The following is a 72,089-nucleotide window of genomic DNA, read 5'->3' as shown; positions in this document are numbered from 1 at the left end:
ATGACTGAATAAAGTCTCACCAATCAGGAAGTAGGTGTGAGCCTCCATACTTGAACCCACCCAGGGGGATTTGCCCCACATGTGGGAATCTTCAGGGAGGCAGGAAAGGATATATTGTTTATTAATAGCCTTCCTAATTTGCTCTAGCAAGTTTTATAACTTAGCAGAGTTTTACATTCCCCTTTTAAACGCACAGCGGGTAGCTGGTTGCAGGCTTGTGTAAGCCTCTCACTATCAGGTTCCTGGTAAGTTCACTTATATCCCTCTTAAATGAATAAACACATGACAATCTTGTTTAAGATTATAAAAGAAGTTTATTCATGTCATCAGTTCACAGTTGGATCCCTGAAGGCAGACCTAGTTACAAGTAATATATGCATGTGGATCTACCCCATATGGGGGAATAATCCCAGTGACTGCAAGCCAGCAGTCACTGCAGTTCACACAATGAAAGAAAGATGGAAGAGAGAGCATGGCAGCATGCCTTGTCCTTTTGTGTTACCTGGACAGGTAAGGTCACACCCATCTCTAGTCACATACAAAGGAAGTGTGTCCCAGCCAGGAGGAAACAAGAAGTTTTCGACTGGCTGGACCAAACATTCCCCCGCATGTCCACTCTAGGAAAACAAGGAATGTTGTACTTGACTGCTACTTATGTATCACATCCCACACCACATAGCACACAAGTGGGGCTGGCCTGTGGATGCAACACCTGAGTCGTTCCCCCCCCCGGGTGATTCTTCCTGCAATTGTGACCACAGACACCCATGAGTGGCCCGGTGGGAATGCTTTGGCCAGCCAGCTGCCGAGAGAGAGACCTTCCGAAGGGAGTTCTGGGTGTCCTGGCGCACGGAGGCTCCTTTGTGCCTCTCCCTCCAAGGAGCAGCTGCCGCTCCCAGCAGCTAATTAAAGGCTTGCATCACGCTAGAGAGAGCAAATGTTGGTGGAGATTAATTGATTTCCCAGATGCTTCTCCTGGTGCCTGGATGAGGCCGCACAGTAGCTTCACTCCATCTAAGTCAAGTGCAACCTTTTACATGCAATTAATTGCACTTTTTCATTAGCAGCCATCTCTGGAACAGGGTGAAGTGTCTCTGACGCTCTCCCAGGTGTGCTCTCAGCTGCCTCAGCTGGCAAGAGAGAGGAGAGGAGCTGCTGGGTGCCTAAAAGGCTCCATCCCTTCCTGTGGAGGAAACAGCAGGAACCTTTTGTACGCTTCCTCCTCCTCCATCATTTCCTCCACCCTTTTCTTATTTGTGCTCCCTTAATTGAACATAAGAGCACCAGAAGAGCCTGCTGGATCAGGTCAGTGGCTCCCGCTATTCCAGCCTCCTGTTCTCACAGTGGCCAACCAGATGCTGCAATAGGAAACCCACAAGCAGGATCCGAGCACAAGAGCAACTCTCCCCTCCTGGGATTGGGAAGCATTTCTGCCTCCAGCTGGGGAGGCAGAGCAGAGCCATCCTATCTAGTAGCCACAGATAACCTCATCCCCCAGGAATTTATCTCATTCTCTTTCAAACCATCCAAGGCGATGTCTATCATTGCCTCTTGCAGGAGGGAGTTCCATAATTTAACTTTGTGCTGCACGAAGGACGTTCCTTGATCTGTCCTGAATCTTCCAACTCTCAGCTTCATTGGGGCCCACATGTTCCAGCGTGAAGAGAAAGGGGGGAGAGCTTTTCTCTTTCCACTTTCTATTCAATTGGAGTGCCGGCTCTGAGGGAGAGTCCTGGCTTTTGATCTTCTGATGAACTCTTCCTTATGATCTGTGCTAAACAAGTGATGAATAAATATCGTCATCCCTGAGCACACACTTGTCTTGCATGCAGCGGCCAGAGGATGCTCAGTGACGCCTGCGCTTCTCCCTCAACTGCTACGTGCAGACTGAGCAGTCTTCGGGAGGGATCTCCTGTGAGTCTGCCAGAGCACAAATCAGACCTGAATCAGAGAGATTTGTCCCAAGGTCCTCAAAGGGGGCACTGGATGCAGCCCTGGGGAGGGAAGACAGTTGACCTGTGCTTCTGCCCACTTTATGAATGGATGCCCTTTGGTGCTTCTGGTTAGTCCCAGGGATAGTGAAGAGATGCCCTTTCTCCCCTGGGTCTGGCTCAGTTTGGTGTGCAGCATTTGCCTTCACAAGCAGATATACTTGGCCTCCACGGTCAGAGGAACGAGGCCTTGCTGTGCCACTTGCTGAGATCACAGGTGGAGAGACCATTCCTGCTCTTGGGGGGAGCTTCACATAATGGGCATTTGGTTGGCCACTGTGAGGACAGGATGCTGGACCAGATGGGTCTTGGATCCAGTCCAGCAGGCATCTCCATGTGGAGCTCTACTGGGAGAACCTCAATGCTCAGGGACAGTCCAGCTCTGTCTATCGGTTGCTGGGAATCACAAGTGAGGACACAGTGCTGTTGCTCTCAGGCCCTCCTTGCGGGATTCTGGTTGACCATTGTGAAGACAGGATTCTGGACCAGATGGACCCCCTCTGGCCTCCTCCACCAGCCAGGCTCTGTGTTCTGTTCTTATGTGAAGCGTAGCATGACCTTTATTCCGAAGTGAGTCCCGCTATGCTTAGTGGCACTTACTCCGTGTGTGTGTGTGTGTGTGTGTGTGTGTGTGTGTGTGTTTGGGCGGGGGAGCTGCAGCAGGCTCAATTCCACAATCATTCCCAGTGCAGCTCATTTGCTACAACATCATATCTTCTTCTGTTTATGCTTTGATTCATCATTTAGTTTTCTAACCCAGCCTGCCCCCCAGGAGACTCTGAGCAGTTATCTACCATTTTAAAATAGAAAATGGAGATCATGTATGAATGCGGGTCCAGTCGCAAACGTCCTGCTTAAAGAAAATTTGCATTCAGCTCAAGGAAGGGGAGGTGGTGAGCTGTTGGTTTAATGCAGCTCTTCAGAGGTTGTTCCAGTTCACACAGACACACACACCCTTTGGGCCACTTTGCAAAGTTGTCAGGGATTCTAGAGCTGTGATTCTGGCATTGCAGGGGCTACAACTGTAGAGGTGGAAGGATCCCCCCAGGGTCATCTAGTCCAGCCCCCTGCAATGCAGAAACCACAGCTAAAGTATCCCTGGGAGATGACCACCCGGCTTCTGCTTACAAACCTCCAGGGAAGAGGATTCCACCGCCTTCTGAGGGAGTCTGTTCCACTATGAAAATGTTCTTCTTATGGTTTAATCGGAATCTCCTTTCTCGCAATTTAATCTGCCTGTTTGCGTCTTCCCCTCTGGAGCGACAGAAAACAAGCTTGTTGTGTCTTCCTTGGAACAGCCCTTCAGATAGTTGAAGAGCGCTGCCATATCACCTCTCCGGCTTCTCTCCTTCATGCTAAGCAGACCCAGCTCCCTCCACTGTTCCTCACAAGGGTTGGATTCTGGATCCTTGGTTGCCTTGACCACCCTCCTCTGTGCACCTTCTAGCTTGTCAATGTACTTCTGAAGTTTGGTGCCCAGAACAGGATGCAGGATTCCAGGGGATTGGACTAGATAGCCCTTGGGGTCCCTTACAACCCCAAATTCTCTGATTCCGTTGTGATGTGTAGGCTTAGGTGTCCTGGGGCTCATGGTGAGACTTCGCTGAGAAAATCCCACCGAATCCCACGGGTACCACAGTTTCCACAGCTCAGTGGAAACATTGGCATAGGAAGGGAGAGATTCCCTGGGATTGGGGAGTAGGGGCTGCATCGCCAGCTGGTGGCCACCCCCATTTCTCTGCCTTGACAAAAGAGGAGATATTTGTCCAAATTCTTCTCTGACTTGCTGAGACAAGCTGGTGCTGTTCCCAGGCAGCAGGAAACTGAATCCATGGGAAGCAGCTCTGGAGCTTTTTCACTCCTGAAAAGGTAAGAAGTTAACAAAGATGCTTGTGTTAGGCAAGATCAAACATGAGTTCTGCTGTTCCCCGAGGCGCTCAGAAACATTGGGGGACCTTCTAATTAGCAATGCCATAGCTCAGCGCAGCTCCTTGCAGCTGAGCAGACGCCTCCAGAATCAGGCCAGACTTGGGAGGCTTCAGGCAAGCAGCGCTTTCCTTGCCGGCTTTTGTACATTACAGAAACTTACTCTGGGGGCTCCCTGCATGGGCCATGCATCTCTGCCAAGAAGATGCAGCAAACTTTCCATAGCCTCTGACCAAAATGCCACCTGTTCCTCTACAAAGCTTGTCTTCCTCCACCAGACACAGCACAGCTGTCTTTCTTTCTTTCTTTCTTTCTTTCTTTCTTTCTTTCTTTCTTTCTTTCTTTCTTTCTTTCTGTCTTTTCCTTCCTTCCTTCCTTCCTTCCTTCCTTCCTTCCTTCCTCTTTTCAAGTTGCATGTGACATGGCAAACCTGCCCCTTCTCTGCACTACATGTATGTATGTATGGTATAACAACATGAATGTAAGGTAAAGGTTGTAGGGATATCGCCGAGTGGACAGTGGGGTCCGGAGGGAGTACACTCTCCACCAGCAAGCAGCCACAGTCTGCCTGCACGCGTGACCCTGAGGTGCAGGAAAAACTCCCCCTCAGACAAGCCACAGCTGTCTGGAACATCGTTCCCTATGTCTGACCTTTTGCGGTCTCAGCAGTCAGCGGTGTCCTGTCTGTAACCTTTGTCCCTGAGACCTTTTGTCTCCTTCGTCATACACTGTGCAAGGGGAAAATGACGCTGTGGAACAGGTGCCAAAATAACTTTGTACCACCCCACGATCTCTGGACGGAAGATGTGTAAAGGTCACAGCCCAAAATGTATCTGCCTAGCTTGCATATTTGTCTCAATAAAAGGAGGCTCCACAGGAATGGCAGCAGCTTGCTTCAGCCCACCTGTGCGCAGCTCACATGATGATCAACTCCTGTCTTGGGCCTTCACTTCAAAGGTAAAGGGACCCCTGACCGTTAGGTCCAGTCGTGACCGACTCTGGGGTTGCGGCACTCATCTCGCTTTCCTGGCTGAGGGAGCCGGCGTACAGCTTCCGGGTCATGTGGCCAGCATGACTAAGCTGCTTCTGATGAACCAGAGCAGCGCACGGAAACACCGTTTACCTTCCCACCTGAGTGGTACCTATTTATCTACTTGCACTTTGATGTGATTTCGAACTGCTAGGTGGGCAGGAGCAGGGACCGAGCAACGGGAGCTCACCCCGTCGCGGGGATTCGAACCACTGACCTTCTGATCGGCAAGTCCTAGGCTCTGTGGTTTAACCCACAGCGCCACCCACATCCCTTAACATGAATGTAAATAGGGACAAATGTCAGGTTCTGCACTTAGGCAGGAAGAACCAGATGCACAAATATAGGATGGGGGACACCTGGCTTCCTAGCAGTACATGTGAAAAGGATCTAGGGATCTTGGTGGACCAGAAGTTTAACACGAGTCAACAGTGTGAGGCAGCAGCAAAAAAAGCTAATGCTATTCTAGGCTGCAAAAAACAGAAGATTGGTACTCTGACTTCAGTTGATGCAGCCTAGAATAGCATTAGCCTCTCCAGAAACTCCTGGCTGAACGAGCCACATTTTCTCCAGCAAGAGCAGCTAAATGTTCCCTGGGAACAATTTGCAAATGGAACCCGCACTGGAGACGTGAAACCAGGATCAAAACGGCTCTTCAGTCTGGCTGAGCCCTGCAGGACATCTCATTGGCTTTGATGGGGCTAAAATTTAAAAAGTGGATTTTAATTAAAGATTTTTCAATTATGTACGAAGTCCTTGGGTCTGAGGCAAGATTAGCTGCCCTGGGAACCTGTCAGTCTGCTCAGCACAATCTCTGCTGGGCTTAATACGCAGTTTTTACACCTTTATTAGAGGATTATGAGCAGTCGGGAAGAAGTTAAAAGGGGGAACAGAGGGGAGACTTTCACCCTGAATGCCCCTGGGAGGAGGAAGGAGCTCGCCTGCCTCTGAGCTCCTCGTGCGGATGAGCAGAACTCTGCCCCTCCCTCTGCAGCGGAGAGACTTGGGCCCCCTGCAAAACTCCTGCATGCTGCTGTAAGGGGGACAACTCCAGCTGAAGAGCAACATATGTTGGTCCACCTGGCACTCTGCATATGCCCATGAAGCTTTGCCTCCTGCTTTGGCTTTGCTTGGCAGGTGAAGAATGAATGTTCATTCAATGAAGCTGAATGTTGGAAAATTCAGGGTGAACAGCAGTGTCAGTGCTGCAAATGTCTGGGTCATTTAAGACCCTCCCTATGATGGCCTACAGTCGCACTGATTCCCCCCCCCCCCTTTAGAAGGGGCACTATTGACTCTGGGAGGGAGGGAGGCAGGCTGCGATTCTTGTTTCATGTGCTTCGGTGAACATTGCTGCTTGGTGAATCCAAAAAACGGAGGCATTGCCTGCCTCCCACAAGTCTTTGCTCCTGCCTGTGGCCATGTGAGAGGAACTCTGCCCCACAGGGGGCAATGATGGCCACCCACTTGGACGGCTTTAACAGAGGATTAGGCAAACTGACGGAGCAGAAGGCTCTCCATGGCTACTAATCACGAGGTCTCTGCTGTGTATCTGTGGTCAAAAGCAGCCATGCTTCTGCATACCAGTTGCAGGAAACCCCAGGAGGGGAGAGAGCTCTTATGCTCAGCTCCTGCTTGTGAGCTTCCCTTAGAGCAGGCATGCCCAACTCCCAAGAGTTGGGCATGCCTGCTCATCAAATTTGCGGATGATACAACAGTGGTGGGGCTCATTAGTGAGAACGATGAGACTGCTTATAGGAAAGAAGTACAGGGGTTAATTCAATGGTGTAAAGAAAACAATCTTATGCTTAACACCAAAAAAACCAAAGAACTCATAATTGACTTTAGGAGAAAGAAAAGTGTATTTTTACCATTGCACATAAATGGCGAGGAGGTGGAGAGGGTTGGTAGTTTTAAATATCTGGGCATTTACATCTCTGAGGACCTCTCATGGACTGCAAATATTAATATGGTTGTGAGGAAGGTGCAGGGGAGGTTGTATTTCCTGAGAATGCTCAGGGGACTGAATCTATCTCAGCACCTACTTCTGTCCTATTATCACAGTACCATCGAGAGTGTCTTAACCTATAGTATATTATCGTGGTATGGGAGCAGCTCTGAAACGGATAAAAAAGCTTTACAGAGAATAATTAAAATTGCCCAGAATGTTATTGGGCTCCAACTACCAACCCTGGATGAGATCTTCACGTCTCGCACTTTGAAGAAGTCACACAATATCCTGAGAGATCCCACCCATCCTGCTCACAACTTCTTTGAACTGTTGCCTTCGGGCAGAAGATATAGGACAATGAAAACACGAACCACACGCCTTCTGAATAGTTTCTATCCAAGAGCTCTGATTGCACTAAATAATGATCTCAGGGCCAGTTGCAAGAAATAGCAAGCAGGGAGTAGGAAGGAATGAGACAGGTTTTTAGGTTATGTTATGCCTTTAATAGGTTATGTTATATTCTGGAGTATGATATGTTTTTATAGATTATGTCTGAATAGGATGAGAGTGTTGGAGATACGTGCAAATGTGTATGTGAACCCGGTCTTTGGGTGGGTGTTTGATTTTCGTTGTTGTGTATACTGTGTATATACGGACAATGACAATAAATTTATCTTATCTTATCTTATCAAGAGGCTGTGATCTATTCCCACTTAAAAAAAAACTGGCAGTGATCTACCCAAGATGGCGACTGAGCTTTTTTGGGGGGGGGGGGGAGAAGGCAAGGTTGTTGAGCTTTTATGGAGAGAGGCCACATTTTTTAACCTTTTGGGGGGGTGAGGGATCACTTTCAGTCCTCTCGCAATCTACCTGGGACACCCCAGTGATCTACCAGTAGATCACGATCTACCCATTGGACATCCCTGCCTTAGAGGCACCTTGTTGACCACTGTGAGAACAGGCAGCTCGACAAGATGGGCCATTGGTCTGATCCAGTAGGCTCTTCTGATGTCCTTATGTTAACCACAGAAGGGAAGCAGTGGGATAGACTAATCAATACTCAAAGGCGCACACAGTACAAGAGTGAACACCAAGCATCCATCTTTGGCGGATGCGTGCAATGATGTATCTCCATTGGAAACATGTTGGTCCAGCAGCTGCGGATTGCTGGCTCTGGCAGGAGGAGAGCTTCCCCACTCATTAGAATGAGCTGCTGCGCTCGGCTGTAGGAAGGCAGTTCTGCTCCTCTTGAGCAGCCAACTGTGACTTCAGCACCCAGCAGATGGACAGCTCTGGAGGAGCGTGAGAGGAACAGGTGCAGCTAGGCGCTGCTCTTGTCTGGAGCATGATCTGGGCACACTTGCGGCAGCAGAGAGTCTTTATAAGAAGAAGAACATCAGAAGAGCCTGCTGGACCAGGCCAGCAGCCCATCAAGCCCAACACCCTCTCCTCACAGTTCCTGAAGGGAAACCCGCAAGCAGGATTCAAGCACCAGAGCCCTCTCCCCTCCTATGGTTTCCCGCAACTAGTATTCAGAAGCATCACTGCCTCCAACTGAGGCGCCAGAGCCTCCAATAGCCCTCTCCCCCTCCACAAATTTGTCCAATCCTCTTTTAAAGCCATGCTAGTTGGTGGCCATCACTGCTCTCCTTCAGGCTGCCTCCCAGACCATTTTGGCACCGTCAAGGTGCACAGCCCAGCCTGGCTTGCTTGGAAGAAGGTGCTGGAAGCCAATGGCAAGAGGCTCCACTGGCTTCCAGCCCTCTCACAGCTGCGAGGATGCCGTCTGTCGGCCATGCACCCCAGCGTCCTGCTTTGCAGGCTGTGCTTTCCGCTCACATAACTTAACACTCCCTTCCAGCTGGAAGATGCAAATGGTGCTGGTTGTTAGTCCATAACTGGATCAGAGCTCTGGGCTGTGGAAGGGAGTGGAAGTCAGGAAGCGAAGGGCATTTGCATGCAGAGTGGATGCGGCTTCCGGGGGATTCCCAGGACATCTCCATTGGGCGAGCTCTGCATGCAAAGTATTGTTTTGAAGCAGGAATGGATCTGTTATCATCTAACCATCTCTATGGCTGCCAAGCCAAGAGAGGCAGCAGTAAAGGCACTTTGATCTGTGGAACTGACACTGACTCGTTCTGCATTTGTAAGGACTTGATATTTTAGTTTGGTAGCACCAGCGCTCCCTGCCTATGGACATCACAGCCTCCACTGTGCTCTGTGCCTGCTGAAAATATCCTTGTTTAGGCAACCCGACCAGGTATTTAGAAAGTTAATGCAAGTTTTAATCTGTTTCTAGTCTATCGCTGATTTTATCTTTTGAATGGTTTAAAAAGTTTTTTTTAATGATAATTTTATTGTTTTGTTCTTTTGTAAAGTTTTTTCTTTTACAATCAAGCAGTGTTTAATTTTTTAAAGTGGATGAAGGGATGACTGACTGAAAGGGGCCTGGTCTCCAGCCCTTGTGGCGGATGGCAAGAGGCAGGCAGCTGGCATCTACCAGGATACAAGAGGCAGCTTGGAGAGCGGGGCTGGTTTGGGCTCATGGCGTCTGCCTTGACAGGGCCTGCCTATTCTGGCCTTCAGAGACTGACAGCAGAATGAAAACTGACCAGATTTTGATGACGTTCTATGCTGACGGCTCTCCAAATTAATTTTCACTGTGCTGAAATGTGTGCGGCCCAAATGCTTGTTCCTCACCAATCTTTCCAACTGGCTTCCCATTTGTGGTGAATGCCTGCAGTTGGATGCAGTTGGCCTCCATGCCATCCTCTTGTGGCTCAAGACCAGCTTTGCATCGCTTTGGAGCAAGAGTTTTACTCCATTAATGAAATACAGTATACAAAATTAAAGAGCAGGGCTTGTAGCCGACAGATCTACACCCAGGGCTTGTCCACACCTGCCTTTTGCCCTGCTCTTCCCAGGCGCAGGTCCACACTTCAAATGTCTGAGAGGACTCTTGTTTTGCCCCAGAGCTCTCCCCACAAAAGCAAATGTCAGTCTGGGTTTTCCGCAGAGTGACATTTGCTCCGATTGAGCTTCAAAGAGCAGGGTTTTATGGGGAAGGCTGTGGAGCAAAATAAAAAAGGTCCCTCAGGCACGAAGCTTTAAAGCCCAGGCTTCTGCGTGAGATGAAAGGTAAGTGTGGAAAAGCCCTCTGTTAATAGAAATTAATGAACCCAAGCTGGTCACGGCCATGAATGTCAATGGACCTTCCCTGAGTAGGGCTGATGTTGGCTATAACCCTTCTTAAAATGTAAGTGGCTGAGGATGCAAGAGACCCAAATCTCAAAGGTGATGGTTGCTCCTTGTCCAAACAGAGGCCCCTCGCTCTGTCCCAGGAGGCAGTCAAGGCCGCTCTCTCTGCCACTCTTACTACTTGGGTGCCACTCAGGGCAGTGAGTTCCCTCCAGTCTGTGGACAATGACACAAAGAGACACCACTGCAAAATTACCTGTGTGGTTCTTTGGTTCCCCGATGTTTTCAGCAACCTTTGCCCCGACTGCCTCGTCATGAAGGGAGCCACCTTGTCACCAGAGGGCACATGTCACAAAGAAAACCACCGCATTTGACTCACTTCCAGTGACTGTGGAATCCACCACCATGAAAGAGCTGTTGATATTAGTAAGGTCAGAGTCGGGTATGGAAGAGTGTGACCTGGACACAAATCTGTTCAAGACCAGTAAAGGGGGAACCTAATGACTGACTCTCAGAATGAAAAGCAGCTCCAGAGAAGGCAAGGAGGGTTCTGAGAGATACAGTGGAGAATAACGTGCATTTCAAGGCTCTGGCTGGAGGAAGAGATAGTGGGATGGCAGGTGTTTGGAAATGCTCTCATAGAATCATAGAATTATAGTTATTGTCAGGAAAGTCTTCCCAATTTTGAGACTTCTTCCTCTTCCTCTTCCTCTTCCTCCCTTCATCCTGAATGGTGCACAGACTCAAAATTCAGGAACATCTTTAGGTTTCCAAACAGCCTGGCCATATTCCAGCTTAGCAAAGCCACCCCCATTTCTGGCAAACGTCATGTCTCTGTCCTCTAGCCCTGATCAGGGCTTTTGTGATGTGTCATGGGAGGAGCAGGCCTTCAGTCTCTTGTAGCCTCTGATTTTTAGCTGGTTTGAGCAGATACCATCAGGGGCACAATCAATCTTGGGTCTAGCTGGGGGGTTGTGGCACTTGGAGCCAAAGAATGGCTTGGCTAAGCAAGTTGTGAGAAGCTCCTCTAACCTTCTGCGAAGAGGCCATACATCACAAATGGAGGTCTGTGATCTCCTGAGAAGGTGGCTGAGCAAAGGAAAGAGCAGTGGCTGCCAGACAGTCTTCAGACTCTGGAGCTAAGTGGCAGAACAAGAGGATGCAGCAGCCGGGGGGCCTCCTTGTAGGTCACAGGCTCAAGGCGCATCTGCTGCCTCAATCTGGCCCTAGTCCCAAAAATGAAATTCTGCTGTCCAAACTTAAGACAGACATGAGGGCATTCAGCTAATGGCAACCCCCATTGCCAAAGGTCCAGCTAGAGCAACTCATAGTTAAACTGGCTTGTCAGTATTACAGGTGAAGAAAAGAGATTGATGCCAGTTACAAGAAAGGAGATTCTGGCTAAACATCAGGGAGAACTTTCTGACAGCAGAGGTTGGAAGGTCATCTGCTTCCGATGCTCTAGTTGAGATTCCCTTTGGGGTCTGTTCCAGCTCTCCAACTCTATGATTCTAAAAAACCCAGTTGCACACACTGGGTGGACAATGACCCCTCCTCCCCAGGACACTAGATCATTGTGGAGGACCCAGGTGGGGACTGGGCCACTTCATGTGCTTTTGAACTGCCCCTGACTTCCATCCAGTTGTTTCAGATGAGCCTCTGAAAACTGTTAAGCCAGAGCTCTGTCCTTGTTTGTGACTGGCTCTTGAGGAAGGGAGAGGGCTCTGTTGCTCAGGTCCTGCCTGCGGGCTTTGCTGTGGGGCATCTGGCCGGCCACTGTGAGGACACAGTGCTGGACTTGATGGGCTCCCTTGGGCCTGATCCAGCAGACTCTCTTTGTGTTCTCAAAGGGCAGAAATGGAGGTGACAAGGCATCATCCAGACTGACCCTCCCACAAACCCACAACATCTTCATCCTAAAAACAGCATCAGGTTGTTCTCTCTGTCTATTAAAAAAAAAAAACCCCATCAGAATAGCAAATGAACAGCATATCTCTGCCCCTCACCCCCAAATCGAAATGCAATGTTCAGAATTACAGAACTAGATTTTGAAGGGACCTCAGGGGTCATCTAGTCTAAGCCCCTGCAAGGGTTTGCCTTTGGCAACGGTTGCTAGTCTTGGTTCACGTGTTCCTTGCCACCCGCCTTTTCTGTACCCCCGCAGAGCCTTCCCCCCCATTCCGTGCCTCCAGATGAGTCCTCTGGAGAGGCTGCTTGGTGCCCTGGGAAAACCCCACCAGGTCTTGGGAGGGAAGGTGGGAGGGAGCAACTAGTGGCAATTTTCTGGAGAGGGGGACAGGAAGGCAACCCCCCCAGCTTGCTCAGTCTTGCAGTCCAAGCCCCCCGTTTCTAACCATTGTGGGACTCCAAAGTTTCCCTGCTTCAGTGGAACTTGAAGAGCTTTGCCATAATAAATCTTTTAAAAATATTGTCCCTGCTACAAGGTGAACAGAGAGCAGCTTCCCAACGTAATTACTGCCGAGCCTCATCTGGGAGACGAAACCTTCCAATGGAACACAACAAACTTCTCGACATTCAGTGTCTCTCGGATATCTGACCTGCATTCCCATTACCCTGGAGGGCTGCCTGGGGAGGGGGGAGGGGGGCTTCGCTTCATGTCTAGACGAGGTGAGGGAAAGTCCCCTTGGGGTTCCAGTATGAGGGCTCACACAAAATTCCCCACAAGCCAGACTGTATTCCGTAATGCATTGCAGGAAGGATAAAGAAGAAGGTTGACATTTATAACAGCTGAAGAAGGATGCTGACATTCATAACATAATTTAAGGTGCCCTATCAGAAGGTTGGTGGTTCAAATCCCCGTGATGGGGTGAGCTCCCGTTGCTCGGTCCCTGCTCCTGCCCACCTAGCAGTTCGAAAGCACGTCAAAGTGCAAGTAGATAATTAGGTACCGCTCCGGCAAGAAGGTAAACGCCGTTTCCGTGCGCTGCTCCAGTTCACCAGAAGCGGCTTAGTCATGCTGGCCACATGACTCGGAAACTGTACACCAACTTCCTTGGCCAATAAAGTGAGATGAGCGCCACAACCCCAGAGTCGGCCACGACTGGACCTAATAGTAAGGGGTCCCTTTACCTTTACCTTTTATCCCAAGAGAAGGAAAATGAGCGGGTTGGGAGTATGAAAGGTGCCATACAAATTCCTCCAAAATAGAGATATATAGTGAAGTCATTTCTTATACTGGCTCAGATTGAAGAACTCCTTTATTATATAAGACGAGTCCTCCTGGATCCGGCCCATGGCCCATCTAGTCCAGCAACCTGTTCTCAGCGTGGCCAGCCAGATGTCCCAATGGGAAGCCCAAAAGCAGATCATGAGCACAAGAGCAACTGTCCCATCCTGGGGTTCCCAGCAGCTGCCATTCAGAAGCATTGCTGTCTCTGACCATCATGGCTAACAGCAACTGAAAGCCCTCTCCCCCATGAACTTGTTTTATCCTCTTCTAAAGCCATCCAGATGGGTGCCTCCTGCAGTTCAACTCTGCGCTGTGCAAAGGAGTCCTTTCTTTTATCTGTCCTGAATATTCCAACACTCACTTTCATTGGATGTCCACAAGTCCTACTGCGCTTCTTCTTCTGGGATATTGGAGAAAAGGGGACCATAAAAAAGACTGTGGTGTGTTTATTATTTTAAGAGGAATATTATATATATATATATATATATATATATATATATTTTCAACCATTTAAACATTTCTACTAGAGCCATATAACTTCATTCCAACATTTTTCTTACATTCATTATTTTACAATATTTCTATAAATAGTCTTAAACTTTTTCCAGTCTTCTTCCACCGACTCTTCTCCCTGGTCTCGGATTTCTGCCAGTCGTTTCCGCCAATTCCATATAGTCCATCAACTTCATCTGCCATTCTTCCCGAATAGATAAATCTTGTGTCTTCCAGTACTTCACAATGAGTATTCTTGCTGCTATTGTTGCATACGTGGAAAAAGTTCTATCCTTCTTTAACACCAATTGGCCAACCATGCCCAGGAGAAAGGCCTCTGGCTTCTTCAAAAGGGTATATTTTTTCATTTCGTTATAAATTATCTCCCAAAGTGTCTTAATCCTTGGGCATGTCCACCAAAAGTGAACTCTAATCCTCAAATTCGTCTGTTTTTCTTTAAGTTCAGTCATAGCAAGCGTCAACTTATGTTCATCAAGTTGCCTCTGTAGGGCTGGGGCTCTCTTTCTCTTTCTCTCCAGTTATGTTACTTTACATTCAGCAGCAACAGCTTTTTCCCTGGCTTCCTCCGCAGTTTGCCGTATCAAAGTAGGTTCCTGTATCAATTTCTGGGTGGTTTCTGCATTGGTATTATTTATACTTTCTGTATTTAGGTTGATTTTAGTAATTGAAACATCCATTTTCGCATTTATCATGTCCATTTTCCTGTTAAGCTGATCCAATGAGTCATTTATCTTATAAAATGCAGCCGCTAAAGCCTCTTCTGTCGACATTCTTCTTGGTTTTAAATATGCCGGTACAAAGGCAGCAACAGAAGGAGCAGGGGGGCCTGATGATGGACCTCCTCTGGATTGTTGCCAAGTCCTCCCAGACCTTACTGTTTTGTCAGCAGTTGACTGGTCTGTTTTTCCTCTTCCATTTACCATAACACTTAAAAGATTCAAGGTCAGTCCCAGAGTCTCACGGTTTTTAACTTGCAGCTGGAAATTCCCCTAGCCCAGCTCTTGTAAAGCAACCGGTTTCAAAGGCTTCCACTAGGGGGAAACAGTTTCTATTTGTAATAGTCAATAGTATCCTCTTTTCAACAATCCAAAATTAGTTTCAAATTAGTTTCAATTTTCAGTTACTTTTACTCCTTTTTAAAGCAGCCGGAGACAGTAGAAACCATGTATTTCTCTTATTTAACTAGCTGTCAATGAACGTTCTAAACGCTGTCAATGAACATTCCAAAAGACGTCAGTCTTACTAGCAGCCCGTTTCCAGGGTCAGAGCGGCGGTGTTTTAAGTCTCTTCGCTCTCTCCCGCAGGCATACTCAATCCGCAACTTCCCCCTCTCTTCTCCTGCCTCCAAGAGGGGGTTTAATGTTCTTTATTGATGGAAATTTAATCTTTTACAAAAGACTTTCCAGGACTCCAGCTTGCAGCTTCATTGCCTCAGTCTATTTACAAAAGGGGAAGGCGGACTTCCTGTTTTGAACCTCCCCGTTGCGATACCAAATTAAACATTTAGAAATCCAATTCTTCCGTTTCAGATCTACTCACGGGTAATTACTTTAAAGTCAAATTGTCCACAGGAAAAGGTCAGCGCTCTCTGGCAACAGCTATGCGGCTTCGCTCCGTGGAAGAAGCAGATGATTCGATGCACTGCGCCACTCACCCCACATCGCTCCGGAGCCCCAAAAACAGGGGTTCCCCGCGAGTGGGGGAGGCGCAAAAGGTGCCCGCCGAATCCCACGCTCACAGGCTTCTCCCGCCTGTAATTTTAACGGGTCTCCGCCTTCGCCGTGGCGGCCAGACCCAGATTTCCACGGAGCAGATTCCTCCCAGTCAGAGGAATTCCGCCATTACCGGAGGCACCTCCCCAGAAGTCTCTTTTAAGTGGGATATAAGGGAACGTACCAGGTCACTAATATTGAGAGGCTTACACAAGCCTGCAACCAGCTACCCACTGTGCATTTAAAAGGGGAATGTAAAACTCTGCTAAGTAAAGGAACTTGCTAGCACAAGTTAGGAAGGATATTAATAATAAACAATATATCTTCTCTTACATCCCTGAACATTCCCACACCAATGGCCCACATAGTCCAGCTTCTCCTTCTCACCAGGGCCTAGTTCTCAAACCTGTTAAAGTCACTTTGAATCCCAATTCTGCTTTCTGTAACATTAGCTACCCCTCCCAGTTTGGTGTCATCTGCAAATTTGATGGGCATCCCCTCAGTTCCTTTGTCCAAGTAGTTCATAAAGGTGTTGAACAACAGAACCAGGAAAGAACCCTGTGGCACCCCTTTTGCCATTTGTTCCAGGATAGCGAGAAACATTTAAAGCCTGGGAGCCCCTCTTCCGTCCCTGTAGCATCTTGGGGACAAAAGGCTCAGAGCCCAGGGACACACACACACACACACACACACACACACACGACTACTGTATGTGCCAAGATGTATCATGTGGCTTGTACCAGGCTTGGCAAGCAGCCTCACGCAACGTCAGCCAAAAGTAACTTACAGAACCTGAGGGAGAGGTCCTGGAGCCCCCCACCCCCCACCCCATGTGCAAAACCTGCCACCAAACATCTGGAAGCCACACAATGAACACACATCAAATGCTAAACAAACACAGACTCAAAAATGTTCTGAGTGCAGAAGGTTTGAGCCAAGCTGTTTTCATTCACATCAAGGACAGGCGCTCAGACAGCCGCCTGGTTCCTGATCTGCTCTTTTGCTTCTCCCTCTCTAGAATAATTTTATGTGATTTACAGGCAGCCAGAAGCAGCCTCTCTCTCTCTCTCTCTCTCTCTCTCTCTGTGTGTGTGTGTGTGTGTAACACACATTGCATGCAACTGTTTGTTCCAATTTGAAGGCTGAGTGCTTTTGATGTGGGCCCAGCCATTATTTAAAAGCTGTTAAGCTGGGAGAAGGTAGAAATGAATCGACACCATCCACATCACCCTGTTGTGTTTGTAAATGGGACACACCAAACATTAGGCTGATTGGGGGAATGATGCCTTTGAAATGTAACGGGTGCGTCTTTCAGCCAATGCTGGTCATAGAATCATAGAGTGGGAAGGGACCCTAAAGGACATCTAGCTCAACCCCCTGCAAGCCAGGAATCACAGCTGAAGAATCCCTGGCAGATGGCCCTCCTACCACTGCTTAAAAGCCTCCAGTCAAGGGGAATCTGCCACCTTCCAGGGGAGTCTGTTCCACCATTGATCAGCTCTTACCATCAGAAGGTTTGTCTTCAAGTTTTGTCAGAATCTCCTTTCTTGTAACGAATCCATCAGTTCAGGTCCTCCCCTCTGGAGCAGCAGAAAACAATTTGCTCCATCTTCCATGGGACAACCCTTCTAATCTTTGGAGACACCTGTCAGTATTCTCTTCTCGTGGCTTGTTGCCATTGGCTGTGGTCCCTTCCAGTGACACACAACAATAAGGACATCTGAAGTACTGCAAAACCTGATCCATCAGGAATAACTTTCTGACAGTAAGAGCTGTCAGAATGGTGGAATGGACTTCCTTGGGAGGTGGTGGACTCTCCTTTCTTGGAGGTTTTTCAAGCAGAGGTTGGGTGGCCATCTGTCAGGGATTATTGAGCTGTGATTCCTGCATTGCAGGGGGTGAGACTAGATGTTACAAGATGACCCTTTGGGATCTCTTTCAATGCTGCAATTCTATGATTATAAGTCTGTCTGAGTTGGTGGCCATCACTGCTTCCTGCAGGAACAAGTTCCACTGCATGAAGAATTACTTTCTTTTATCTATCCTTTCTTCATTGGATGTCCACAAAATCTATTGTTATGATTACAAGCAAGTGGCTGATCCCAAATCTTTTAGGGTTGCCTGTCTTTGAAGACTCTGGAAGCCCTGGGTCTGACCCACCTTGGCGCCCTCCTTCTCCTTGCAACAGGAAGGGTCCCAAGGGGATGGGGCCGCCACCCACTGCAGCACTGGAAGACTCCTCCTGCTGCTGCTGCTGCTCTTCCTTCTCCTCTTTCTCTGGGGGGGGGGGGGTCCGGGGCCTTCCTGCCTCCTGCCTCTTGTTCCTTCCCCACTCCACCAGTTTGTTGCTTTGCTGGGCAGCCTGAGCTGAAAGGAAAGGACACGACTTGAATATTTCATGCTGGGCCTGGATGTATAATTCATGAGGAGCCTCTCCAGCGAGGGAGAGATAAGAAGGCACTGTGAACACTTTAAATGAAGCCTTTTCTGTAGTTAGTCAAGAGAATGAGACAGGGAGAGGGGCCAGGGGGAGACCAATCCTGACGCTGCTTCCCATCTTCCTCTTGGCATTATCCAAAGTGGGTGTGGCAAGTTCTGGGTCCACAGGTTGCCCTGAGAGGAGCAACTGGACTTCCTAGCAGGTGGTGGTCCTGAGGGTCCCTCCTGGCTCTCTCCTGCCCCCCCACCACCACTACAGCCCCACAGCCCTCACCATTTTAAAATTGTTTTGTGAGTTTCCCCCACTAAAACCTGCTCTTTAGCGCCCAGTTGGGGCAAACAGCCATTTGGATTTACTGAAGATGGAGCTTTTGTGAGGAGATATGAGAGCCATCTTCAAACATCTCAAGGACTGTCACATGGAGGATGGAGCGAGCTTCTTTTCTCCTGCTCTGGAGAGCAGGACTTGAACCCATGGCTTCAAGATACAAGAAAGGAGCAAGTCCCCTATGAGGAAAGGTGGCAGCACTTGGGACCTTTAAGCGAAGAGAAGAGGGGAGCAAGAGGGGACACAGTAGAAGTTTATAAAACATTGCATGGCATGGAGAAAGTGGACACTATGAGACATCCAGTGAAGCTGACTGTTGGAGGAGCCAGGAGAGATGAAAGAAAGGACCTCATCACACAGTGCAGAGTTAAACTATGGAACTCCCTGCCACAGGAGGCAGTGATGGCCACCACCTTGGATGGATTTAAAAGAGGATTAGACAGATTCATGGCGGAGGAGGAGGAGGAGGAGGAGGAGGAGGAGGAGGAGGAGGAGAGGGCTATGGATGGCTGCTAGCCAGGAAGGCTCTGCCCTGGCTTGGGAAGCAGCAATGCTTCTGAATGCCACTAGCTGGAAACCATGGAGGGGGGGATGCCCTTGTGCTCAGGGCCTGCTAATAGGTTCCCCCTAATGGGCACCCGGCTGGCCACTGTGACCAGATGGGTCGTTGCCCTCATCCAGCAGCTAAGCTCTTCTTCTTTTCCTGGAAATACTGATGGAAAAACCCTGTACCAAGAATCCACGAGCACAAATGTCATCTCCCTCTTTAATCTTGCCCATAAAACATGATCAAAGTTTTAAAAAAATAAAAATAAAAATTGAGGTGTTTTAGATGGCCTGGTCTCGATTGCGCTGCCATGGCAACCACCATCTCCTGCATATTTTGGGTATCAAACTACAAATCGGAGCACACAGAGGCTCAGCCAGGCAAGCAAAGCATCTGAGGAGGAAGCAGCAATTAGGATGCTGCCCGTGATCAGCAAACCAACTGGAGAGGGGAGGGGAGAGGCATCCCTCGCAGCAAGACAGAGGGGCAGCCCCTTCCCCTTCGCTGGGTTTGCAGGCCCCAAGGAAGTCACCATGTTCCTTTTTTAACATATTTTTTATTAAAGATTTCTTGGTTTACAAAAGTATGTGCAATGCCTCTTGTTTTCAAGTTGCAGTTTCTACAGATCAGTGTCATTTGTTGAAACATTAGTGTTACATTAGGAAGAGAAGGGGGAAAGAGGTGGAGGGGGCATGGCGGGCGGGGGTGGGGTCGGGTGGCGATGTTTCTATTCTACTTAGTGTATGTGTGGGGTTTTGTGTCAGCATCACTTGTGCTGATTCTCTTTACTAGTCGCTTGTGTTCCTTTGGTGGTGAGAGAAGTTGGGGTTGGCCATGGGTGTGATTGGCTGTGGTGAACTTTGTTTTCACGTGAGTGGGGTGGGTGGGTGTTTTGGATCAGGTTAGCCATATTGATTTGTATGTGTCAGGGGTTCAGGAGCAGAGGCAAGGGCAAGGGAGGAAACAGAGAGCGAGGGGGAGGAGGCAGAAGAAAAGATGAGTGATGACGACGACCCGAGATCTCCGAGTCTTTCCAGTGAATCAGAAGATTCACAGAAAGGAGCACCAGTGGCCAGGGCAAGGGGGGAGCCTAGGGGGACACCCCAGGAAGATAGAGCCAGAGGGGACTCAGAGGGGAGCAGTTGGAAATCGGGACCAGCGTCACCGCCAGAGAGCAGGGAAGAGGAAGGGCGCCAGGGATCAAGCGCTGGCAGCTCACAACAGGGGGGAGGGCACGAGTCAGGAGTGGCCACACCTCCATCGGGGAGCGAAGAAACGGTCAGACGGAAGGTGGAAGGTTGGGCGCGCGCGCCAAGTTCAAATGCACAGGAAGGTGGCGCAGTAGGCAGCCCGGAAAGGGAGCCAGGTCCTAAAGCCCGCCGAAAGGAGGGAGAAGAGTCAGGGGGGTCAGCGTCAGCGTCAGAGGAATCCCGGAAGGAAGAGACCCCGGGGGGCAGAGGGACCCAGAGAAGAACAGTCAGGCGGAAAAGGTGGAGCAAGGCTAGGATATTAAGTTGGTGTACAAGGGGCGGAGACTCAGATGGAGCTTCGCCGATCTAACCATTAGACGTAGGGTTGCACGCAGCAGCTTGAGAATGGAAACTGTAACTCAATAAAGACTTTTATTTAATGATCGCTGGCTAGCGTGATCCTCTGTGAGCTAGGATCTGGAAGCAACTCTGACAGTAAGCTCCATCTCTTAAATTGTGGGCATCTACAGCCTCGCGGAGAGGAGAGAAAGCAGGTGCCTACTAGCGAGCTCACGAACGGCAGACAACATGACGGCCGAACAGCAGATAGTGGAACTCAGAGAAGCAGTGTCGCGCCTGAATGCCGAGGCTCTTGCATCCAGGAAGAGAGAGGAGGACGCAGCTGCCGCCTACAGGGATCTCCAGGTCAGGTTGGAAGTGCTTACGAAGCAAGGGCAACTGACACCCAAACCGGAGGGGATTGGGTTGGGGAGACGAACAGGCGGTTTGGTCTCTCACTTCGATGGGAATTTGCAACAGTACCCCAACTTTAGAGCAGATGTAATGTGTGCACTGCAACTGCTGAACAAAGACTTTAGAGATGAGCAAGAGAAGGTGGGATTCATCATGTCCCATTTGCATGGAGATGCTAAAGCATGGCTGCGCAATTTGTGGAGAGATAAGGATCCGGCGCTCCAAAATGCGGATGCCTTTATTAAAGCGATGGATGGGTGCTTTTTGTCAAGCATTGACGTGGATCTTGCTCGGCAGCAGATACATGGACTGAAGCAAGGGAGGGCCAGCGTAAGGCAGTACCATGCCCGCTTTTTCGCTTTGGTCAGTGCTCTGGAATGGGACAGAGATTCGGCTCCTGTAAGAGACCTGTTTTGGGAGGGATTGCACGGCTCGGTTAAAGATGAAATTGCGAGGGGGGAGAGACCCCGGACCACGCAGGAGATCGTTCAGAGGGCGCTGGCGGTGGGGGTGCGGCTGGAAGGACGTCCGTGGAGCAGTGGCGAAGGGCGTGGAGGGCGCGAACCAGCCAGGGGCTCCTCCTTCCTTCCCAGAGAAGCAGCGCGTGCGCAATCCACGCCTCCGCCAGGAGGAGGAGCGGAACCTATGGAGGTTGGAGGTGCAAGGGCTCAGTCAGCAGCCAGAGCCCTAGCACCGGCAGCAGTGAAAGCGAAGCCTCCTAGAGGGAACAGGAAGTGTTACATCTGCGATGATCCACAGCATATGGCGAAAGAGTGTCCCCAGAGGCTCCACAAGCACACTGCAGCCTCAGCAATGGTAACTGCAGCAACGCAGCAAGGACAACCACAGCAGGGAAACGACGGAGTCTGGTTGGAGGAAGAGGCACTGGGGCCCAGCCAGACGTGTCAGTGAAGCAGTCCCCAGAGATTTTACAGCCCATGGACCCCCTCCCGCCCAAACCAGTAGTGAGGCTCACCGCGTCGCTCCAGCTGCCCAATGGAATCACCATGGACGTGCCAATCACCATTGACTCCGGAAGCAATGCGGACTTTATAGGGCAGGACTTTGTCGACCGGCACGCTATACAGTTGCTGCCTGCCACGCTGCCCCTGCAGGTTGTCACGGTGGATGGCAGGGAGCTGCTAGGGGGGCAAGTGGTGAAGCAGACGCCACCAATGGTGATGCGACTTGGGAATCACAGGGAAATCATCAGCTTCAATGTCACTCAACTATCGGACACGCCCATTGTATTGGGCATGAGTTGGCTGGACAAGCACAGCCCGACGCTGGCTTGGTACCAGAGGCAGCTGACCTTCGGCTCTTCCTTTTGCGCTGAACACTGCATCGTGCCCAGGCAGGAAGGAGAGGAAGAGGAGTCACAGCGGCAGCTAGGCACGCTGCAAGCGGTTCCCCACAAGTACGCAGAATTTTTGGAGGTTTTCTGCGAGAAGGAGGCAGACAGGCTACCCCCCCACAGACCATATGACTGCAAAATTGACCTGCTGCCGGGGGCGGCGCTGCCCAAAGGGAAGCTGTATTCCATGTCTGAGGACGAACTGCAGGAACTCAAAGAGTTCATAGATCATAATTTGGAGCGCGGTTTCATCCGAGAGTCCAAGGCAGCGGGGGGCAGTCCGGTATTCTTTGTTAAGAAGCGGGACACGCCCCAAAAAAGACTTGTAGTGGACTTTCGCATCTTGAACAGTGTGACCAAGCCATCGGACTTCCCCATGCCCCGAATCGACGACCTCCTCGCAAAGGTACGGAAGGGCAGAGTGTTCACCAAGTTGGACCTGCGAGGGGCATACAACCTCATTCGCATGCGGGAAGGAGATGAGTGGAAGACAGCCATGTTCACGCCCCTGGGCACCTACGAATATAGAGTTATGCCTTTTGGATTGCAAAATGGCTCCCACGTTTTTCAAGCTTTCATGCATCACGTGTTGGCGGGGCTCCTCTACAAGACGTGCGTCTGTTTCTTGGATGACATCCTGATCTTTTCGGAATCGCAGCAGGAGCATGACAGACACGTCAAGGAAGTGCTGAGCAGGCTACAGCAACATAGGCTTTACGCCAAGCTGGAGAAGTGCCAATTCGACGTGACGGAGGTGGATTTCCTGGGCTACAAGTTGTCTGATAAAGAGCTCGCCATGGACAGCGCCAAGGTCCGAGCAGTGTTGGATTGGAAAAGCCCACGCAACCGGAAGGAGGTCCAACGGTTTGTCGGCTTCGCGAACTTCTATCGCAAGTTTATCAAAGGCTTTGCGATGCAGACAGCGGCCATCACGGACACGCTCAGCTCCAAGAAAAAGAAGTTCATCTGGACAGAGCAGGCGGAGCAGTCCTTTCAGGCACTCAAGCGTCTCTTCGCGTCGGAAGAGCAGCTGCTTCATGTCAACCCCAGCAGGCCGATGAGGGTGGAGACAGACGCTTCGGACAGAGCCGTGGGAGCAGTCCTGCTGCAGAAAGACCCGCAGGGGGTTTGGAGGCCGGGAGCGTTTTATTCAAGGAAGCTCAGCAAGTCCGAACAGAACTACACCATCTGGGACAGGGAGTTGCTGGCCATTCATGCAGCGTTCAAAGCGTGGAGGCACTTCCTGATCGGCGCCAAGCACACGGTGCAGGTCTGCACGGACCACAAGAATCTAGAGCACTGGCGCACGGCACAGTTCCTGAACCAGAGGCAGATACGTTGGGCTGAGTTCTTTGCGAATTTCGACTTCCGAATAGAATATGTCCCGGGGGACACCAACATCATGGCGGATGCTCTCTCCCGTAAGCCACAGTATCTGGAGGAGGCAACGCCAGCGGCCGCCATGCACATCTTCGCACCGACAGTGTGGGCGTGCGCGGCGGCAACAGTTGACCTGGATGCGGTGCGACGAGCGTTGCAGGATGACTCCTTCGCGCAAGCAAAGATGGCAGAGGTGCACAGGGGCACGGCAGCGACCGACGAGTTCCAGCTGCGAGATGGTTTGCTCATCCGTAAAGGGGCCATCTACGTGCCGGGAGACGAACTTCGCGCCAAGGTACTGCAGCAGCTGCACGACGCGCCCACTGCCGGGCACTTTGGCAAGGAGAAGACGGTGGAATTAGTAGCCAGAGACTTCTGGTGGCCCGGAATGAGAGGGGAAGTTGCGGACTACGTGGCGAGGTGTGACACCTGCCAGAGGGCCAAACCAGTGCACAGACCGCCGGCCGGACTGCTGGAACCGCTGCAAACTCCGTTCGAACCATGGGAGAGAGTGGCCCTGGACTTTGTCACGGATCTGCCCAGCTCGAGGGGCAAGACGGCTGTGCTGGTGGTGGTGGACTTGTTCTCCAAGATGGCACATTTCATTCCGTGTGCGAAGGTGGCCACGGCGGAACAAACCGCCAAACTGTTCATAGACCACGTGTTCAAGGTTCACGGTCTGCCGCGGTCTATTCTGTCCGACCGAGGGCGACAGTTCATCTCGAACTTCTGGCAGAGGCTGATGGGCTTCCTGAACGTCAAGATCAACCTGGCGTCGGCTAGACACCCGCAGACCAACGGGCAAGCGGAGCGGGTCAATGCCATCATGCAGCAGTACCTGAGATGTTATGCGAATCAACAGCCTGCGACGTGGGTGGATTACCTGCCTCTCGCCGAGTTCGCCTACAACAACACGAAGCACGTGTCCACGGGGGTCACGCCGTTCTTCGCCAACAACGGGAGGCACCCCAGAACCTTCCCGGGACTGGAAAGAATGGGGGAGGGGGAGCCGCAGACAGCAGATGCGTTCGCGTCGGAGTTGCAGGAGGTCCACGATCAGCTGCGGCGGCACCTGGAGCTGGCTAAACACGCATACAAGGTACAAGCGGACAAACACAGAAGGGTTGGCGAAGAGATCCATGTGGGAGACTGGGTCTGGTTAGCAGCCCACGCAGTGCCGGCCAGGTCGTTGGCGAAGAAGAAACTAGGGCATAAACAACTGGGGCCCTACCAAGTCGAAGAACAGGTCAACCCGGTGGCTTTCAGGCTGGCTCTTCCGGAGGGTTCCAGAATGCATCCGGTGTTCCACAGATCGGTGCTCACTCCCTACAAGGCACCTCACAGGTTTCAGGAACCAGGAACGGCACCGGGTCCGCTCCGAGAGAGAACCGGGCAAGGGGGAGTGGCACAGGAGGAGCGCATCAACGAAGTCACGGAGATTTTGGACTCCAGATGGGGGGAAGAGGGGGTAGAATACCTTCTCGCCAAGGAGGGCACCCCGGCCAGTGCCAACAGCTGGGTGCCGGGCTACGCTTTAGACGAACCTCTGCTCAAAGAAGAGTTTCATGCCCTCTTCCCACATAGGCCAATGCCAGCAGACTTTTTCGACGACTGGCTTTTCACGCCCACGCTTTCAGCCAGCACGTTCCGGGGGTTCGACTCGGACGAGGAACCGACACGAGACGCCCGTTCCCCGGAGGGGTCACCCTCGGGATCTGCTTCAGAACCCTCGTATTGGTGGGATGATCGACCAGAGGAGCAGTTCCGCAGAAGGTGGCTGGAGGGTCCAGGACGAGCAACGTCTCCAGAAGGCAACGAGGGAGAGACGGACATGGACGTTTTCGGGGACGACCCGGGTTTCGAGCACGGCGGCACAGAGATGGAAGCGGAGGTGACCGTCGTCAACGAGAGCAGGGAGGAAGAACCGGAAGACTTCGGATGGCGGCCCGCCACGGGAAGCGAACTGTATCCGACATTCGTCCCCCTGACACAGCAGCACCCAGATCCCGCACCGGAAGGAGGGGAGGGGGGAAGAGGGGGCTTCGAGGGGGGGATGGATGTCAGGGGTTCAGGAGCAGAGGCAAGGGCAAGGGAGGAAACAGAGAGCGAGGGGGAGGAGGCAGAAGAAAAGATGAGTGATGACGACGACCCGAGATCTCCGAGTCTTTCCAGTGAATCAGAAGATTCACAGAAAGGAGCACCAGTGGCCAGGGCAAGGGGGGAGCCTAGGGGGACACCCCAGGAAGATAGAGCCAGAGGGGACTCAGAGGGGAGCAGTTGGAAATCGGGACCAGCGTCACCGCCAGAGAGCAGGGAAGAGGAAGGGCGCCAGGGATCAAGCGCTGGCAGCTCACAACAGGGGGGAGGGCACGAGTCAGGAGTGGCCACACCTCCATCGGGGAGCGAAGAAACGGTCAGACGGAAGGTGGAAGGTTGGGTGCGCGCGCCAAGTTCAAATGCACAGGAAGGTGGCGCAGTAGGCAGCCCGGAAAGGGAGCCAGGTCCTAAAGCCCGCCGAAAGGAGGGAGAAGAGTCAGGGGGGTCAGCGTCAGCGTCAGAGGAATCCCGGAAGGAAGAGACCCCGGGGGGCAGAGGGACCCAGAGAAGAACAGTCAGGCGGAAAAGGTGGAGCAAGGCTAGGATATTAAGTTGGTGTACAAGGGGTGGAGACTCAGATGGAGCTTCGCCGATCTAACCATTAGACGTAGGGTTGCACGCAGCAGCTTGAGAATGGAAACTGTAACTCAATAAAGACTTTTATTTAATGATCGCTGGCTAGCGTGATCCTCTGTGAGCTAGGATCTGGAAGCAACTCTGACAGTATGCTTTTGGTGGATTCTTGTCATTGTCTTGTTGGGCTGTGTATGTGATAAAGGGGAGCCATACTGGGGTGAAGGCGTCTTCTTCCACTTGTCCCCGTGTCAGTTTCGGTTTACTGGTTAGTTTTTTCTAATAAGGCTGTTTCCCATACTGTTTGGTACCACTGGTCCATGCTTACTCCTGACAGGTCTCTTCAGTGTCTGCTTTGATGTGTCTGGCTGCTGAGAGTAGGTGGGTTATTTACTCCTTGTGATGTGAGTGGGCATTATTGTCTTGGAAGATGTTTAGTAGGACCAGTTCTGGGGTGACTTCTAATATTTGCTTAGTTATTTTGAATATTTCTCATATGCTTGTTGTCCAGAGTAGTTGGATTTTGGGGCATTCCCACCACATGTGGAGGCATGTGCCTATGGAGATGCATCCTCTCCATCATTTTGGTGAAGTTCCTGGGCGTATTAGCGCTAGTCTCCTTGGTGTTAGGTACCACTCCATGTTCATTTTTAAGATGCTACAAGCTGCCCTTGGCTAGATGGGCTGGCTCAGTTTTCAAGCATCGTGGGCACGCTTTGGTTGGTATCTGTCTCAGGAGACAGTGAAGGAGGGTGCCTTTGGGGGTGAGGTGAAGCTGTTGGACTGTGGCTGTAGAGACAGATGCGGGAGAGACAGGCTTCATTGCAGCTGAGGCAGGTGAAGGTGTCCGGTTGTGCTGCTGCAGATGTACCACGATGCCATGGTCCCCTGTACTATTTGCATAAAAAGAAGAAATGAACACACATACACCATGATTCCAAGGACAACTGAAGCACCCGTGACAGATGGCCACCCAACCTCTGCTTAAGAATCTCCAACAAAGGAGAGTCTGCAACCTTCCAGGGGAGTCCGGTCCACTGTTGAACAGCTCTCACCCTCAGAAAGTTCTTCCTTATGTTTAGTCAGAATCTCCTTTCTTGTCATTAGACCCCACTGGTTTGGGTCCTCTGCTCCAGAGAAGGAGAAAACCAGCTTGGCTTCCAGACCCCTGAGCCTCTTGGTTGCCCTCCAGCTTGTCATCATCCTTCTTGAACTGGGGTGTCCAGAACTGGACACGACTCCAGGTGGGGTCTGACCAAGGCAGAAGGGAGCAGAACGGAAAGCGAATAAGAATTACGAAAGCAGTGAGCAGTAAGACGTGCTTATTAAACTGTAAGCCCTTTTACATGTTGTCCAACCTCTCAAAAAGCCACCTGCCTTGAGCTTTTGAGAATGTGTAAACATAGTTCAATATCGTCAGCTGATCAATCAAGTAAAAGGAGCTTCATTAATCAACAGGGTATTGTTGTTTTTAAGGATTTGGCAGCCTTCCAGAGTTTCTCACTGGCCAAGTGCCCCTCTTTCATGAAATCATAGAATTGTAGAGATGAAAGGGACCCCAGGGGTCATATAGTCCAACCCACTGCAGTGCAACCCTCTTTCCACAATCCCCGAGCCAAACTCCCCTCATCCTTCAGAGGTGCACGCACACACACACACACACACACACACACCCCTCCTCCATCTCCAGCCCTCAGAGACCAGCCCTTTCCGGCTCCAGAGCATGGCAGGGAGCCTCTGTGTTTACTACAAGGCGTCAGCTGCCCCCGCCGCTGTTCTGGCATCTGCACACGCTCAGGGGCTGCAGCTCCAGCCTGACTTCAGATCCAATTAGTTCACTGGGGTTGAATTTTAATCAGAGGAGTCAAACTTTCCCTTCCATTCATTCAGTTCCTATGAAGCCAAGGAGGACCTGGGCTAATGAAAGCTGAATCCGCTCAGGAACTCAGTGGGAATTGCCTTCCGAGGGTAAATTCCATTCAATTATTCTGCAAAGGAAACAAACACTCAGGTTTGATTTGCAAATATGAAAAGCTCAATTAATTCCAGCTCTGGTGGGGAGGGGAAAGGAGGGAAACCAGGACGTGTATTATTTAAGAGGAACAAGCAGCTCCCTCTCATTTGCCTTCTCTCTGAAACGAAGAGGAGAGCGAGGAGGACACACCTCTGGCCCTTTGGGGAATGAGGAAAGAAAAGTATGTTGAGAGTCCTGGGCACCACAGCCGGAGAAGGATGTTGACAGGCAAGCTGGGAAGCGTGCAGAGGAGGGCCACCAAGATGGTCCAGGGGCTGAGTCTGGAAAGCAAGCCTTGTGAGGAACGGTTGAGGGAGCTGGGTATGTTTAGCCTGGATAAGAGGAGATATGATGGCCATCTTCAAATATAACATGGCTTGTTTTCTCCTGCTCCAGGGGGGTGGCAGATTCAAACTGCATGAAAGCAGCTTCCAAATAAACATTAGAAAGAGCTTTCTGGGGGCAAGAGCCAGGTGGTACCTGGTGCGGAAAATTTATTGTCAACAACTCCCCATTGAAATTGTTAAAAGAAGGAAAAATAAGATACTAAAGTTGCAAGTGTTATTTTCTGGTTTATTTACTTAACATTGTAAACATAAGCACTTAAAACCTTTTTTTTCACAATGGGAATTTCTTATGAATGGGGGGTTTTTTACTTAATTTTGCTATTTTGCAGCCTACTGTTGATGTGGACTGAAGGAAGCTGAGGTGCTGTGTGAGTACAACTGCAAAAAACAAGCACCAGTGTGGATATGTCCCCACTCTAGAATACAAGAAGAGCCAGTGGCAGAGGAAGGGGGGTGCAGGGGGTGCAGGCTGCCCTGAGTGTCATCACTGGGGGGGGGGGGTAAAAAAATGGCAAAAATATGAGGTGTTTTTTAAAAGGGCTCACAAAACTTTTTAGTTCAGTCAACAAACGTAGCAAAATGCGGCTGGCACTGGGCACCACGCTGCGGGGGCCAGCACTTGCCATGGGGCCTGCTGCGTGCCCAAGCCTCTCCTGGGAGTGACGTGGTGGCTTGGGCACCTGCAGGCTCCACACTGCCTGAACTGGCAGTGTGGGGCTTGCGTCTGCCCTCCTCCTCTCCCTCAGCCGCCCTACAGCTGGGGTTTCTGGGGTGGGCGGGGTTGCGGGGGTGGGTGGGGAGCAGAACTCCAGGGGGAGCTCCAGGTGGGCAAGAGCAGGCAGGAGGGAGAAGGGGGCGAGGGAGACTTGGAGGTGGCAGTGTCTAATCCTTTCCCTTTCTCTCTCCAGCCTCATGAGACCCCATTTCAGCTGTGATATGGTCAGTCGTATCCTGCATAGGACAATGGAGGCTGTTCTTGGGGGCGCAGAAAAGGAGGAGGACAAAGAAGTATTGTCAGGGGTTCAGGAGCAGAGGCAAGGGCAAGGGAGGAAACAGAGAGCGAGGGGGAGGAGGCAGAAGAAAAGATGAGTGATGACGACGACCCGAGATCTCCGAGTCTTTCCAGTGAATCAGAAGATTCACAGAAAGGAGCACCAGTGGCCAGGGCAAGGGGGGAGCCTAGGGGGACACCCCAGGAAGATAGAGCCAGAGGGGACTCAGAGGGGAGCAGTTGGAAATCGGGACCAGCGTCACCGCCAGAGAGCAGGGAAGAAGAAGGGCGCCAGGGATCAAGCGCTGGCAGCTCACAACAGGGGGGAGGGCACGAGTCAGGAGTGGCCACACCTCCATCGGGGAGCGAAGAAACGGTCAGACGGAAGGTGGAAGGTTTGGCGCACGCGCCAAGTTCAAATGCACAGGAAGGTGGCGCAGTAGGCAGCCCGGAAAGGGAGCCAGGTCCTAAAGCCCGGCGCAAGGAGACAGGAGGGTCCGGGGGGTCGGCGTCAGAAGAATCCCGGAAGGAAGAGACCCCGGGGGGCAGAGGGACCCAGAGAAGAACAGTCAGGCGGAAAAGGTGGAGCAGGGCTAGGATATTAAGTTGGTGTACAAGGGGCGGAGACTCAGACGGAGCTTCGCCGATCTAACCATGAGACGTAGAGTTGCACGCAGCAGATTGAGAATGGAAACTGTAACTCAATAAAGACTTTTATTTAATGATCGCTGGCTAGCGTGATCCTCTGTGAGCTAGGATCTGGAAGCAGCTCTGACAGTAAGCTCCGTCCCCAAATTGTGGGCATCTACAGCCTCGCGGAGAGGAGAGAAAGCGGGTGCCTACTAGCGAGCTCACGAACGGCAGACAACATGACGGCCGAACAGCAGATAGCGGAACTCAGAGAAGCAGTGACACGACTGAATGCCGAGGCTCTTGCATCCAGGAAGAGAGAGGAGGACGCAGCTGCCGCCTACAGGGATCTCCAGGTCAGGTTGGAAGTGCTTACGAAGCAAGGGCAACTGACACCCAAACCGGAGGGGATTGGGTTGGGGAGACGAACAGGCGGTCTGGTCTCTCACTTCGATGGGAATTTGCAACAGTACCCCAACTTTAGAGCAGATGTAATGTGTGCACTGCAACTGCTGAACAACGACTTTAGAGATGAGCAAGAGAAGGTGGGATTCATCATGTCCCATTTGCATGGAGATGCTAAAGCATGGCTGCGCAATTTGTGGAGAGATAAGGATCCGGCGCTCCAAAATGCGGATGCCTTTATTAAAGCGATGGATGGGTGCTTTTTATCAAGCATAGACGTGGATCTTGCTTGGAAGCAGATACATGGACTGAAGCAAGGGAGGGCCAGCGTAAGGCAGTACCATGCCCGCTTTTTCGCTTTGGTCAGGGCCCTGGAATGGGACAGAGATTCGGCTCCAGTAAGAGACCTGTTTTGGGAGGGATTGCACAGCTCGGTTAAAGATGAAATTGCGAGGGGGGAGAGACCCCGGACCACGCAGGAGATCGTTCAGAGGGCGCTGGCGGTGGGGGTGCGGCTGGAAGAACGTCCGTGGAGCAGGGACGAAGGGCGTGGGGGGCGCGAACCAGCCAGGGGCTCCTCCTTCCTTCCCAGAGAAGCAGCGCGTGCGCAATTCACGCCTCCGCCAGAAGGAGGAGCGGAACCTATGGAGGTTGGAGGTGCAAGGGCTCAGTCAGCAGCCAGAGCCCTAGCACCGGCACCAGTGAAAGCGAAGCCTCCTAGAGGGAACAGGAAGTGTTACATCTGCGATGATCCACAGCATATGGCGAAAGAGTGTCCCCAGAGGCTCCACAAGCACACTGCAGCCTCAGCAATGGTAACTGCAGCAACGCAGCAAGGAGAACCACAGCAGGGAAACGACGGAGTCTGGCTGGAGGAAGAGGCACTGGGGCCCAGCCAGACGTGTCTGTGAAGCAGTCCCCAGAGATTTTACAACCCATGGACCCCCTCCCGCCCAAACCAGTAGTGAAGCTCACCGCATCTCTCCAGCTGCCCAATGGAATCACCATGGACGTGCCAATCACCATTGACTCAGGAAGCAATGCGGACTTTATAGGGCAGGACTTTGTCGACCGGCACGCCATACAGTTGCTGCCTGCCACGCTGCCCCTGCAGGTTGTCACGGTGGATGGCAGGGAGCTGCTAGGGGGGCAAGTGGTGAAGCAGACGCCACCAATGGTGATGCGACTTGGGAATCACAGGGAAATCATCAGCTTCAACGTCACTCAACTATCGGACACGCCCATTGTATTGGGCATGAGTTGGCTGGACAAGCACAGCCCGACGCTGGCTTGGTACCAGAGGCAGCTGACCTTCGGCTCTTCCTTTTGCACTGAACACTGCATCGTGCCCAGGCAGGAAGGAGAGGAAGAGGAGTCACAGCTGCAGCTAGGCACGCTGCAAGCGGTCCCCCACAAGTACGCAGAATTTTTGGAGGTTTTCTGCGAGAAGGAGGCAGACAGGCTACCCCCCCACAGACCATATGACTGCAAAATTGACCTGCTGCCGGGGGCGGCGCTGCCCAAAGGGAAGCTGTATTCCATGTCTGAGGACGAACTGCAGGAACTCAAAGAGTTCATAGATCATAATTTGGAGCGCGGTTTCATCCGGGAGTCCAAGGCAGCGGGGGGCAGTCCTGTATTCTTTGTTAAGAAGCGGGACACGCCCCAAAAAAGACTTGTAGTGGACTATCGCACCTTGAACAGTGTGACCAAGCCATCGGACTTCCCCATGCCCCGAATCGACGACCTCCTCGCAAAGGTACGCAAGGGCAGCGTGTTCACCAAGTTGGACCTGCGAGGGGCGTACAACCTCATTCGCATGCGGGAAGGAGATGAGTGGAAGACAGCCATGTTCACGCCCCTGGGCACCTACGAATATAGAGTTATGCCGTTTGGATTGCAAAATGGCTCCCACGTTTTTCAAGCTTTCATGCATCACGTGTTGGCGGGGCTCCTCTACAAGACGTGCGTCTGTTTCTTGGATGACATCCTGATCTTTTCGGAATCGCAGCAGGAGCATGACAGGCACGTCAAGGAAGTGCTGAGCAGGCTACAGCAGCATAGGCTTTACGCCAAGCTGGAGAAGTGCCAATTCGACGTGACGGAGGTGGATTTCCTGGGCTACAAGTTGTCTGACAAGGGGCTCGCCATGGACAGCGCCAAGGTTCGAGCAGTGTTGGATTGGAAAAGCCCACGCAACCGGAAGGAGGTCCAACGGTTTGTCGGCTTCGCGAACTTCTATCGCAAGTTTATCAAAGGCTTTGCCATGCAGACAGCGGCCATCACGGACACGCTCAGCTCCAAGAAGAAGAAGTTCATCTGGACAGAGCAGGCGGAGCAGTCCTTTCAGGCACTCAAGCGTCTCTTCGCGTCGGAAGAGCAGCTGCTTCATGTCAACCCCAGCAGGCCGATGAGGGTGGAGACAGACGCTTCGGACAGAGCCGTGGGAGCAGTCCTGCTGCAGAAAGACCCGCAGGGGGCTTGGAGGCCGGGAGCGTTTTACTCCAGGAAGCTCAGCAAGTCTGAACGGAACTACACCATCTGGGACAGGGAGTTGCTGGCCATTCATGCAGCATTCAAAGCGTGGAGGCACTTCCTGATCGGCGCCAAGCACACGGTGCAGGTCTGCACGGACCACAAGAATCTGGAGCACTGGCGCACGGCACAGTTCCTGAACCAGAGGCAGATACGTTGGGCTGAGTTCTTTGCGAACTTCGACTTCCGAATAGAGTATGTCCCGGGGGACACCAACATCATGGCGGATGCTCTCTCCCGTAAGCCACAGTATCTGGAGGAGGCAACGCCAGCGGCCGCCATGCACATCTTCGCACCGACAGTGTGGGCGTGCGCTGCGGCAACAGTTGACCTGGAGGCGGTGCGACGAGCGTTGCAGGATGACTCCTTCGCGCAAGCAAAGATGGCAGAGGTGCACAGGGGCACGGCAGCGACCGACGAGTTCCAGCTGCGAGATGGATTGCTCATCCGTAAAGGGGCCATCTACGTGCCGGGAGACGAACTTCGCGCCAAGGTACTGCAGCAGCTGCACGACGCGCCCACTGCCGGGCACTTTGGCAAGGAGAAGACGGTGGAATTAGTCGCCAGAGACTTCTGGTGGCCCGGAATGAGAGGGGAAGTCGCGGACTACGTGGCGAGGTGTGACACCTGCCAGAGGGCCAAACCAGTGCACAGACCGCCGGCCGGACTGCTGGAACCGCTGCAAACTCCGTTCGAGCCATGGGAGAGAGTGGCCCTGGACTTTGTCACGGATCTGCCCAGCTCGAGGGGCAAGACGGCTGTGCTGGTGGTGGTGGACTTGTTCTCCAAGATGGCACATTTCATTCCGTGTGCGAAGGTGGCCACGGCGGAACAAACCGCCAAACTGTTCATAGACCACGTGTTCAAGGTTCACGGTCTGCCGCGGTCTATTCTGTCCGACCGAGGGCGACAGTTCATCTCGAACTTCTGGCAGAAGCTGATGGGCTTCCTGAACGTCAAGATCAACCTGGCGTCGGCTAGACACCCGCAGACCAACGGGCAAGCGGAGCGAGTCAATGCCATCATGCAGCAGTACCTGAGATGTTATGCGAATCAACAGCCTGCGACGTGGGTGGATTACCTGCCTCTCGCCGAGTTCGCCTACAACAACACGAAGCACGTGTCCACGGGGGTCACGCCGTTCTTCGCCAACAACGGGAGGCACCCCAGAACCTTCCCGGGACTGGAAAGAATGGGGGAGGGGGAGCCGCAGACAGCAGATGCGTTCGCGTCGGAGTTGCAGGAGGTCCACGATCAGCTGCGGCGGCACCTGGAGCTGGCTAAACACGCATACAAGGTACAAGCGGACAAACACAGAAGGGTTGGCGAAGAGATCCATGTGGGAGACTGGGTCTGGTTAGCAGCCCACGCAGTGCCGGCCAGGTCGTTGGCGAAGAAGAAACTAGGGCATAAACAACTGGGGCCCTACCAAGTCGAAGAGCAGGTCAACACGGTGGCTTTCAGGCTGGCGCTTCCGGAGGGTTCCAGGATGCATCTGGTGTTCCACAGATCGGTGCTCACTCCCTACAAGGCACCTCACAGGTTTCAGGAACCAGGAACGGCACCGAGTCCGCTCCGAGAGAGAACCGGGCAAGGGGGAGTGGCACAGGAGGAGCGCATCAACGAAGTCACGGAGATTTTGGACTCCAGATGGGGGGAAGAGGGGGTAGAATACTTTCTCGCCAAGGAGGGCACCCCGGCCAGTGCCAACAGCTGGGTGCCGGGCTACGCTTTAGACGAACCTCTGCTCAAAGAAGAGTTTCATGCCCTCTTCCCACATAGGCCCATGCCAGCAGACTTTTTCGACGACTGGCTTTTCACGCCCACGCTTTCAGCCAGCACGTTCCGGGGGTTCGACTCGGACGAGGAACCGACACGAGACGCCCGTTCCCCGGAGGGGTCACCCTCGGGATCTGCTTCAGAACCCTCGTATTGGTGGGATGATCGACCAGAGGAGCAGTTCCGCAGAAAGTGGCTGGAGGGTCCAGGACGAGCAACGTCTCCAGAAGGAAGCGAGGGAGAGACGGACATGGACGTTTTCGGGGACGACCCGGGTTTCGAGCACGGCGGCACAGAGATGGAAGCGGAGGTGACCGTCGTCGACGAGAGCAGGGAGGAAGAACCGGAAGACTTCAGATGGTGGCCCGCCACGGGGAGCGAACTGTATCCGACATTCGTCCCCCGGACACGGCAGCACCCAGCTCCCGGACCGGAAGGAGGGGAGGGGGGAAGAGGGGGCTTCGAGGGGGGGATGGATGTCAGGGGTTCAGGAGCAGAGGCAAGGGCAAGGGAGGAAACAGAGAGCGAGGGGGAGGAGGCAGAAGAAAAGATGAGTGATGACGACGACCCGAGATCTCCGAGTCTTTCCAGTGAATCAGAAGATTCACAGAAAGGAGCACCAGTGGCCAGGGCAAGGGGGGAGCCTAGGGGGACACCCCAGGAAGATAGAGCCAGAGGGGACTCAGAGGGGAGCAGTTGGAAATCGGGACCAGCGTCACCGCCAGAGAGCAGGGAAGAAGAAGGGCGCCAGGGATCAAGCGCTGGCAGCTCACAACAGGGGGGAGGGCACGAGTCAGGAGTGGCCACACCTCCATCGGGGAGCGAAGAAACGGTCAGACGGAAGGTGGAAGGTTTGGCGCACGCGCCAAGTTCAAATGCACAGGAAGGTGGCGCAGTAGGCAGCCCGGAAAGGGAGCCAGGTCCTAAAGCCCGGCGCAAGGAGACAGGAGGGTCCGGGGGGTCGGCGTCAGAAGAATCCCGGAAGGAAGAGACCCCGGGGGGCAGAGGGACCCAGAGAAGAACAGTCAGGCGGAAAAGGTGGAGCAGGGCTAGGATATTAAGTTGGTGTACAAGGGGCGGAGACTCAGACGGAGCTTCGCCGATCTAACCATGAGACGTAGAGTTGCACGCAGCAGATTGAGAATGGAAACTGTAACTCAATAAAGACTTTTATTTAATGATCGCTGGCTAGCGTGATCCTCTGTGAGCTAGGATCTGGAAGCAGCTCTGACAAGTATGTCCTCTGCTTTGCACAGTAATGTGCATTAAATGTGCTCTGGGTGTGTTTTAAATATATGGTGTGGATCTGACACAAAAGTTGCAGGGCAGCACAATATGAGACTGTAGTGCATGTTTTCTGCTATTGGTGTCCTAACCTTTTTTCAAAGAGGGCCAGATTTGATGAAGTGAAGGGCCGTGAAGGCCAACCAAAGGGCCAACCACAGTTGTTGACCTTTTCTCTAGATTGAGGTTGTTGAGCTTTTTTTAGAGTTGATGTTGTGGGGTTTTTTAAAGGATTTTAGGAAATAAACTGCCACATGAAAAAAGCCATGTCTGTCTGCTGATTCTGAATCAGATAGTAATAAATCACAGTAACATGTCAGAGGGGTTCTGTGACCTTGCAAACATGGGTTGTGACACCATATTCACTTATCTGTGTGCCGTATGTTATGAGATATGAGGTCATAAAAGTGGCACAGTATTTGTAGTTCCAGTTTACTCTGCCAAAGATGATCCCTTCAACAGGGATTTTCACAGAAACCCAATGTACAACGTATTTGCTGCAACTGGCTGTGTGACTACAAGCCATACTGGTCTGAAAAGGATTCCCAGCACAACTGTAAATAAATCATAGAATTGTAGAGTTGGAAAGGGAGCTTGAGGATCATTTAGTCCAACCCCCTGCAATGCAGGAATATACAGCTGTCCCATACAGGGATTGAACCTGCAACCTTGGCGTTATCAGCACCAGGCTCTAACCAGCTGAAATGAGTGCTAATAACTTCCCTTCTTTCTAGAAAGGAGAATTAGAGAGAGGTGATTCTCGAAGAAAGACGAGCTGAGGGAATGTCTCACACTGGAATAGGACTAAGAGTGACTCCACACAGTCTTGATTTGGCCTCAGGCAGAGGCGGAGCTAGGTGCTCCAGCACCCAGAATGGTGTGCACCCAGGGGCAGGGCGAGTGGCCTGCGGGGGCGGGGTGAGCATCCCAGGGGGGTGCCGCATGCAGCAACTGGCCCTGGGGGCAGCATGGCAATGGCCTCAGAATGGCACCTGGGGCAGACCCCCCCCGCCCCCCTTGCTCCGCCTCTGGCAAGAGCTCCTAAGGGGTGTACCCTTCTTAAGCAAAGGTTGAGCGGTCATCTGTCAGGGATGCTGTAGCTGTGATTCCTGTATTGCAAGGGGTTGGACTAGATGTCCCTCGGTGTCCCTCCCAATTCTATGACTCTGTGACTGATGCACATGCACCCCTTCTCACAGCAGTGTTAAGGTCAAGGAGGCGGGGAACTGCTCTTGTTGCCCAGTGAATCCCGGCCAAGCTGCCCACTCCTCCCTCCCTCGCTCCCTATCTCTTGCTTATGCCAAGATGGCACCATGTCTGAGTCTCCATCGCTTTGTGTCCTGGATGCTTTTCAACCGAGTCGGACTAAGAAGGAAGCACCGTTGTCTCTCCCACCTCTCTCCGGATCTGCTTTTCCCTTTGCTTCATCTCTGCCACCCGCACCTCCTCATGGTTAACTGGAATTTGGTAATCCTCCAAACGTTAATCGAGAACAAAAGGAAGTGAGCCACCTCCTGTGCGGTTGAGAGAAGGACGACCCGACCTCACTTGGAGAGTGACATTTCTGGATTTGAAAATGAATTGGAAGTTGCGGTGGGATCAGCGCTGCTAATTGTCTTCATCTCCTCGCCCTTTATCTCTTTTGATGTAACCACATCTTAAAAACACTCTGGCCGCACTCAGCTAAGCCCCAGAGAAGCCGAAGGGGCTTTTTGTGCATCAGAGAATGGGAGGGAGCTCCTTTTGCCCAAGGTTGGGGGCTGGAAGGCAGCCCCTCTCCCCCCCTGCAGAAACTAAGCTCTAATTTCAAAGGAATGCTCAGCCAAATCGGCGCTGAGTGTTGAAAGCGCTAGAACATCCTATCCAGAGTGAGACCCGCCACGTGTGAAACAAGGCAGAGTCCGCTGAGCTGTTTGGGTGGGGGTGTTAGCGCCATTTTAAATCCCATTTTCTGGGGAGCTGAAGCTTCCTTACAAGGAATCTCTTTGGCCACAGTAAGGATGAGAAGGGAGCAAACGGGAGGCAAGGGGGCAAAAGGGGGGCACAAAAAGGTCTCTATTGGGCAGCAGAGTTGGGGGGAGGAAAAGCGGCTTAAAAATGATTCAGGAAGGGCTTGTCCACACTTCTGCTTGTCCCACACGGGGCCACACCTAGAACGCACGAACGGGTCTGAGCGGTTTTCCCCTGGCGGCGCTCCTTTCCCAGGAAATCAGAGCAAACATCAATCTGGAGCAAAGCTGAATTGCCCTTTGCTCTGACTGAGGACTTCTCCACACTTTGCTTTTGCTCCTTCCAGGCACAAGTCCATGCTCAAAAGCTCCATGTCCGAGCAATTCTTGTTTTACTTTATGCCCTGAACTTTCCCAGCGAAAACCCGCTCTTAGCATTCAATCCGAGTAAATGTCCATTCGGTTTTCCCACTGCCTGACCTTTGAAGAAGAAGAAGAGTTTGGATTTGATATCCCGCCTTTCACTCCCCTTCAGGAGTCTCAAAGCGGCTAACATTCTCCTCTCCCTTCCTCCCCCACAACAAACACTCTGTGAGGTGAGTGGGGCTGAGAGACTTCAGAGAAGTGTGACTGGCCCAAGGTCACCCAGCAGCTGCAGGTGGAGGAGCGGAGACGCAAACCCGGTTCCCCAGATTACGAGACTACCGCTCTTAACCACTACACCACACTTTGCTCTAATGGAGCTTTAGCAAGCAGGTTTTAAATAAAAAGGCAGGGGTGTGCTCAGTGTGGGAAGTAATCCACTGGAAGCAGTCAAGTACAACATTCCTTGTTTTGCTAGAGTGGACATGCAAGGGAATGTTTGGTCCAGCCAGTCAAAACTTCTGGTTCCACTAGAGGAATGGCACCAAAGACAAGAAAGGTGGAAATCTGCCCGAAAATTTGCTCCGACCATAACGCTGTTAAGATGGAAATGAGACTAACACCAACTGGCTCCTTCAGATGGCAGATGAATGACACCCTATTTAGAGATGAAGAATTTCTTAAGAAGGCCCAAAAAACTCTGAGAGACTACTTCGAGATAAACCTCAGTACCAACGTGGAGAAAAGAGTAATCTGGGACGCAAGTAAAGCGGTTATGAGAGGGTTCTTAATACAACAGAATGCGATAAAGAAAAGAACTCAAAATGAGAAGAAGGATAAAATAATGGACAAAATAAATGAATGTGAAAAAAGACTGAGAGTAAATCCCAAATCTCAAGAGATTTTGAGAGAGTTAAAGCTATATCAAGTACAATATATGAAAATGATGAATCAGGAAATAGAATGGAAAATTAAACAAATGAGACAAAAGACTTTTGAATCGGCCAATAAATGTGGCAAATTGTTGGCATGGCAAATGAAAAAGAGACAAAAATTAAATACGATTACGAATTTAGAAGTGGAAGGAAGAAATATACAGAACCCAGCAGAGATCAGAAGTTGTTTCCAGAGGTACTTTAAACGATTATATACTCAAGGGCCATTGAAAGAAACAGATTTAGACCAATTTTTGAAGACAAATGGATTACAAAAAATATCTCAAGAAAATAGACTAATTTTGAATGACAGAATAACTGAACAGGAAATAGAAGGTGCCATTCAAAACATGCAACTGGGTAAATCTCCAGGACCAGATGGTTTGACCTCTAGATACTACAGATCTTTAAAAGAATGGTTAATTCAACCATTGAAAGAGGTCTGCAACAAAATAATGGAGGGGAAGAGAGCACCAGTCGTGGAAAGAAGCATATATTACACTTGTACCAAAAACAGAGACTGAAAATACTCAACTTAAGAACTACCGCCCTATATCATTACTTAATGTGGATTACAAAATTTTTGCAGATATTTTGGCAAAGAGATTTAAAAAAGTGTTGATGGAAGAGATTCACAAAGACCAAGCTGGCTTTCTCCCAGGAAGACATTTGTCTGACAATTTGAGGAATATAATTGATATCTTGGAAAAATTAGAAGTGAATATAAACACTAAAGCAGTGTTGATATTTGTAGACGCGGAGAAAGCCTTTGACAACATTTCTTGGAATTTTATGAAGAAGAATCTCCAGGGTATGGGGGTAGGCCAAGGTTTTGAGAATGGTATAAGTGCAATTTATTCAGAACAAAAGGCTAAACTAATTGTAAATAATGTTGTGACGGAAGAGCTTAAAATTGAAAAAGGGACATGACAAGGTTGCCCAATTTCCCCACTTCTTTTTATTTCGGTCCTGGAGGTTTTGCTGAATATGATTAGAAGGGACCAGTCGGTCAAAGGTATACAGGTCGGAACTAAACAGTACAAATTGAGAGCATTTGCAGATGACTTAGTATTGACGTTACAGGAGCCAGAATCTAGTACTAAAAGGGTTTTAGAACTGATTCAAGAATTTGGTCAAGTGGCAGGATTTAAATTGAATAAGTCAAAAACCAAGGTCTTAGAGAAAAATTTAACACCGATTGAAAGAGAGAGGTTTCAGAATGAGACAGGTTTAACAGTGGTTAAGAAAGTTAAATATTTGGGGATTAACATGACAGCAAAAAATGGGAATTTATTTAAAGATAACTATGAAAAATGCTGGTCGGAAGTGAAAAAAGATTTAGAAATTTGGTCAAATTTGAAGCTTTCACTGCTGGGCCGTATTGCTGCGATAAAAATGAATGTATTTTATTTTTTTTTAATAGAATATTTATTCCAATTTTAAAGTTACAAAAAAAATATAGAAAAGAAAAAACACAAACCACATACATCTTACAAAAAACAGACAATAAAAAAGAAATAAAATAGACAAAAAGTCACAATAGAAAATAACAAAAATCAAATTAGACCATTACAACCGTTTTCTCATTTACTTGTTTCCATGACTTCCTCTCACCTCCCTGCTTTGTATTCTAGTTTAAATCGTATCTCCAGCAAATCCTTCTAACCTTCTTTTCTTTTACTTATTTTAACATTCGAAAGTACTTAATTTTCCTCTATCCTCATTTTACACTTCATATTTACTTATTCCATTATACTCTGTCTGCCAATACGGTCTAGTATTTTTCTCCAACCTTTTTCTAACATTCTTTTATATTGCAGTGTTTCTGAAGATATGTTTTAAATTTTTTCCAGTCTTCTTCCATCAACCCTTCTTCCTGATCTCGAATTCTGCCGGTCATCTCAGCCAGTTCCATATAGTCCATCACTTTCCTCTGCCATTCTTCTCGGGTAGGCAATTATTGTGTCTTCCAGTATTTCCCAATGAGTATTCTTGCCGCTGCTGTCGCATACATAAAAAAATTCCTGTCTTCCCTTCTCACCAATTGGCCGACCATGCCCAAGAGGAAAGCCTCTGGTTTCTTCACAAAAGTGTATTTCAATACCTTTTTTAATTCATTATATATCATTTCCCAGAAGGCCTTGATCTTTGGGCATGTCCACCAAAGGTGGAAAAAGGTTCCTTCATTTTCTTTGCATTTCCAACATTTATTATCGGGCAAATGATAGATTTTGGCTAGCTTGACTGGGGTTAAATACCACCTATAGATCATTTTCATTATATTTTCTCTTAATACATTGCAAGCCGTAAACTTCATACCTGTGGTCCATAACCGTTCCCAGTCAGCAAACATAATATTGTGTCCAACATCTTGTGCCCATTTAATCATAACAGACTTAACCATTTCATCCTGTGTATTCCATTTCAACAGCAGATTATACATTCTTGACAAATTTTTAGTTTTAGGTTCTAACAATTCCGTTTCCAGTTTAGATTTTTCCTCCTGGAAACCAATCTTTTTATCTAGGTTAAAAACCTCCCTTATTTGGTAATAGTGAAGCCAATCTCGAACTTTAGTTTTTAATTTGTCAAAACTCTGCAATTTTAATTTATCTCCAACTTGTTCTAGAATTTCACAATATTTTGGCCAGTTTGTCTCCATATTTGTTTTTTTCAATGCCTTTGCCTCCATTGGTGACAGCCACCTTGGTGTTTTACTTTCCAACAAATCCTTATATCTCACCCAAACATTAAACAATGCTTTCCTGACAATATGATTCTTAAAGGCCTTATGCGCTTTAACTTTGTCATACCATAAATATGCATGCCATCCAAACACATTATCAAAACCTTCTAAATCTAAAATGTCCACATTTTCAAGAAGTAGCCAATCTTTCAGCCAACAAAAAGCGGCTGATTCATAGTAGAGTTTAAGATCTGGCAGGGCAAATCCCCCTCTTTCCTTCGCATCTGTTAATATCTTAAATTTTATTCTAGGCTTTTTGCCCTGCCAGATAAATTTGGAAATATCTCTTTGCCACCTCTTGAAACAGTCCATTTTGTCCACAATTTGCAATGTTTGAAACAAAAACAACATTCTAGGCAATACATTCATCTTTATCGCAGCAATTCGGCCCAACAATGATAACTTCAATTTTGACCATATTTCTAAATCCTTCTTCACTTCTGACCAACATTTTTCATAATTATCTTTAAACAGATTCACATTTTTGGCAGTCATATTCACCCCTAGATATTTCACTTTATTAACAATTGTTAATCCTGTCTCTTTCTGAAACCTCTCCTTCTCAATCTCTGTAAGGTTTTTCTCTAATACCTTAGTTTTCGTCTTGTTTAATTTGAAACCTGCTACTTGACCAAATTCTTGGATTAGTTGTAATACCCTTTTTGTGCTAGCTTCTGGCTCCTGTAATGTCAAAACTAAATCATCAGCAAAAGCTTTCAATTTGTACTGTTTAGCTCCGAGTTGTATACCTTTAACCAATTGGTCTTTTCTAATCATATTGAGCAAAACCTCCAGGACCGATATAAAAAGCAATGGGGAGATTGGGCAGCCCTGTCTTGTTCCTTTCTCTATCTTAAATTCTTCTGTAACTACATTGTTCACAATAAGCTTGGCTTTTTGTTCCGAATAAATTGCACCTATACCATTTTCAAAACTTTGGCCTACCCCCATCCCCTGCAAATTTTTCTTCATAAAACTCCAAGAAATATTGTCAAACGCTTTCTCTGCATCTACAAATATTAAGACAGCTTTAGTATTGATATTAACTTGCAATTTTTCCAAAATATTAATAATATTCCTAGTATTATCTGACAAATGTCTCCCAGGGAGAAAGCCCGCCTGGTCTTTATGAATCTCTTTTACCAATACATTTTTTAATCTTTTAGCCATAATTTCCGCAAAAATTTTGTAATCCACATTAAGTAGGGATATGGGACGGTAGTTCTTCAACTGTGTCTTCTCCACTTCGGTTTTTGGTATAAGTGTAATGTATGCTTCTTTCCACGACTCGGGTGCTTTTCCTCCCCGTAATATTTCATTGCAAAGTTCTTTCAACGGTTGCAATAACCATTCTTTCAAAGTTTTGTAATACTTTGCAGTTAGTCCATCCGGCCCTGGAGATTTGCCCAATTTCATATTCTGAATGGCTCCTTCCACCTCTTGATCAGATATTGTAGAATTTAATATTGATTTACTCTCTTGAGATACTTTTTGTAATCCATTATTTTTCAAAAATCGGTCAATGTCTAATTCTTTCTGAGTCTCCTGCGTATATAACTGTTTAAAATAGTTCTGAAAGCACTTCCGAATCTCTCCAGGGTTCTGTATGTTCTTCCCTTCTACTACCAAGTTCGTAATTGTATTCAGCTTTTGTCTTTTTTTCATTTGCCAGGCCAGTAATTTCCCACATTTATTTGCCGATTTGAAAGTCTTTTGTTTCATCTGTTTGATCTTCCATTCTATCTCCTGGTTCATCAGTTTCATATATTGTACTTGGTATAGCTTTATCTCTTTTAGAATCTCCTGTGAGTTCGGTTTCGCCCTCAGTCTTTTTTCTCCATCCTTAATTTTCTCCAAGATTTTTTCTCTCTTCTCATTTTGATATCTTTTCCTAATTGCGTTTTGTTGTATCAAAAATCCTCTCATCACCGCTTTGCTGGCATCCCAAATCACTCTTTTTTCTGTCATGGTATTCAAATTTATCTCAAAATAGTCTCTCAAATTCTTCTGAGCCTTTTTAATAATTTCCTCATTCCTAAATAAGGTGTCATTCATCCTCCATCTAAAAGCTCCAATTGGCGTTGGTATCATTTCAATCTTTACTGGGTTGTGATCAGAGCAGATTTTCGGGCAAATCACCGCTTTTTTTATCTTAGGGGCCAGTCCTCTAGTTATCCAGATTTGGTCTATTCTTGTCCATGTCATATTTGCTTCAGAGAAGAAGGTTCCCTCTCTTTCCAAGGGGTTCTTTATTCGCCAAATATCCACAAGATCCATATTGTCAGTCATTTCAAAAAATGTCTTTGGTAATCTTCCATCTTTTGTCACTGTTTGTCTTTGGGCTTTATCCATATTTGTAGACACTACTCCATTCATATCTCCCATCAAAATAATGTTGTAATCCAAATAATCCAGGAGAGTTTGATGCAATTTCTTAAAAAATTCTGATTTTCCCTCATTTGGTGCATACACACCTATTATCAAAAATTTCTGTCCTTGAAACTGAATTTCAATTGCTATATATCTTCCTTGGTCATCTTTAAATATAAATTTTGGTGACAGGCTTTCCTTCGCGTAAAGTACTACCCCTCTTTTTTTTACATTGTCCGATGAAATGAATTCTTGTCCCAATCTTTTATTTATCAAAATTTTCCGATGTAACATGAGTTTCTTGTAAGCAAATCAAGTCCAAATGTTCTTTTTTCAATGTATGAAACACTCTCCCCCTTTTTGCCGACGAATTTAGACCGTTAATATTCCAACTTAAAACTTGTAGTGTCATTTTGTAGTTACTCTGCTTCTCCTCCAACAGCCCCCAGAAGATTGTCAATATCTGTCGGTGGCGTTGATTTCACTTTTTTTTGCAGACTCTTATCCGGTATCGCAGTGTCTTTTCCCAGTCCTTTCTGTAGATCTTCTTCGTATGCACTCAAAAACTTGTTCTTTTCCTCCACTGATCTAATCTTGGTCTTTCTTCCTTTAAAACTAAAGGATAGACCTTGGGGGAATTCCCACCTAAAGAGGATTTTATTTTTTCTCAACAAGTCCACCAAATCTCCAAAATCCTTTCTTAAATCAAGAAGATGTTTTGGTATATCTTTAAAGATTTCCACTTTTGATTGTATAATTGTCAAGGGTTTTTCGTAATGCAGGCCCAAAATTTTATCCCTTTCTTCTTTGGATCGGAGGGTAATCAAACAGTCCCTTATTTTAATCTTTCTTCCTCCTTTCCCCAGTCGAAAAGCCCTCACAATCCTAAAGTCCTCTTGTTTCAATTCCGATTTCCAAAAATCTAGAAATTCTTGTGTCAAAAAGTCTATCAAGGTGCCTTTCTCCAACTCAGGAACAGCTCTAATTCTAAGATTCGTTTGTTTGTCTTTCAAATCAATCATAGACAACGTTAACTTATGTTCTGCAATCTCTTTCTGGAGGTCTGGTACCTTTTCAGTTTCCAATTGCCCCAATTTAAATTCTACAGCAGCAGTCTTTTCCTGTATAGACTTTGAGTCTTGCAGTAATCTCTGAATAGATTCCGTGTTACTGTTTACTTTTTTCTCCAAATTGTCTAATGTTTCTGTATTTAAGTCAATTTTCCTGTTTGCAATGTCCACTTTCTGGTTCGTTTCCTCCACTTTCCTATTCGTCTCCCCCACCCTTGTACTTAATTGCTGTATCGATTCATTAATCTTAGCCAGAGCACTGGCTAAAATTTCCTCAGACATTCCACCAGACTTAGATTGTATTGCCGATGCAGGCAAACCAGCAGATGATTGCCTTCTGTGTAGCCAGGGTTTCCCTGATCTCAAGACTGACTGGTCTTTTTGATGATCATCAGCCATAACAAAGTGAAGGTCAAATTCCTTTCCCACGTCTGGTGTTCCTGTTTACAAGTGGAAAGTTCCTTTCCTGTAGTTACAGGGAGTCCCACTAGGTGGACACTGTTACCACCTAGACAGTTACTGTCCTTTTAAAATAGCAGGAGAGAGAAACTAAGTAAAAAGACAAAAATAGACGACACAATGTAACTTTCCAATTCTTTCCAGTTCTTTTCCCCAACCAAATTGGCCACAATGTATCTTCTTTGCAGCCAGCAAGCAGCTCTGACAGCTTTGACAGCTGAGACGTCCCACTGACAGATCGCTCTTTAAATCCTTAAGTCCGGTAGAGTCAAGAGCCTTTCCCTTATCCCTCCAAAGGGTAGATTCCACCAAAGTTCTCGGTCAGAAAGAAAACATTTATTTCAGTTCAATTTTCCCACGTTTAGCTCCAAATCTCTATGCTTTATTCCACATACAGTGCAGGGAAGCGGACTTCCTGTTTGCGCTTCCACCGCGGTAGCCAATTCAGACTTTTTTTTTGTAGCTTAAAACTTTTCCGCTTTTGCCCAAATAGTCCAATTAATCCAATTAGTGCTCTTTTTAATCCAATTCCTCTACTCACGGTTAAAATTTAAGTCCAAATGTCCCAGGAATAAGTCAGCGCTCTCCAGCAACGGCAACACGGCTTCGCTCAGTGAAAGCAGCGATCCGCTCGCAGCACCGCGCTTCTCCCCCGCTCCCTTCTGAAGCCTCAAAAAAAGGCTTCCTTTCGGGTTGGGGGGGCGCTCCAAGGTGCCCGCCGAGCCTCCACGTTCGCAGGCGTCCGCGCCTGCGATTTCTGAGGGTCCCCGCTTCGCCGGAGCGCACAGGACCCGATCTCCCGCTGAGCTACCCCCTCCGAAACTCAAAGGAGGTCAGCCATTGCTGCTGGCGCTAACCGGAAGTCAAAAATGAATGTATTGCCTAGAATGTTGTTTCTGTTCCAAACTTTGCAGATTGTGGACAAAATGGATTGTTTCAAGAGGTGGCAGAAAGATATTTCTAAATTTGTCTGGCAGGGCAAGAAGCCTAGAATAAAATTTAAAATACTAACAGATGCAAAGGAAAGAGGTGGATTTGCCCTGCCAGACCTCAAACTTTACTATGAATCAGCAGCTTTTTGCTGGTTGAAAGAATGGCTACTTCTTGAAAACACTGACATTTTGGACTTGGAAGGTTTTAATAATGTATTTGGATGGCATGCATATCTATGGTATGATAAGGTCAAAGCACATAAAGCATTTAGAAACCACATTGTCAGGAAAGCGCTATTTAATGTTTGGATAAGATATAAGGATTTGTTAGAAAACAAAACCCCAAGGTGGCTGTCACCAATGGAAGCGAAAGCCTTGAAAAAGGTCAATATGGAGGTCAAATGGCCGAAATATTGGGAAATTTTGGAACAAGACGGAGATAGATTGAAATTGCAGAGTTTTGAGAAACTAAAAAACAAAGTGCGAGACTGGCTTCATTATTATCAAATAATGGAGGTATTTAAATTGGACAGGAAAATTGGCTTCCAGGTGGAAAGATCCAAATTAGAAACAGAATTGTTAGAACCCAAAACTAAGAATTTGTCAAGAATGTACAACTTGCTGCTGAAATGGAATACTCAGGATGAAACGGTAAAATCGGCTATGATTAAATGGGCACAGGACATTGGACATAACATTATGTTTGCTGACTGGGAACAGTTATGGACCACAGGTATGAAATTTACGGCATGTAATGCCTTAAGAGAGAATATTATGAAAATGATATACAGGTGGTACATAATCCCAGTCAAGCTTGCGAAAATTTATCACTTGCCCGATAACAAATGCTGGAAATGTAAAGAAACTGAAGGTACATTTTTTCACCTTTGGTGGACGTGCCCAAAGATTAAGGCTTTCTGGGAAATGATATATAATGAATTAAAAAAGGTATTTAAGTATACCTTCCCTAAGAAACCAGAGGCCTTTCTCCTGGGCATAGTGGGCCAAATGGTGTTTAAAAAGGATAGAACTTTCTTTATGTATGCTACAACAGTAGCAAGGATACTCATCGCAAAGTACTGGAAGACACAAGAACTTCCCACGCTGGAGGAATGGCAGATGAAATTTATGGACTATATGGAATTGGCGGAAATGACTGGTAGAATCCGTGACCAGGGAGAAGAGTCGATGGAGGAAGACTGGAAGAAATTCAAAGACTATCTGCAGAAACATTGCAGAATTAAGGAATGTTAAAGGGATGTTGGACTGAAAGTAAGTGGTTTCCAGCTGCACAGGTTAAAGTTAATGATAGATTAAGATTAAAGATCAAGATTAAAGATGTTTAAAGAAATGGAAATTTGATATTAAAAGGGAAAATTTTAACGTTATATGATATTAAGATCAAGGATTAGGTTTAAAAAAGTTGAAGTTATATATTTTAACATTTTATTAAATTAAAGATTGGGATTAAAAAAGTGGAAAAGAAACTGCTGAACAAATAATGTGGATTGGAATACAAAAGAGGGAGGTATGAGGAAGTCCAGAAAATAAGTAATTTAAAATTGGAAATGGAAAAGAGAGTTTGTTTTTAATTGTTATGCTTTTTGTTTTTTATTGTTGAGTTTTGTATTGTTTTTTGTGTGTGTTGGTTTTTTTTTCTTTTGTTGTTTAAAACTTTAATAAAAATTATTAAAAAAAAAAAGAAAAAAGAAATTGCTGGACAAACAATTTGGATTGGAATACAAAAGAGGGAGGTCTGAGGAAGTCCAGAAAATAAGTAAACTAAAAAAAACGGAAATGGAAAAGAGATATTGTTTTTAATTGCTATGTTTTTTGTTTTTTGTTGATGAATTGTGTGTTTTGTTTTGTTTTTGTGTGTGTGTGTGTTTTTGTCATCTCTTTTTTTCTTTTTTTGAGATATGTATTGTGTATGTTTTTCTTTTCTTTATTTGTTGTTTAAAACTTTAATAAAAATCATTTATTAAAAAAAAAAAACTTCTGGTTCCTCCTGGCGTGGAGCATCCTTCCTCTTGCATGTGACTAGTGGGTGGGCATGACCTTTCCAGACCTGGTAAAAGGCCAAGTCACGCAGCCACCTCCTTCCTCTTTGATCTTCTTTTTCATCCTGTGAACTTCCTGATTGGCCTGGACTGTACTGCTGGCTGCCAGCCACGCAGTCCCCCAGGTTATCTCCCATATGAGGTAATAATAATAGTAATAATAATAATAATTAATAATAATTTATTATTTATACCCTGCTGATCTGGCTGGGTTTCCCCAGCCAATCTGGGCAGCTTTCAACAAAATATTAAAATACAATAGTCCACCAAACATTAAAAGCTTCCCTAAACAGGGCTGCCTTCAGATGTCTTCTAAAACTCTGGTAGTTGTTGTTTTCTTTGACATCTGGTGGGAGGGCGTTCCACAGGGTGGGTGCCACTACTGAAAAGGCCTTCTGCCTAGTTCCCTGTAACTTGGCTTCTCGCAGTGAGGGAACTGCCAGAAGGCCCTCGGTGCTGGACCTCAGTGTCCGGGCAGAATGATGGGGGTGGAGACACTCCTTCAGATATACTGGACCAAGGCCGTTTAGAGAGAGCCAGTGTGGTGTAGTGGTTAAGAGCGGTAGTCTTGTAATCTGGGGAACCGGGTTCGCGTCTCCGCTCCTCCACATGCAGCTGCTGGGTGACCTTGGGCTAGTCACACTTCTTTGAAGTCTCTCAGCCCCACTCACCTCACAGAGTGTTTGTTGTGGGGGAGGAAGGGAAAGGAGAATGTTAGCCGCTTTGAGACTCCTTAAAGGGAGTGAAAGGCGGGATATCAAATCCAAACTCTTCTTCTTCTTCTAGGGCTTTCAAGGTCAACACCAACACTTTGAATTGTGCCTGGAAATGTACTGGGAGCCAGTGTAGGTCTTTCAAGAGCGGTGTTATGTGGTCTCGGCAGCCGCTCCCAGTCGCCAGTCTAGCTGCGGCATTCTGGAAGAGTTGTAGTTTCCAGGTCACCTTCAAAGGTAGCCCCACATAGAGTGCATTGCAGTAGTCCAAGCGGGAGATAACTAGAGTAACTAGGGTAATAATAATAATTTATCATTTCTACCCCGCCCATCTGGCTGGGTTTCCCCAGCCACTATGGGCGGCTTCCAATAAAACACTAAAATACAATAACCTATTAAACATTAAAAGCTTCCCTAAACAGGGCTGTTTGTACCTGTTTGTACATGTTTGTAACTTTAAGCCTAAAGCCTTAAGCCTGCCTTCAGGGATCACACTGTGCTCTGCCTGATCGTGAGTAAAACTACTTTTTGTTACATGTGAATAAGACTGTGGTGTCTTTATTATTTTAGGAGGGATCAAAGGGGTCTTACCAGGAATAATAGAACATATCTCAATCTGGACAAGCCAGGTGGAATTGCGTATTGTCTTAAGAGGCTCACATGAGTTTGCAGCCAGTTTTCTGCTGCGTAAGAAGGGAAATACACTCTGCTAAGTGAAGAAACTTGCTAGTGCAAGTTAGGAAGGATATTAATAATCAATATACCCTCTCCTGCCACCCTAAACATTCCTACACTCAGTCATGGTGTGCGTCATGCCTGGAAAGAGCAGAGGAAAGGGGAGCGTGGAGAAGCCCAGAGTGCTAAGGAGCCGCTTTCCTGGGGGACAAGAGTCCTCACTTGATAACTGATGGCAGCTATCTCAGAGTCTGCATTGCCTAAATGAAGTTTGTTAAACATATTCTCATTCAAAGTCACCCAGGAGGGAGAGTGCGCCCACGGGGGTGGGCAGGGGTTCTTCCTCCTCACCCTGTCTTTATCCTGGCAAATTCCCACTTGCGCAGGGAGACCAGCTTCTGTCAGGTGGCTAAGTGAGCAGGCAGCCTCCTCCCCTCCCTCCCTCCCTCCCTCCCTCGGTGAGCTGGATGTACTTTGGCTGACAAAAAGGTCCCACTCGCCTTTCTCCCAGCATCATCCCAAAAGCTGGAGTTTTGTCAGAGAAGCGGAAGAGGAGAATGGAGGGCGCATTGATCCTGCTAATCCCGGCCTCTTTGTTTCCTCCCTGGGGTATTTCTTTTTTGAAGCTGAGAAGTGCTTGGCGTTTTCCATGAATGCAAATAGGATTTGGGAAGCCAAAAATTCTGAGGGAGTGGAGGGGATAATCAAAAGAGCTTCAGATATTTGGCACACTGAATGGAACCCTGTTCCAGCCCCATCAACACTGGGAGTCATTATTACCTATTTAGAGTTATTTCTATAGAATAATCCCATTACCCTTAAGAACAAGCAAACCAAAAGACTGTGAAGTGGGACACAGCAACTGTCATCACAGAGGAAGAGTCAGATGGTCCATTTGTGCTGCCTTGATGGATCGGCTCATAAAACTACGGCTGAAGAGGTCACCTGTCTGAAACATTATGTGGCTCAGGGCCCCGCAGTTCCCTTAGATCACGGGTGTCAAACACAAGGCCCGCGGGCCGAATCCGGCCCGCCAGACCTCGTCATGTGGCCGTGTAGCCGGCGGCGGCCCCCAGCCTTCACCTTTTATTCTCGCTCGTTTTTTTTTGACACAAGAAAGCCGCCTCTTCAGCGCATGCGCGGCAGCCTACAAGCCAGAGAACGTCTGCCCTCTAGCGGCGCCGGCCGTTCTACACAGGAAACCTCCACTTTACATGCATTCAGGAAACCTCCACTTGTTTTTATATTGCGCGCATGCCATCCTGTGATGTGACAGATCCAACGGCTGCCTGAACCCTTCTCTCCTGTACTGTAAGTCCTACAGATACAACCGGCCCTTTGAGGGTGACCAAACTGCTGATGCGGCCCCCGATGAATTTGAGTTAGACACCCCTGCCTTAGATAATAAACACACAGACACAGATATTTTGGGTTAATGGGATAAATTAGGTCACAACTTTATTGGTTACAGATGTGAGTGGTTTGGCTTAGGCATTGGGTGAAACCAAACTATATCCTGACTCCTGCACGTCCGCAGGAAGTCTCTTAAGGGACAACCATTGGTAGGGGGAGCCCTGTGATATACTACAATTAAGAGCACCCCCAGGTCCCCGGTGGGGTCGTGGCACAGCCCTAGCCCATGCCCAGGCTTCGGACAGGATCCATACCCCCAGATCCCTTTAATGGGATCCGCTTAACAAAGAGGGGCAGGCAAGGCAACAACCTCCCCTCCCATGAAGAAGGCTTACCCAGTGTCTACCTCAGCGCCATGCAATGCAGGAATCGTAGAACACAGTGACTGGTTGGGTCAGCAGGGGATGAGGCCGCCTTTGAGCTATTCCAGTCCCAGACTGTAGAGGGTTTTCTGCACCAACTTGGACCTAGCCTGGTGGCAGACAGTGCAATGCCCTCAGCAGTCATTAAACGTTGCTGCATTTTTTGGTTTTATGCAGAGATTTTTTATTCTGCTAGGGGTATTTTTTAAAGGTCCATGCAGGTTTTCTCTGAGCTCTGAATGGAAATGCCCAAGCTGTGGTACCACAAATGCCCTGACCTGCTCCACCAGCCTCCTGCCCCCAAGTGGCTCCTGAAAAGTGGGGTGGAGCCAGTCCAGGAGAGAAGGAGATGCCCACAAGCCTCTGTTGGGCGGCCTTGACAACTAGCCGGGTGTCCATTGGGGGCTTTGCTTTCACTTCACTTCCTCCTCGCCCTTTTCCTTCATGTCTTCCTCATCCTCAGAATGGCTTGTGTCATTTTAAGTCACCACAAATCCAGATGACGAGGCAGGCAGAACCTTGGCTTCTTTTCTGGCCAGTGAGTCAGCTCTGGTGACCCATTTTCCACAAGCGGTGTGCGTGTGTGTGTGTGTGTGTGTGTGTGTGTGTGTGTGTGCTGTCAGTTGCTGCTTTTCCTCTGGAAGAAAGACATCTTAATGCAAAGCACAGCTCCATCCTCTCTGTGTCCCCCAGGGAAGTCTTTGTCCCATTTTGCCAGAATCGCCTGTTTTTGTATGGGTAATATATTCACCCAGGATTCCTCCCCAGCTGCCTTCCTAAGCACAGAGAGGTTTGTACCTTAACTGTTCCCTCAACAGCCCCCAGACCTGCCTTTCTCACACACCCCCTCATGCCATGCACACACACTGTCCCCATCCCATGGGACACAGCCAGCAAAAGGACACACACACACACACACACACACACACACACCCAACCAGAACGTTTTATTGCAAGAGAGAGAGGCTGGTGGCTTTGAATCAGGGTTTGCCAAGGAAAGGGACAAACCATTCTCTCACTCGGGGGGGGGGATCATTGTGACTGCAAAGGCTTTCAGGAGGAGGAGGTAAATGGGGACAGTTCTCCCCCATGTCCTGCCCATGGTAAGGGGGCAGGGAGCTGAAACAGAAAGCAGCACTCTGTATGGATTAATGGAGCATTAGAACTGGAGTGCCACATTTGGATGACAGTGACTGTGATGGGAAAGGACAGCGACACAGGGCAAGTGTCAGCCTGACAATGATGGGAAGGAACAAGGGAGCAAATTGGCCAGGGAGAGTCCAGCCCCAATCCCAGCACAACTGCCACGTGGATTTTCCTGTGCCGCATGAGGAAGCCCTGGCATGCGCCCGACTGAGACCACCCAGGAAAAGACCATCTTGTGTGGATGGGCTGCTCCTCTGCATGTGTAAGAACCTAAGAAGAGTCTGCAGGATCAGGCCCATGGCCCATCTAGTCCAGCATAGTGGTGGCATGAGAGAAGTGTCTAAAATGATGCCTGGCCTGGAGAAAGCAGGTGGGGGAAAGCTTCTCTCCCTCTCTCCTCACACGAGAACACAGGGGCATCCAATGAAGCTGAATGGTGGAAGATTCAGGGCAGGTAAGAACAAGCCCTTCTTCACCCAGAGATGGCCACCAACCTGGATGGCTTTCAAAGAGGATCAGGCAAATTCATGGAGGAGGGAAAGGCTCTCAATGTTTACTCACAGGAGGCAGCAATTCTTCTGAATATCAGGGCTGTGCACACTTCTGTTTGGCCAATGCCTACAAAGCCTGAGTCCAAGTGATTTTGCCTTTCTCCTGCTGTTTCCCCCCAGGAAACCTGCTCTTTAGCGATAAATCAGAACAAACAGCAATCTTTGGAAAACCCAGTTGCCATTTGTTCCAATTCAGTGCTCAAGATTGGGTTTCCCTGGGGACAAACATGTGGGAATGTTCAGGGAGGCAGGAGAGGATATATTGTTTATTAATATCCTTCCTAACTTGTGCTAGCAAGTTCCTTTAGTTAGCAGAGTTTTACATTCCCCTTTTAAATGCACAGCAGGTAGCTGGTTGCAGGCTTGTGTAAGCCTCTCAATATTAGTGACCTGGTAAGTTCCCTTATAACCCTCTTAAAAGAATAAGCACGCCACAATCTTGTGTAAGGTATATAAAAGAAGTTTACTCACATTCTGTTCACAGTTGGATCCCAGAAGGCAGACTTAGTTACAAAGTATATACATGAGGATCTACCCCATATGGGGGTGGGGTTAATCCCAGTGACTGCAGACTGGCACTCACTGCAGTTCACACAATGAAAGGAAGATGGAAAAGATGGAGGAGAGCTGTGTGCCTTGTGCTTTTGTTACCTGCACAGGTAAGGCCACACCCACCTCTAGTCCCATGCAAGAGGAAGTATGTCCCAGCCCAGGAGGAAACAGGAAGTTCCGACTGGCTGGACCAAACATCCCCTTGCATGTACACTCTAGGAAAACAAGGAATGTTGTACTTTACTGCTACCTATGTACCACACCCCACAAAACGGGGGGGGGGTGGATAGGCCCCCAGTTGCTGGAAACTCAAATCCTGCTTGTGGATTTCCCAGCAGAGGCATCTGGTTGGCCTAAAGAGAACTTCCCTGCGAAAACTCTCCTCTGCTCCTGCTCTGCGCCTCTTCCCTGGAAAGGGTTGGTTGCAGCAGTTGGTGCCATTTACCTCTTTCCACCACGGCAGGTTAAGTGCATTTGCGGCCCCAACCTGCCCTGTGTGTTTTCCAGCAAAGGAGAATGAAAATTCCCCGTCATCGTCACATTAAGCAAACAAAATTGAATCTGCATTCAAATATGAATTGCTTTGCAATTGCCTTCAGCTCTTGGGACACGAGATCACGTTTGCCTAACAGGAGAGCTTTAAATGAGTTTTATTGACTTATTTGAGGGCCTGAAAAGCACCGGGGCTCTTCCCCCTCCCCTTCCCACTCCTTGATGACACGCTAGAATTTCATTCATTTTTCATTTTCCCTTATTAAATTTATATACTGCCCTTCATCAAAAGACCACAGGGAGGTTTACAACACAGAACACAAATTTCAGCATCAATACATAAATATGGATGCACAAGTATCTAGAACCACAGGGCAAGAGCTGAAGCTCAGCAGTCTGGCACCCGTTCTGCATGCAGAAGGCTCCAGGATCCGTCCCCAATGGCATCTCCAGGCAAAGCCAGGAGGGCCCCTCCCCAGAGCGGCTGCCAGTTAGTGCAGCCAGTGCTGAACTGGACAGACCAATAGCCTGGGTTGGTCTAATACAATTTTCTCTGCTCCTGGGGGTCTGCCCATTGGAGACCACGTGGAGGGAGCCACTTGAGGCGTTTACCATGGGGCCCCTTGGCCACGATGGAGAGGCTCCACGTTGGCCATATGGAGGCGTCTTTTCACAGCTGCCTTGCCCACCCCCCTCCAGACCTGGGCACCTTGAACTTGGCCCTGAGCAGGAGCAGCAGCAGTGTGGACCCACCACTGGCCCCGAGAGGCCACGTTGAAGGGGTCAGCCTTTCATCAATCTCTCTGGCGCTGCCTTGGGGTGCTGCCATGTCTTTCCAGGAGCAGCCAGGAGAGAGAGAGAGAGAGAGAGAGAGACTCCTGCTGCCATTTCTGGTGCCGGTAGAAAAAAAGCCTAGAGATGGTTTCCGCTCAACTCCAGAGAACCCTCTTGAAATTGCAATTACCTTTTGGCCTACTTATGGCTTGCCGCAAACATTAATGTCGCTCTCTCTAGATAAAAGCACAATAATTGTGGCTGCCATGTATCTTTAATTAGGAAGGGTATTAATCTCCATAATTACAGTGTCTGCTGAGCTGCTCTGTGATTTTCCCGCAAAACCTGTCACTGAGTTTCTGGATCTTGCAAGGCCCTCTGTGGGAAAGAGGAAGATTCCTTTCCTGAAACTGCCAGGAAATAAAACTGAGTGTGCCTCTCCAAAGACGGGGGGGCTCTGACTAGTTCCATTCACAAGGAAGCCTTGCTGCCCTGATGTTTGCAAAGTGGGTCAGCACAACTCATGTAGCTGGAAGCGACGGGCGGGGCAGGAATTGCAAAAGGCTCCCACAGCAACCCAATGGATTCCACCAAGTTGGATTCAAATTGACCCCACCATGAACAGCAACAATGACTTTCCCAGCACCATTCTGGATACGTCCATGGTGCTCTGCAGAAGATTTGGCCAAATGCCATTACAAAGGCTTGTGGGGAACAAGGATTCGCAAGCCAAAGATTGTATATAAGAGGTGGTTTTTAAGGAAGGATTTGAGGGGGGGGGGTCATTTTGTACCTGCAATGTTCCTGCATTGCGGGGCTTAGAGTAGATGGCTCTGTGTTCAGGGAGGAGATACCATGAGCAGTTGGTAACAAGGGAGTAAAGTCACCACATCTTCTGGAATGAGATTCTACAAAGGCTACACAAACTGTGGTTGCCTGACCAGAGATTCCTACGTTTCACCTCATTTCCACGTTGCTCACAATCGCCAGGAAAAAGCATCTTCCACATCAATGAATCAGCAGCTCCCCCTAGTGGTCAGGGCACAGAACAGAGGGCCCAGAGAAAGTTTGCCTGGACACTGAGGTCCTCCACTGCAACATGTTGGCAACCTCAGATACTCCTTTCTTGGTCACCTTTGCAACACCCCAAATCTTCAGTCCTTTCTGCAGCTCACATGAATCAGCCTGGCAAAAGCAGCAGCTCCAACTTGTCACAGTTCCCCTTGGGTGGGTTGATGAAGAGAGAGCTGCAGTGAACCCATTTCTCTGGGTTTCCCCACAATGGGGACAAAGAGCAGAGAAGCAGCCCTCACCACCCCCAGGTCCTGCTTGGGAGAGGCCGGGGGCTGGAGGCAAAGGCTGGCAAACTCTGCAGCTTAGTCTGACCCAGACAGGAGAAGCATCTCCAAGTATCCGAAGGGCTGTCACATGGAAGATGGATCAAGCTTGTTTTCAGCTGCTCCAGAGAGGAGGAGCCAAACTGATGGATTCAAATGACAAGAAAGGAGTTCCCGACTCAACACTCGGAAGAAATTCCAGGCAGGAAGAGCAGTTTGATGGTGGAACAGACTACTTTGGAGGGACTTTCTTTCATTGTAGATATTGAAGCAGAGATTGGATTTCTTGTGATTCCTGCATTGAAGGAGGTTGGACTAGATGACCATCAGGGTCCCTTGCAACTCTACATTTCTATGGTTCTATGAATTCAGGTCCTGCTTTCTGGTGCTTTCACAACCTCCCAGCTGCCTCTGGAGGAGAAGCAGGGGAGGTTCCAGGCTCAGGAGGTTGTTTGTTTGTACTCTGGCACCACCAGACCTCTTACTCGGGGGGCAATTTGGGGCAGGGGTGGGGAGGGGGGAATGCCTTGCCCCACAGCGAGATCCAATGAAGCTGCCAGCAAATCACACCCAAGAACTTTGATGCCCAGAAGGATTTCGCTAGCTTTCCGTGAAGAGGCTTAAAAGATTTCCAATGTTAAAGAATTTGTACACTTCTAAAAATAATGCTGACATTTTGAGATTTCCAAAGTCAAAGGACCCAGTGGCAACCTCAGAATGAGGGCTTGAAAGCAATAACTCCTCTCTCTCTTTCTCTCTTTCTCCCTCACCCCTCTTTCTCTCTCACACACCTGTTACTCAGTGATAGACTGCCCCTGACCATGAAGGCTCCATGTAGGTATCTATATATTAAGAACCTTTTTAGCCCAGCCTTCATCCTAAGATCTCAGGGCCTGGTGCAACTAATTCAAGGGACAGCAACTCCAAGGCTACTATTAGAAGAGCAGGTAAAGGTACAGCGACACCTTAAACACTCGTGTGAGAGGCAGCATGACAGAATAATAGAATTGCAGATCTGGAAGAGGCCCCCAAGGTCATCATTCCAAGCTCCTGCAATGCAGGAAACGTGGCTGAAGAACCCCTGGCAGATGGCCCTCCAACCATCTGCTTGAAAACCTCCAATGAAGGAGAGTCCACCGCCTTCTGAGGGAGGCTGTTCTGCTGTCAAATATCTTGGGATGGGCAATGGGAAAAGATGGTCCAGCCCCCTATTCTCACTCATGGTTCCATCCTCAGTCTTCCCACAAGAGGCAGAGCATGGTGGGTATCTTCATGGGAGGATCAGATATCAAGCTTGACACCAGAAATTACATTTTTCAAGAGCACACCTTGTTAACCAGGAGACAAAGCAAGTCAGAGGCAGAGCTGGGACACCAGAGAGCGGGAATCCCAGGCACCAGCGAAGGAGGAAACCTCGACCTGGCTCAGATTAAGACCACTCTGAGAGGAGGAATGGCCAGACAAGGCAAGAAGAGGCCTGTGTGTTTGTCAAACTGCGTGAGGAGCTGTCCCTGGTTCTGGCCTGGCCTGTGGGGTCACATCCCATCAGCATCTCGACTCTCCAACTCGTGGGAGCCAAGATCCCCTAACAGAAAACCCAGCAGGATCCATGGGGGGGGGTCCCTTCCCAAGCCCACCAGTGGGAATTCTGCTCCTCGGCTCAGCGGGTCAAAGAGAGTTGCTTCTTGGACAAATATATTTTGGATGAATTAGCATATTGCTCAATTCATTATTTTTCTCAGTGGAGACTTTGGAGTTTCCTAAAGTATCTGAGGGGTTGGAAACAGGAGCACATCTCAAGACTTTTGCAATTTACAGCAAAGCACCCCCAAGCTATAATTTTCATAACAGTAGCTGTTTGTATTGAGCTCTGAAAAACTTCCCTAATCAATATTCCCTTCCAGCAGTGAGATCTTGCCTTGAGACAGATTCTGCATGGGGAGAAATGTCATCTTTCTGGCTGCAGTTGTTGTTTGCGAGAGAATGTGGGGGGGGGGGAGGGAAAGGGGCTGAGGAGGCAGCGCTGCCATTTCCACCCGGAGGCTGCAAGTTCTGTGGCCTCCTATTAGCCCAGCTCCTGCTGCGAGTCTGCAGGGCCTCTTTCGCCTGGCTCACCCGCTTGACCCCCTCCCCCCAACCAAACCTCCTCCTTTGCTTCTCCTCATAGGACGGCTCCTTCCTCTTTGCCTCATGCATGCGGAGGAAGATGCTAATGGGCTAACTTGGTCAAACTATGGAACTCACCCTTGCAGGATGCAGTGGTGGCCACCAACTTAGATGGCTTAAAAAATAGGATTCGATAAATCATGGACAATTGGTGGCTACTAGACATGAAGGCTCTGCTCTGTCTCCACAGCTGGAGGCAGCGATGCTTCTGAATACCAGTTGCTGGAAGCCACACTGGAGGATCTGGAACACAAGCCTTATGAGGAATGAGGGAACTGGACATGCTTAGCCAGGAGAAGAGGCGACTGAGAGGCCATCCACCTTGAAATGTCTGAAGAGCTGTCAGACAGAAGGTGGAGCAAGCTTGTTTTCTCAGACTCCAGAGGAAGCAGGCAGGAGTCCACCAGGGCAGCCTTGCTCCTGCCACCGAATGCAGCCTGGCTCACCCTCGGAGCTTCCTGGCCCCATTCACTGGATTAGTGCCCAGCCTCAGAACTCGCTGCCCCTTGAAAGAAGCTGTCCAGAACTGGCCTCAGGCTCCTGTGAGGTTCAGGCCATCTGCCTGGAGCCCACGGTGTTTTCATTAACCAGTGTACACATTAAATGGAAGTGATTAACATTAGTACGAAATACCCCTGAAATCACTCCATGACATAATTATGCTCACATTCATTAGCGGGCATATTAGAGCCATAATTAAGTTCCAGGACTCTTGTGAATTGCAGAAAGAAGGAAGTTGTTTTGAAGGAGTTGCGGGCTGAGCTGGAAGGGGGAGGGGATGGGGAGAGAGAGAGAGAGAGAGAGAGAGAGAGAGAGAGAGAGAGAGAGAGAGGAGGGTCCTGATCCACACCGACTTCATCTTCCAGTACCAGGCACTCTCCAGAAAAGTCTTCTAAGAACATAAGACAAGCTGAAGGACCCATCTAAGTTCAGCCTCCTGTTCTCAGGGTGGCCCTCTTGGGAAGCCCACAAGCAGGATCCAAGGACGACAGCCCTCTCCTTCCTGGGGTCTCCTACACCTGGTGTGCAGGAGCATCACCACCTTCAGTCGTGGAGACAGAGCCCAGCCATCCTGGCTAGCAGCCCTCCATCGCCCTCTCCTCCTCCATGAATTTGCCTGATCCTTTTTCAGAGTGACTGAGGACTGGAGTTCTGCTCCTAAGGGAGGAGGCCAGAAGCACCTGGGGTTTGGGCAGAAAAGTAACCCAAATTTTCAAAATGTCTGGCAGCAAAATGGGTTGCACTCAGAATGGGGTTTTTAAAATAGCTTGTGTCGTGTTCAATTATTCATTTCATAAAATTTATACCCCACTTGTTTGTAAAAAGAAAAACTTTCAAAAAGTTAAAATAACAATAGGCTAAACGCAGATCAAAACTTTCATCGGCTTTCTAAGCCCTTGAGCAGGCTTGTCTAAACGAGAATGTTTTTAGCAGGTGCCCAAAGAGTCCAGTGAAGGTGCCAATGAAACTCACTAAATCTGGAATCATCTCACATGGGGGTTGTATCTGACGGTGGCAAGAAGCTCTTCTGCTGCAGGTGTGATGGGCAGCTGGGACCTCAGCACAGTCCCTTCATTCCTGGTCATAGGCACCAGAGCACCTGCCTGTGCCATCACACCTGGGCGCCAGGTGCTCATTGGCCAACCTGCGAGTCAGCTACAGATCACTGAGTGAAAGAGAGGGCCAGTTCAAATATAAGCTATGAAAAACCAGTAGTTAATTACAATTCAAACAGCACAGCAGCAGCCCCTTCATTAAAAGCAGCCACGGCCCAAAGACCTGTTGGAACAAGAAGGTCTTCACCTTCTGGCAGAAGGACAGCAAGGAGGGAGCCAGTATAACTTCCCTGGGAAGGGAGTTGTCTGGGAGCAGACATCACTGAGAAGGCCCTCTCTCATGTCCCCACCAAGCGGGTCTGTGAGAAGGGCCTCCCCTGGAGATCTCACAGCCCAGGCAGGTTCACAGGAGGGGAAAGCGTCTTTCAGATAGCTTGGAGCCTGAGCCATGTTGGGCTTTGTAGGTGAGAACCAGTACTTTGAATTGTTCCTGGAAACAGACTGGCAGCCGGTGGAGCTGCTGCAACAAGGGACTCGACTGTCCCATGGAACCAGCCCAGCTCAGCAGTCTGGCTGCAGCTCTTTGAGCCTTTTCAGAGTTCACTACAGCATTCAAGCCAGGTTCCTTGGAGGGCCACAAGACCAGGCCAGAAACTTTATTGTCAGTTTGTATTTATGTACAGATGGGTAGCCGTGTTGGTCTGCCATAGTCGAAATAAAAAAATTCCTTCCTGTAGCACCTTAAAGACCAACTAAGTTAGTTCTTGGTATAAGCTTTCGTGTGCATACACACTTCTTCAGATACACTGTATTTATGTACTTAAGCCTAGATTAGATTTTTTTTGTGATACAGAATTTATTCTGTCTTTGCCCAAATTGTTGATCTCTATCATTTTTTAATTTTAATTTTTTAATTTGCTGACATGCTCTGTATCTTGCTTGGTTGTATTTCCAATGCTTTGCATTTTGATGTTTTCAAATGTTTTCTCTCAGCTCCTTTGGGAGCAGCTATTGTGGGGAAGCAGTGGGGCAGGAGACTCAATCCATCAGTCAGAAGAGATGCTGACAATGCAGGAAGGCCCCCAGGACCCTCAGGTTGTGGAAAAGATCCCCCAGGCTCTCTCTACACCTTAAGTAGCACAGAAAAAGACAAAAGCCTGCTCTGGGGGTCTCCCCTGGCAGCTGAAGTGGGGCAGGAGCAAGAGGCCCTCAGAGAGCAGTAGTTTGGGGGGCTCACATTTAGCTGTGGTTCCTGCATTGGCTCTTAGGTCCTTTTGATCTTAAACGGGGGGATTGTGTGGGTGTGAGTCCTGCACACACCAAGGGTTGGCTAGATGACCCTTGGGGACCCTTCCAACTCTACACTCTGCAGGTGAGGCAGTGGAAGTGCTGGACCAGTGTCTTGCCTCGGTCATGGACTGGATGAGAGCCAACAAACTGAGGCTCAATCCAGATAAGGCTGAGGCCTGGTTAGTGTGGGGTTCCCTAGACCAGATGGCTGGGAGGTCGCCTGCTCTCGATGGGGTTACACATCCTCTGAAGGAGCAAGTTCTTAGCTTGGGTCCTCCTGGATCCTTTGCTGTCGCTCAAGATTCAGGTGGCCTCAGTGGCCCGGAGTGCCTTCCGTCGCCTTCGGCTGGTGGTCCAGCTAAACCCGATCTGGACAGGGATAGCCTGACTACTGCTTTCTATGCTCTGGTAACCTCAAGGTTAGATTACTGCAATGCGTGGCCAGGTTTTTCACCGGAGCAAGGTGGTTGAGCATATTGCACCAATCCTGGACTGACTGCATGGCTACCAGTTAGTTTCCTGGCCCAGTTCAAAGTGCTGGTTTTGACCTATAAAGCCTTAAATGGCTGAGGACCGCAATACCTCAAGGACCTTCTCTTCCCATATGAACCTTCCCAGGACCCTAAGATCATCTTCTGAGGTCCTTCTTCATGTCCCTCCTCCTTGAGAGATCTGGAGGGTGGCAACACTGTTGTGATTCACAGGATGCTGTGTAAGTAAGTCTACAGGCTTCAGTTTGCCACTTGGTGCAACAGGCCGATGCAATACTTTCTGTGAAGGTGCTGGGCCAGAATGACGCAGCAGTAATGTGATTGGCTGTCACTGGTTTAAAAGGGAGGTGTTATGTACTGAGTTGAATAGGATCCAAACTGTAGCAGTCTGATTGGTCCGAGAACAATAGGATCCAAAAGGCAGCAGTCTGATTGGTCCTAGAACAATAGGATTCAGAATGCAGCAGTCTGGTTGGTCCTAGAACAATGCAGCAGTATGATTGGTTGGCAGGAACCACCCAATCCTGCTCCAGATAGAAGTGAATCCACAACCTGATTGGCTTACAGTAGAATTCCAGAATTAGCCAATCATGTGCAGCCCATTGTGTAAATAATGTATATAAAGCAGATACTGTGAGGGGACATTCATTCATTCCTCCTCACCACTATGAGCTGAATAAAGAGCATGAAATCACTTTGCGACTCTGAGTATATTTCACTGGCGACGAGGATGGGATCCCGCTGAGCTGACTGCCACACACAGCACCGCAGCACCGCCAACTGCCGCACCGCTGCCTCGCACCGTGTATCCAGGCTTCAGCTCCGGGGCACAAGGAACTCAGAATGGCAGCCAACAGCAGCTTCTCGCCATTCAACCCAGCATCTGGAGACTGGGAAGCGTACGCCTCCCGTTTCACCTTCCTCCTAGAAGCCAAAGGGGTCACCGACGAAGAAGACGCCAAGAAGAGGGCGATATTCTTCAGCGTCTGCGGAGAGGAGACGTTTGAAATCGCCCGGGCTCTCCTTGCGCCTGAAGACGTCGCTACTGTTCCATACAAAACAATAATGGAACAGCTGAAGGGGCACTTTTCGCTGCAGCCCTCAGTGGTGGCTCGTCGAAATGCCTTCTACGCAAAGCGGCAAGCCCCTGGGGAAACCATAACTGGGTTTGTGACCTCTCTCCGCCAAGCCGCCCGGTTCTGCAACTTCTCAGAGCTGGAGAACATGCTTCGTGACCGCCTCGTCGGTGGCCTGAAGGATGAGAAGCTGCAACGGCGCCTCTACGCTAAGAAGGACCTAACGTTCCAGGTCGCTCTGGAGGAGGCCCTGGCAACAGAAGCTGCCGAGAGGTCGACCCAAGAGGCACGGCCGAGCCTGCCATCCCAACCGAGGGTCCACCATGAAGACCTCACCGACGACTCAGGATCCGACAGGGAGGAGGTGCACCGAGTACAGCAGCGCACTCAAGCAGCGCACAGACCACAGCTGCCTCGACGAGAAGGAGGGAACTGCGCAAGCTGCGGGGAGAGTCACGAGAGGAGGACCTGCCGTTTCCGCAACGCAGAGTGCAGGCAGTGCAGAAAATCGGGACACATCGCCCGGGTGTGTCGGGCTCGGCCCACCCGACACCAGGCATCAGATGACCAATCCAAGAGCCCCAGGTCCCGGGGCCCAACGCACCAAGGCAACTCGACGGAGCTCACGGACTTCCAGGTATACCAGTTGCCCCACCCCAACGTAGAGAAAATTTATGTAGAGGTACAGATAGAGGGGGCCCCATGCCGCATGGAGCTTGACACGGGTTCAACTCTATCCATAATCTCGGCAAGGACCTTAAGGAAACTGTGTCCCACTGGGGGTCCCAAACTCAGGCCGGCCCCATTCACCCTCCGGGACTTCCAGAAACGTAAGGTCCCCACAATGGGGGTGGGGACCTTCAGGGTGCAATACCGAGGGCGGACGCGGCAACTGGACTTGCTTGTGGTCAAGGGCCCCTACATTAGCTTACTGGGATTGGCATGGTTTGGACCACTGGGGCTAGCTGTCACCGGGGTGAACCACACTAGCTTACAAGTGGACGTGGACGCCATATGCAAGGAATTTCCAGGGGTTTTCGATGGGAAATTGGGACAGTATACGGGCCCCCCCATTGCGCTACAGCTTGACCCCGCAGTACGACCGGTCAGGCTCAAGGCCCGCCGGGTCCCGTTCGCCTTGAAACCCCGTATAGACGAGGAATTGGACCGACTCGTAGAGCAAGGAGTGCTGGAGCCGGTGCCTAATGCTCCCTGGGAAACCCCAATCGTCACACCCGTCAAGCCTAATGGTTCGGTCCGCATCTGCGCAGACTACAAATGTACCATAAACAAGGCCCTCACGGCCCACGCATACCCAGTGCCAGTGGTCAGCCATGTCCTTGCCACCCTGGCTGGGCCGAAAATTTTTGGCAAGCTGGACTTGGCCCAAGCATATCAACAGCTGCCAGTAGATGAGGCCACAGCAGAGGCACAGACGATTGTGACGCACAGAGGAGCGTTCAGGGTAAAGCGGCTGCAATTCGGTGTCAGCGTGGCACCAGGCATATTCCAGAATATAATGGACTCTCTCCTTAAAGGGATTCCTGGCGTCACCCCCTTCTTCGATGATGTGTTGATTGCCGGCCCCACACCAGAGGAGTTTGAGGACCGCCTCCGCACCGTTCTGCACCGTTTCCAGACGGCGGGTCTCAAGGTGAAGCGGGAAAAATGTCTACTAGGAGTGCCTCAGGTGGACTTTCTGGGATTTATGGTGGACGCAGAAGGGGTCCACCCGACTGGGGACAAGGTACGGGCCATTTGTGATGCCCCAGCGCCCAAGAGCAAGACTGAACTTCAGGCCTTCTTGGGACTATTGAACTTTTACCATTCCTTCCTTCCCCACAAGGCGGCGGTAGCGGAGCCCCTACACAGACTCCTGGACAAGCGGGCCCCTTGGGTGTGGGGCCAGCGCCAGGAGGCCGCATTCCAGGCAGTCAAGGACTTGCTTGTCTCAAACTCGGTCTTGGCACACTTCGACGAGAGGCTGCCGGTGGTGCTAGCATGCGACGCCTCACCCTATGGCATTGGAGCTGTCCTGGGGCACCAACTCCCGGATGGAAGAGAGGTACCGGTGGCGTACTTTTCCCAGACACTCAACACAACCGAGCGGAACTACTCGCAAATCGACAAGGAGGGTCTGGCAATCGTAAAGGGAGTAAAAAAATTCCATGATTTCTTGTACGGGCGGCCCTTCACCGTGGTGACTGACCACAAGCCGTTGCTTGGCTTGTTTGCCCCCGAAAAGCAGACCCCCCAAGTGCTGTCTCCTCGCGTCCTCAGGTGGTCAATTTTCCTTGCCAGCTACCAGTATGCACTGATTCACCGACCTGGGAAGGCGATGGGCCATGCGGACGCCCTCAGCAGGCTACCACTACCGGAAACAGGCCCTGACCCAGCACCTGCACAAGAGGTTATGAGCCTGGAGCTGCTTCCCGACCGCCCCATTCAGGCACAAGAAGTTGCACACCATTCCAAGAAAGATAGGGTCATCTCCCGGGTCCTGGACTGGGTGTGGAGGGGATGGCCCAGCAGCAGCCCCGGGCCAGAATTCGCCGGCTACACAACCCGCAAACATGAACTGTCGGCCCACAAGGGGTGCCTGTTATGGGGAAGCAGAGTCGTTGTTCCCCAGCCCCTCTGCAAAAGGGTCCTCACAGCCCTACACGAGACACATCCAGGGGTAGTAAGAATGAAGGCCCTTGCCAGGAGTTATGTGTGGTGGCCGGGGATCGATGGAGAGATAGAGGCCTGGGTCAAACACTGCCAGGCCTGCCAAGAATCCCGCCCAGATCCCCCAAGGGCCCCAGTCCAGTCCTGGGAGTCCGCCCGAGCACCATGGTCACGCCTGCATGTGGATTTCGCTGGCCCCTTTCAGGGGAAAACATTCTTCATAGTGGTGGACTCCTACACCAAATGGCTGGAAGTCGCACTGGTACCGTCCACTTCCACGTCCGCAGCCATCCGGGTACTACGCAGGCTGTTTGCAACCCACGGGCTCCCTGACACTCTCGTCTCAGACAACGGGACTGCATTTACGTCAGGAGAATTCCAAACCTTCACAGCGCAGAACGCCATCCGCCACATCCGTTCGGCGCCGTTCCACCCTGCCACCAATGGCCAAGCAGAACGCATGGTGCGGACCACCAAGGACACCCTTCGCCGCATGACGCAAGGGGACTGGGAGTACCGCCTTGCCACATTCCTTCTAGCACAGCACAGCACCCCCAGCTCAACGACTGGCCGGAGCCCCGCTGAACTACTAATGGGTCGGCGCCTTGCAATCAGATTGGACCGCCTTCACCCCGATAGAGCTCAGGATGAGGTAGTGGTGGGGGAAGGCAGGAACCCCCGGACCTTCGAGGCCCAGGACCCAGTGTACGCAAAGAATTTTGGGGCAGGCCCAGCATGGGTACCCGCCACAATCACCAGGGTCACTGGCCCCGTGTCGTACGAGGTGCTAACGGATGGGGGGCAATGCTGGCGCCGCCACTGCGACCAGATACGGCGACGATTCCCGGGAGAAAACCAGGAGGAGGACAGGTCAGAGGAGTCCCAAGGGAACAGCGGGGCAGTGAGGCCCATAGAGCAGGAGGGGCCAGCAGGAGAGGCAGAATCAGTAAATACAGAGAGGACCCGTGAGGCCGAAAGGACACCGGAACCAGAACCACGACTGAGCGAGCCGGTTGCACCAGACCAAACAGCCGCATCACAGCCAGCATCCTTGGAACACGAGCCAGAACCCGGAGCCCGGACCAGGGAACACCCCAGGCCACAACGCACACGTAGGCCGCCGGCATACCTTGAGGACTATGAATGCGACCTCCCGGGCAGGACTGGAACTTAGAGGGGAGGGGTGTTATGTACTGAGTTGAATAGGATCCAAACTGTAGCAGTCTGATTGGTCCGAGAACAATAGGATCCAAAAGGCAGCAGTCTGATTGGTCCTAGAACAATAGGATTCAGAATGCAGCAGTCTGGTTGGTCCTAGAACAATGCAGCAGTATGATTGGTTGGCAGGAACCACCCAATCCTGCTCCAGATAGAAGTGAATCCACAACCTGATTGGCTTACAGTAGAATTCCAGAATTAGCCAATCATGTGCAGCCCATTGTGTAAATAATGTATATAAAGCAGATACTGTGAGGGGACATTCATTCATTCCTCCTCACCACTATGAGCTGAATAAAGAGCATGAAATCACTTTGCGACTCTGAGTATATTTCAGGAAGCCTGTCCAATAGTGGTGGAGTGGTGTAGATGAGTGTGGAGTCTTCTTTTGCCTCAAGGTGCAGGTCTGATTATATGAACTGCTTCTGTAGATATTTGTATATATATTTAGCTCACAATAATAAATACTGCACTAAAGAACCTGGAACCCTGAGCATTCTGCTAAAAGCGCCGCAAGGAAACACAGCGACAAACACAAGAACAGGGCCTTCTCTGCAGTGGCTCCCTGTCTGTGGAATGCTCTCCCCAGGGAAATTTGCCTGGTGCCTTCATTATATACCTTTAGACACCAGGCAAAAACGCTCCTTTTTGACCAGGCCTTTGGTTGATCTTATTGACACCCAAAACTCTTTTAGAATGTGGTTCTTTTTTGGGGGGGGGGTTTATTGGGTTATTGTTTTTGATTTGATTTTATATGTTGTAGTCTTGTTTGTGAACTGCTCCGGGAATAGGGTGGTGTATAAGCTGTAATAATAATAATAATAATAATAATAATAATAATAATAATACAGTTCTATGATTTTATCTCTACTATAGGGAACGAGGGGAGACTGCAGAGGAGGACCTCAGAAGGTGTTGGACTCTCCTTCACTGGATGCTTTCAAACACCCATCAGGGAATCTGTAGCTGTGATTCCTGCATTGCAGAGGGTTGGGCTAGATTCCCTTTGGGGGGCCCTTCCAACTCTATAATTCCATGATTTATGAATTTGAATCCATTGGCTCAGGTCCTCCACCCTGGAGCAGCAGAAAACAAGCTTCCTCCATCTTCTGATCTGCCGTCACCCAAGGTCCTCTGGATTTTCTTTCTTGGCAGATCTCTTCCCCCCCCTTCTGCCCCCTTCAAAGCAACCAGACTCTCTGCCAAGACAGAAAGTGCTTGGACGTCTCCAGGTCCCACCAGTTCACCGCCTCAGCCCACGGAAGCAATCGCGGCCCCAACTGCTTGACACAACCTCGCACTCGATGTCCATCCACCCGTTCTGAACAAACAAACTGAAAGTCAAAAAGCTCCACTTTGGGGAGATCCCTTTCCCCGCAACATCCAGCATTTAATTGCAGCTGGGGCAGAGCCATGCAGAGTTCTAGGGAGAAATGGGGGCTCGTGAAGGAGATTTAATTGTGTGGGCTCCTCATTTGGAAACACTGAATCTGGTACTTGACGCTTCCAAGGGAAAGGAAGGCGACTTCCAAAGGAGATATCCAAGGACAACTGGAAGTTAATTGCCTTCTGCTCTGCTCTTCAAATAGAACAGGGAATGACATTTATAAACTCTCTGAGGAGAAAGGCTCTCATCGCGGATCACACCCCTATCATTTTCCTGGAGAGAAATCCCGAGGTTGCCACTTTCGTTTTGCCCTCATTGCCATGTGAGAAATAATCTGCTCTCTTGCTTTGTGGCTCTGATGTATCCACTTATAATACATCTGAGCAGGGAAACTGTGTGTTTGTGTGCGCGCAGTGCATTAGGCACCAAATTGCAGACCTCTTTCTGCCGTGATAACCCACTATCGGAGCTTTCCGTAATAACCAAACAAAGAGAAGGAAGCTGTCATCAATTTTCAAGGCACCACCGTCTAAACACTTTGGAGAGCAGTTGCGAAAACTTTTTATCAGAGACGTGACAGAGTTCCTAACAGGAACGCAAACAGAAACAAGACAAAGCAGGTTCCTGTCTGAAGATGTTTATCTCTCCCTGGCTGTCAAATGGCCCAGCTGCAAAAATGGAGCGAGAAGATCTATCAGAAGAGAAGCAAGCAGTGTGCCACATGCTGATGATGCAACAGGCCAATGGAAGACTCTCAACTGGTGGGATAGTCAATGGCCAGTGTGTGTGTGAGTGTGTGTGTGTTGTAAGTAATTGGTGAAGTGCTTGAGGAACAGTTGCTATTTCGTTTCATTTCACAGAATCCTAGAATGTGAGAATTGTAGAGCTGGAAGGGACCCTGAGGGTCATTTAGTCCAACCCCCTGCAAGGCAGGAATCACAGTGAAATAATCTGTGACAGATGGCCATCCAGCCTCTGCTGAAAAACCTCCAAGGAAGGAGAGTCCACCATCTCCCGAGGGAGCCTTTCTTACTTTAAGAAAGTTCTTCCTGATGTTCAGTCAGAATCTCCTTTCTTGTCACTCAAATCCGTAGGTTCAGGTTCTTCCTTCCATAGCAAGAGAAAACAAGCTTGTTCCTTCCATGTGATGGATCTTCAGGTATTTGAAGATGACTATCAAGTCACCTCTCCATCTTCTCTTCTCCAGGCTAAACAACCCAAACTTCCTTATCCGTTCCTCATCAGACTTGGTTTCCAGTCCCTTGACCATCTTGGTCATCTTACCATTGTCCTTACCTCCTACTTGGAGACTCACAGAGAGAGATGTTTGTAAGACCACTCCCCTCTCTGTGGGACTTCCTTGCCCTCCAGCTGCTAAATGTCTAAGCTCAGCTTCAGAATCTTTCAGAAGGAATGCAGGATTGAAAAGCAACCTGGCCAACTTGTCCCTGGGGACTGAGCACCCTCTCTTGGAACTGGCAAATAAAAATGGGCCAGTGCTGTTACCCTGCAAAAACATCTGGGATAATCTCGAAACTGATTTATTTAAAGAAAGAAAGAAACTGAGGTTACAGCATATGTTCTCAAAGCAGCTGTGTAGCTGAGTGGGTGGAACATTGTCTCAAATGCCTCTCCCTATCTGCAGTCTACAGAGTGATGTTCCATGCTGTGGGCACAAGGCATTGACCAGATGTGGGGATTGAATCTGCCCTTACCATGGGCTCCTCCTGTTGGACAAACCCCTTGAAGTCCTCAGTCAGTTGTCCTGGACGTCCTCTGAACAGCCTTTAGGTCAATGTAGCTCTCATTCTATGTAGCCCTTTTTAAATGGGGGGGGGGGTATTGGGTTGTTGTTTCTATGTTGATTATATGTTTTCTTGTTTTATATTTTGATTTTGTTCTGTGAACTGCCTTAAGACCTCCAGGTATAGGGTGGAATATTAGTAGTACTAGTAGTACTAATAGTAGTAGCAATTCTATTGATGGGAGGACTGGCACTGGGGATGCCTTGCCAAAGTGCACCAAGGACCTTCGCGGCCATGGTGGGCATGATCTTGGGAGCCCCACTTGGGAACTTGCCTGGCTCCTGCTGGCCCAGCCCAGGTGCTTCCTCACCTTGGATGGACACAGTCCCAGGTGGCCTCCCAGATAGTCCACCCCTCTTCTTCCCAGAGGCACATCTACTAGGAAACTAAGGAAGCTCCAGCTCCAGGGCCCCTAGAGGGCCCCCAGAAGTGATGTTAGTCCACGTTACTTAAAATTTTGGGGTCTACTGGACCCAATCGGAGTCGCATTGATTTGAGTCAAATGGATTAATTTTTTGTTGTATATATTTTAACAATCTCTAAGTTTGAAAGTCAGTTGCACAGATGTTGTAAAGGTGTGGTGATAACCCCACTGAAGAAGACAACAGTGGTTTCCCAGACCTCAATGCTGGCCGTGAAGGGGCCCCAGGACAGTTCAAGCTTGGGGCCCCCAAAATGGAGGTCTGCCACTGCTCCTTCCTCAAGCAGACTCTTCCATGGGGTATGGATTCTGCTTCCGAACTAAGCAGATTACTTGGGGGGGGGGTCTGTTCCTCTCCTCCCACGCGGCTTCGGCCCCCAAGGAGAAGCCATGGAAGAATGATCTCCCACTGCTTCTCAGGCATTTGTCTCCAAAGTGTCTGAGTTCAGCAAAAGGCTCTCAGCAAAAAATAAATACAAGAGTGCTGATGGGGAAAGCTCGTTTCCCGTGATTTACAGGGATTTAAACACATCACAGACCCATCTGTCTTCTCTGCTTTATGTTGGGGAAGATGTCTCAGCCTTTATATATGCCCCTGAAATGGCGTAACCAGAAAGTGATCCTTTGCCTCCTAACTGGGCAGGAAGACTCCTTTCCCCACCTCTTAAGCCAGGAGAGGAATCATTCCCCTGGTTTCTGGTTCAGTGTGGAAAGTGATGGGCTTGACTGTGAAATTTCTAGGTTTGAATTCCTAGTTCAGACAACAAGGTCAACCTGAGTTACTTAACATCTGTAGTGGGGTAGGAAACCATTGTCTTGATCCAGACCCAAATGAACAGAATCAAACTTCTTGGTGCATTTTAACCCAGTGATTTCCTGCTGGAGCCTCTCTTCCAATGGCCAGATTCTGCTCAGGAGCAAAGTGGCCTGCTTGGGTGCAAAGCTCCCCGACA

This window comes from Podarcis pityusensis (genome assembly GCF_964106645.2).
Source record: "Podarcis pityusensis genome assembly, chromosome: 1".
In the NCBI taxonomy this organism is placed as follows: domain Eukaryota; kingdom Metazoa; phylum Chordata; class Lepidosauria; order Squamata; family Lacertidae; genus Podarcis; species Podarcis pityusensis.
Note: the sequence above shows the minus strand (reverse complement) of the source record.